Raw genomic sequence first — 72089 nt, 5'->3', positions numbered from 1 at the left:
AGTCTGCACCAGAATTCTCCATCACTTAACGTTAGGAGGAAAGTTATTCTCAAAGACTCCTCCACCTGCTATTACCATTTACTTTATAGAGGGGGAACTTCCCCTGCAAGTTTCAGAAACATTTAACTGGTTGTCATGAAAGAGTTCCTATAACATTTGGCTTTTGTTTCACAAAATTCAACAGGACTTAATGTGACTGCATCAAAAAAGTGGAGGAAAGATACAGGAAATATAGGAACAGTGTCATGTGGAAATTAGGTTGCAGTGGAGCAGTATCAAATATATCATTGCTGCAGGTGTAAATGACATTAAACTAAGTATAGAAAAGCTTTTGCTTGTCTCAGATATTCAGCGTAATATTTTGTGACTATGGGAAATGCAGTTTTAGAGAAAATCACAAGTAGTGTCTGCTAGATTTTGCCCTGGTGTCATATCAATCAAGTACAAATTTTGTTGTAGAAGGTACATGTCCTCAGTTCCAATGACCCCTGATTCAAAATAGACTTGTTAAATAGAGTCCACGCAGGGTGCCTGGGTGGCTCAGTCGGTTAAGCGTCTGACTTCGGCTCAGGTCAGATCTCACAGATCGTGGGTTCGAGCCCCGCATCAGGCTCTATGCTGACAGCTCAGAGCCTGGAGCCTGTTTCAGATTCTGTGTCTCCCTCTCTCTCTGCCCCTCCCCCACTCATGCTCTATCTCTGTCTCAAAATAAATAAACTATTAAAATAAATAAATAAGTAGAGTCTACACCCCTTTGCTTGCTCAGCACTAGATTTGACTGGGTATAAAAATGTTGTGTGGGTCTATAAATGCTGTGTAGATGAGAAGGTGTAATAACTGAGAACCAGAGCTGTGTATTTGTATTTGACTCTACACTACCAGAGTTCCTTAGGTACATAGAAAAGCTGTTTTAAAACAAAATCAGTGCTCTCTATTGGCAGAAAGAAATGCTTTTTGTGTTTGTGTCTCATTAAAACACATTTAACTAATAAAGTTAATAAAGGCAGAGGACATCACATCTGATTCCTTAGAGAAAGAAGTCCTAACTGCTGGACATAAGAGAAAAATTAAAGGAGGTGTAAATCTCAGTAAATAATATAGCTAATACATACCACCAAGACAAAGATATCATTGTTTCCTATAGCTATTAAAGAGGAACACATCATTATAAATTCAGGGCAGAAAATCTTTATTTCATCGTAATTCCTATTATCAAATATATTTTCCTCCTGGTTGCTCACTAATCTTTCCTAGATATTTTTGTTTTCATTACGGCACTGAAAGAATCTGTCCAGATACTTCCATGTTTCTACCTTTTGTTACTCTGTTTGAATTTATCCATAAGATTCCTTAGAAATTGTCATTTTATTTTTTTAAATGTTAATGTATTTATTTTGAGAAAGAGCGAGCACAAGTGGAGTAGGGAGGGAGGGATGTAGAGAGAGACAGAAAGAGGGAGAGAGAAAGAGAGAGAATTTTAAGCTATCAGTGCAGAGCCTGACACAGGGCTGGATTACACCAAGCATGAGATCCTGACCTGACCTGAAATGAAGAGTCAGATGCTTACCAGACTGTGCCCCCTAAGCACCCGAGATATTATTATTTTATTAAAAGGAGATTATGCTATGATATGCCAAATCAATTTAGAAACCAAACTTACTTGCATTTAATATTGGCCTGTTGTCTTTGTTTTGTCATAAAAATTTTCAAAAAAAGTACACTCTAAAATATATACGATAATATTATAAATATACATATTAGCAAAGACCTCACTGAAAATTTTAAATGGGATTTAAAGTATTCATACTGGAAGCAAACACAATGACTTTTGGGAACCACATAAGATCCTTAAATTCATTACATAATTATTTATATCAGATATCAATACATAGCTGTTAGAAAATTCCTGCTTAATGGAAAAGATGCATCTATACTCTTCTTCAAACAACATTGTATGTAAATCAAATTTCTCTGAAAGAATTTTATTTTCCCAATTATGATTATTTATTTTGGAGTATACTATTCAAAAGCCATATTCATCTTTTGGATCTTCTGTGTCAAGTTAACAAATAAGAGAGAAAAAACAAGGAAACTACACTATGAACAACTGTATGCCAACAGATTTAATAATCTAGATGAAATGGATAAATCCTTAGAAAGACACAAAGTAAAGAAACTGAGTCAAGAAGAAATAGCAGATCTAATAGACTTAAAATAAGTTAAAAAAAATCAGTAATCAAAAACTTTTTAACAAAGAAAAGCCCACACCCAGATGGCTTTAATGATGAACTCTGACAAGGAACTTAAAGAAGAATTAACACAAATCCTTTGAAAACGCTTCCAAAACTGAAGAGGAAGGAACACTTGTAAATATATTCTATGAGTTCAGTATATTACCCTTGTTCCAAAGCTAAACAAAGACATCACAAGAAAATTACAGACCAATAGCTCTATGAATGGATACAAAAATCCTCAACAAAATACTACCAAACCAAATAGATGGATAGAGGAGATGTGGTGCATATATACAATAGAATATTACTCAGCCATATAAAAGAATGCAATCATGCAGGGGAACCTAGAGGGTATAAGGCTAAGTGAAGTCAGTCAAAGAAAGGCAAATGCCATGCAGTTTCACTCATGTGTGGAATTTACAGAACAAAACAAATGAACAATGAAAAAAGAGACAAATAAAGAAGAAAAAAAAGAGAACTGACTCTTAAATACAAAGAAAATCAGTGGTTGGTTGCCACAGAGGAGGTGGGTGATATTGATAAAGGGAATTAAGAGTATTATCTTGATGAGCACTGAGAAATGTATAGATTGGTGAATCATTATATTGTACACCTGAAACTAATATAGCACTATGTTAATTATACTTGGGTTAAAAAATGTTAAAAGAAAAACAAAACAGACTGTTGATATGGGCATAAAGATAGATACATGGATCATATAAAGTAACAATTTGAGAGTCCAGATAAAAACCCATAAGATTACAGTCAATTGATTTTGACAAGGACACCAAGACCATTTAGTTTGAAAAGAATAGTCTCTTCAACAAATAGTATTGGGACATTTGGAAATTTATATGCAGAAGAATGGAGTTGAAACTCTGTTTACACTATATTTAAAAATTAACGTAAAATGATCAATGGCCTAAATATGAAAGCCAAAACTATAAAACTTTCAGAGGAGAACATAGCTTTATGTCATCATGATCTTGGATTAGGCAGTGAATTCTTAGATATCATACTAAAAGTGCCAAAAAAAGAAAAGGAAAAGGAAACAACCACCTCCAACAAAAAATAAATTGGACTTCACCAAAATAAAAACCTTTGTGTTTCAAAGGCCACTGTTAAAAAAACTGAAAAGGCTACCCACAGAGCGGGAGATAGTATTTGCAAATCATATACCTGATAACGGTTTTCGTATTCAGAATAGAGGAACTCTTATGTTGCACTATATCATAAAAAGCCGATTACAAATGGGCAGAGGATTGGAATAAGTGTTTATAATGTATGTAAATAACCTATAAGAATATGAAAAGATATTCATCATGATTCGTCATTAGGGAAATCCAATTTAGAACAATAATGAGATAGACTTCATACCTACTATGATGGCCATCACGAAAGAGACAGACAATGACAAGTGTTGGCAAGAATGTGGATGAATTGAAACCTCATGCATGCTACTGGATGAATGTAAAAAGTTGCAGCTGCTCTGGGATAAAGTTTGGCAGTTCTCAAAGTTAAACATATAGTTACCATTTGACGCAGCAACTCCATTCCCAAGTAATGTACCCAAGAGAATTTAAAATATATATTCATATACAAAACTTGTATATCAATGTTCATAGCAACAGCATTCTTAATAGACAAAAAGTGGAAACAATTCAAATTTTTATCAGCGGATGGATGAATAAACAAAGGTAGGGAATATCCATTAAATAGAATATTATTTTATTATTTCATTTATTTTAGTCTTTGAGAGAGAGAGAGAGCACAAGCAAGAGAGAGGCAGAGAGGGAGAGAGAGAGATGGAACACAAGCAGGCTCCACACTCAGCACAGAACCTGATGCAGGGGCTCAATCTCACGACCTTGAGCTCATTAACTGAGCTGAAATCAAGTGCTCGACACTCAACCAACTGAGACATCTAGGCACCCCTACATAAAGGAGTGTTAAACCATAAAAGGAATGAAGTACTGATACATGCTTCAACATGGATGTACCATGAAAACATGCTAAGTGAAAGCAGGAAGACCACTCCCCCCCCCCACACACACAGGTACAAATATTGTACAGTTCCATTCATGTGAAGTGTCCAGAATGGGGAGATAAAAAAGAGAAAAAAAAAATTAGTTGTTTCCAGGGGCTGATGAGTGTGAGTTTTTTGGGGTGTGATAATATGTTCTGGAATTCGATAGTGATGGTAGTATAGTGTTTTGAATGTTATTAAAACCATTGAATTATAAATAAACTTACGTGTATAGAGTATACATTTACTACATATGTATACACATCTATTTACTTATAAAATTTATGTATATGTGTGTGTGTATGTATGTACGTAAAATGCCTGGTCTGTACAAATAATTAAAGAAATATAAGTCTAAATGACAACATATTTCTCCTATTCAGTAACAAAAATAAGAGTGTCTGTTACTATTTAGTATGGATGAGGCTGTGAAGAAACAGGTATTCTGTTACCATATAGTGTTGTTGTGTGTGTAAATTATTACAATCACTTTACAATCACTCTGAAGTAATTTGACTTTATCTCTTAAAAAAAAAAAAAGGCTATACCCCTCTCTACAAAAACACCCATTAGGAAAGTTGTTTGCAGTTGGTCATGATAACGTTATCTACATTAAGAAATCCCTGGGGACAACCTGATTGTGCACTGGACAAGTGATTGTCCCCTAGATAATGATATAGAAGCATTTCCTGAATATATTCTTAAGCAAAGAAGACACTTGCAGAAATAATGTATATTATCATTTACTTGCATTTTAAAAGTCCACAAACATACACAGTTTTTATATGCATAGACTTTCTCTGCACAGACACACACTAACTCAGAAATAGCGGTGAAGCCACTAGGAGGAGAACTTTGGGATCTGGAGGGAGAGGGAGATTACTTTCCATAAAGAAAACTTCATAGGTAAATAATATAAAATACTTGAAGAATTTTCATGTGGTAAATGAAAGCATTGGTTAAAAGAACGGACTTTGACATTAGATCGCCCTATGTTCGTGTCTAGTTTTGTCACTTTCTTCATTTTGGGCAATTATTTAAAGTCTCTATGCTTCAGTTTTCTCATAAAATAAAGACAAAAATGATGGTCACCTACAGAGCTAATGTAAATATTAAATAAGATACGGCATGTAAAGTAACACAAGGCCTGGCCAAAAGAACTCGTCTCATAAATGCTGCATAATATTTTTGTTAGAAGCAGCAGTAGCTCTGAATGATTAAATATACAAAGGTTTTTACTTCTAGTGAGAAATGTTGTCAAGATATCCCTGGAGTGGCAGTTGATCTAGATCAGAGTTTCCTATTCATGGTGCAATGAAAAACTGATGTATTATAATTATTATTAAAAATTAATTAATTTTTAATAATAAATTAAAAAAATAATTTTATTAATTTATGTAAATTAAATTTAATTAACATACAGTGTAGTATTGGTTTCAGGAGTAGAGCCCATTCATCACTTACATACAACACCCAGTGCTCATCCCAACAAGTGCCCTTCTTAATGCACAGCACCCATTTAGCCCATCTCCCCACCAACCTCCTTTCCAGCAACCTTAGCTTGTTCTCTGTATTGAAGAGTCTCTTATGGTTAGTCCCCCTTTATGTTTTTATCTTATTTTCCCTTCCCTTCCCCTATGTTCATCTGTGTTGTTTCTTGAATTCCACATATGAGTTTGTCTTCTCATATGATATTTGTCTTCTCTGACTTACTTCGCTTAGTGTAATACACTCTAGTTCCATCCATGTTGTTCCAAATGGCAAGATTTCATTCCTTCTGGTTGCTGAGTAATATTCCATTATATATGTATGTGTACACACACACACACACACACACACACCATGTCTTCTTTATCCATTCATCAGTCAATGGACATTTGAGCTCTTTCCATAATTTAGCTATTGTTGATAACACTGCTACAAACATTGGGATGCCTGTGCCCCTTCAAAATAGCATTTTTGTATCCTTTGGAAAATTCCTAGTAGTGCAATTGCTAGATCATAGGGTACTTCTAGTTTTAATTCTTAAAGAACACTCTATACTGTTTTCCAGCATGGCTGCACCAGTTTGCATTCCCATCAGCAGTGCAAAAGTGTTCCCCTTTCTTCTCATCCTTGCCAACACCTGTTATTTCATGAATTGATAATTTCAGCCATTTTGACAGGTGTGAGGTGGTATGTCACTGTGATTTTGATTTGTATTTCCCTGATGATGAGTGATGTTGAGCATCTTTTCATGTGTCAGTTGGCCATCTGGGGGTCTTCTTTGGAAAAATGTCTATACATGTCTTCTGCCCATTTCTTCACTGGATTTTTTGTTTTTCAGGTGTTGAGTTTGATGAGTTCTTTATAGATTTTGGGTACTAACCCTTTACCTGATATGTCATTTGCAAATATCTTCTCCCATTCTATCAGTTACCTTTAGTTTTGTTGATTGCTTCCTTCCTGAAGAAGTTTTTTATCTTGATGAGATCTTAATAGTTCATTTTTGCTTTTATTTTCCTTGTCTCCAGAGACGTGTCTTGTAAGAAGTTGCTGTGGCCAAGGTCAGAGAGGTTGCTGCCTGTTTTCTCCTCTTAATTATTTGGTGGTTTCCTATCTCACACTTAGGTCTTTAATCCATTAAAAAAATTTTTTTGCATGTGTGGTGTAAGAAAGTGGTCTAGTTTCATTCTTCTGTGTGTCGCTTTCCAGTTCTCCCGACACCAGTTGTTGAGGAGACTGTCTTTTTTTTCCTTGGATACTCATTCCTGCTTTGTTGGAAATGAAAACAGGACAGCCCAAGCCCGTTGGGACCCAGCAAAGGCAGTCCTAAGAGGGAAGTATATTGCAATTCAGGTCTGTCGCAAGAAGCAAGAAGGGTCCCAAATATACAACCTAACCTGACAGGCAAAGGAGCTGGAAAAGGAGCAGCAAATAAAGCCTAAAGCCAGCCAAAGAAGGGAAATAATGATCGGAGCAGAAATAAACAATATAGAAACAAGCAAACAAACAGTAGACTAGATCAATAAAACTAAATTCTGATTCTTTGAAAGAATAAACAAAATTGATAAACTCCTAGCTAGACTTATCAGAAAGAGAGAGAGAGAGAGAAAGAGAGAGAGAACTCAGATAGATAAAATCATGAATCAAAGAGGAGAGATCACAGCCAACACCACAAAAATACAAACAATTGTTAACAGAATACTATGAAAAGTTATACGCCAACAAACTGGGCCGTCTGGAAGAAATGGACCAATTCCTAGAAATGCATACACTGCCAAAACTGAAACAGGAAGAAATAGAAAACTTGAATAGGCCTACAGCCAGCAAAGAAATTAAATCAGGTATCAGAAATCTCCCAACAAACAAGAGTCCTGGCCCAAATGGTTTCCCAGGGGAATTCCACCTGACATTTAAAGAAGGGTTAGTACCTATTCTTCTCAAGCTATTCCCAAAAATAGAAATGGAAAGAAATCTTCCAAACTGACTTCTATGAAGCCAGCATTACCTTGATTCCCAAATCAGACAAACACTCCACTAAAAAGAGAATTATAGGCCAATAACCCTCATGAACCTGGATGCAAAAATTCTCAAGAAGATACTAGCAAATTGAGTTCAACACTACATTAAAGGGATTATTCACCATGATCAAGTGAGATTTATTCCTGGGCTGTAGGGCTGTTCAGTATGTGCAAATCAATCACTTGATACACCACATTAATATAAAGGAAAGGATAAGTACCCTATGATCCTGTCAATAGACGCAGAGAAAACATTAGACAAAATACAGTATCTTTTCTTGATAAAAACCCTGAAGAAAATAGGGATACAAGGAACATACCTCAACAATATAAAGCCCATAGATGAAAGACTCACAGCTAACATCATACCCAGTGGAGAAAAACTGAGAGCTTTCCCCCTAGGGTCAGGACATGACAGGGATGTACACTCTCACCACTGTTGTTCAGCATAGTACTGGAAGTCCTAGCCTTAGCAATCAGACAACTAAAAGAAATAAAAGGCATACTAATTGGCCAAGAAGTCAAATTTTCACTCTTCTTAGATGACATCATCCTCTACAGGGAAAAGCTGAAAGACTCCACCAAAAAACTGCTAGAACTGATACATGAATTCAGCCAAGTCGCAGGATACAAAATCAATGTAAAGAACTCAGTTGTATTTCTATACACCAATAGTGAAGCAGCAGAAGGAGAAATCAAGGAATTAATTCCATTTACAATTGCACCAAGCACCATAAGATACATAGGAATAAACCTAACTAAAGAGGTAAAAGATCTGTACACTGAAAACTATAGAGAGCTTATGAGGGAAATTGAAGAAAGACAGACAGACAAAAGAAATAGAAAAACATTCCATGCTCATGAATTAGAAGAACAGATATTGTTAAAATGTCAATAGAATAGAGAACTCAGAATTGGACACACAAATGTATGGCCAACTAATCTTTGACAAAGTAGGAAAGAGTATCCAATGGAAAAAAGAGCCTCTTTTTAACAGATGGTGCTGGGAGAACTGGACAGCAACATGCAGAAGAATGAAACTAGATCATTTACTCACACCATACACAAAAACTCAAAATGGATAAAGGACCTGAATGTAAGATAGGAAACCATTAAAATCCTAGAGGAGAAAGTAGGAAACAATCTCCTTGACCTCAACCGCAGCAATTTCTTACTTGACACATCCCCAAAGGCAAGGAATCAAGAGCAAAAATGAACTATTGGGACCTCATCAAGATAAAAACTTCTGCACGGCAAAGGAAACAATCAATAAAACTAATAGGCAACCGACAGAATGGGAAAAGATAGTTGCAAATGACATATCGGATAAAGGGCTAGTATCCAAAATCTATAAGGAATTCACCAAACTCCACATCCAAAAAACAAATAATCCAGTGAAGAAATGGGCAGAAGACATGAGCAGACACTTCTCCAAAGAGGACATCCAGATGGCCAGCAGACACATGAAACAATGCTCAGCGTCCCTCAGGGAAATACAAATCAAAAACACACCGAGATACCACCTCATGCCGTTCAGAGTGGCTAAAATGAACAAATCAGAGGACTCTAGATGCTGGCGAGGATGTGGAGAAACGGGCACCCTCCTACACTGTTGGTGGGAATGTAAACTGGTGCAGCCCCTCTGGAAAACAGTGTGGAGGTTCCTCAAAAAATTAACAATAGAACTCCCCTAGGACCCAGCAATAGCACTGCTAGGAATTTACTCAAGGGATACAGGAGTGCTGATGCATAGGGGCACATGTGCGCCAATGTTCATAGCAGCACTGTCCACAATAGCCAAAACATGGGAAGAACCTAAGTGTCCATCAGCTGATGAATGGATCAAGATGTGATATATTTATACAATGGAATACTACATGGCAATGAGAAACAATGAAATCTGGCCATGTGTAGCAACATGGATAGAAATAGAGGGTGTTATGCTGAGAGAAATAAGTCAGGCAGAGAAGGACAGATACCATATGCTTGCACGTATAAGTGGATTAGGAGAAACTTAACGGGGGACCATGGGGGAGAAGAAGGGGAAAATAGTTGGGGAGAGGCAGAGAGGCAAATCATGAGTGACTCTTGAATGCTGAGAACAAACTGAGGGCTGATGGGGGTAGGGGAGAGGGGAGGGGCCTGATGGGCACGGCGGAGGGCACTTGTGATAAGCACTGGGTGTTATATGGAAACCAACTTAACAATAAACTATTTAAGGAAACAAAGGTAAACCGAGAAAGAGGAAGTTGTGAGATTCAAGAAATAATAAATATAAAAGAACAGGATAGGGAAGTTCCAATATTATAATTTTGTAAGCCTAAAATCTCTTTTAGAGCAGAAGGAAACATATATAATAAATATTCACATATATATGTACAAAATGTCAATAATACCAAAGCAAACTATGGATTCAGTGTAATCCCTAACAAAATAACACCAGCATCTTCACAGAGCTAGAACAAGCAATCCTAAAAAAGACCCTGAACAGCCAAAGTAATGTTGAAAAAGAAAACCAAAGCTGGGGGAATCACAATCCTAGACCTCACACTGTACTACAAAGCTGTAATCATCAAGACGGTATGGTACTGGCACAAAACCAGACAGACAGAGCAAGAGAACAGAATAGAGAACTCAGAAAGGGACCCACAAATCTTCCATAAAGTAATTTGTTTCTTCTAAAACTTTATCAAAGGTTGAGGGTTGTTCATGTTAGAACTGAGTTATTGCTGCGCCTACACAAAAGCTGTCTCACTCTCCCGAACGATGAGGTGAAGTTTTGAGTGGGATAGAAAGGGAGTTACTTTGGGCATAGGGCTCACAACTCTGGGTGTGCCATGGGAGTGTATGGGAGCACATGAGAAAGTCATGTCATCACAAGCTATAATCCTTTGCTAGGGAAAGGAACTAGTTTGAAGTCAGTAAACACAAAGTTCCAGGTGATCTAAGGACCTAGGAATCACTGTAGACTATTTTCAGAATACGTGAGCCTAAGCTGCCTCCATAATCCTAAAGTCTAATAAAAGTCTGGGCATGATCAGGAAAGAAAACATAACTTTACCGTTTATATTAAACAACAGTGTTTCTGCTTTTAAAATACCAGTGCACTTATGGTTATCAAATCTCAAGACAGAGATTCTTAGAACCAGCACTACTAGGTCAAAGGTTATAAACATTTTAATAGTTTTTGATATATACATGTTCAGCAGAAGGTGACTTGCATTGTTATCAGCATCGTATGAGTCATATTGGTTATCTGCGGCATATAATGTTGTCATTTACTAAATACACTAATATACTAGGCATAAAATATATTTTCAGGTGAATGTCTTTTGATTATTACCAAATTTGGACATTTTCCCTTGCATTAGTTTTATATTTACATTTCCTTTTGTCTAAATTGTATATTTATGTTCTCCTGATGACTATTTAATTAAGTTCTTGATATTTTTATTACAAATTTAAATGATTTCTTCTTACTTCCAGATAAGTAACCTTGAGATCTTATACAGTGAATTATGGATAGTGGAAGCTAGTTTGAGTCTCTGCTCTATCTGACTCTATAATGTTGTTTTATTTTGAATTATACCAATATATTTGGTGGTCCATGGGTGGAAAGGAGGGTAGATATTTCTTAATACTATTCACTCCTGAAGGTGATTATAGAAATTTTACCTGAATCTGTAATATACTCAATTCTTAACACTGACTATGATTATCATTGAGAAATTTCTTTTTCAGATGATTTTTTTATTAGTAGGTTAGTAGGGTTTAGAAAGGAGGTCTCTATTTTTGTAGGGTGACATTTTCTGAAAATATGTTAGTTTTGGGGTGTGCTGGTTTTACCGGCTAAATATTTGATGTAGTTACTGATTCCTAAACCTCATTCTTCTGCTAACTTATTAGTGAACCTTTGACAATTCACTTAACCTTTTTGTCTCCTCAACCACAAATGGAGCATTAGTCTGTGCTGTCACTAAACTCCATGCTAGCTGCTTCTTTCTGATTCATTTGGACTGTGCGTTTCTTGCTCCCAAATACACCTTTGGAATTGCCAGATGAATTTAGGATTGTCCATGGTCTACCACAAGCTGGCTTCTCTCTTTATGTAATCCAGCACAAGATAAGTAGTGCAAAGGTTTCAGAAATTTGGAACTCAAAAACCAAAATGTTTTGAAATTATATTCATTCAGTAAAATAAGGACAAAGTTAAAGCAGAACGTATAAGAACATTGTTTTATCTTGCAATCTTTTAAAAAATATTTATTAATTTGAGAGAGAGCACGCATATGCATGCACACATTCACAAGTTGGTGAGGGGCAGCCAGTGGGGCAGAGGATCTGAAGCAGGCTCTGGGTGGGCAGCAGAGAACCCGATGTGGGGCTTGAACCCACAAATCATGAGATCATGACCTGAACCGAAGTTGGAGGCCTAACTGACTGAGCCACCCAGGCACCCCTGTCTTGTAGTCTTTTTGAGTCAATTTCACTGTCCTGTCACTCATAAACAAATATAAATGTGCCTTATGCTGCAGAGAGTTATACTGTAATCTCCATAGTACAAGTGTTGGGAAAAATACATGATGCAAGAGTTGCAAATCTGCATATTTGAGGCTTCTTGCCACTTGTTCTGCTAGTGTAAAAATCGTCTGAAGAAGAATGTGATGAATTCATTAAACTCTGTTACATTTTAAATATTTTATAGATACACAGACTCTGAATAATTAACTCTGCTTACTACTCAATGATTTAAGTGGAGTGACCCTTGACAGCCTGTTTGTAATAACTAACACAGTGCATTTTAACTAATTTTTTTTAATTGGGAAAAGACATCCCCAGAGTTTGAGATTCTTGGAGGTAAAATTGTAATTTTAAAATTAGTTAATGATATTTCTCTCTTAATGAAAATGAAAGTGTTCCGCATTTTAAACATGTGACCATGCTTTTAAAAATGATTATGTAAGTAAGTCAAGGTCAGGCACATATTATAGACTGTTTTCCCCTTTCTTGCTACCACAGCATACACATCTTCTAGTGTATCACAAGCTGTGTAGCCTAAAAGCTAAATAGATCTGAAAGTAGATTTAGTGATTTTTATATAAGATCTGAGTTTGAAAGTTCAAACAAATACTAATTTCATAAACATAAAAGTGAAAGATAGCAAAAATAAAATCTATCATAAAATTTATAAGCACCTTTAGTAGTTATTAAATAGTAGGTTTAGTAAGCAGGGAACTCTTATCTTCCATTTTTAAGTGCCTGTTTATCGTGTACTTGAACTCTTCCCTATTTTATCCTTTTGAATAACACTGTGCTAAAGTGGATCTCTGATTAATATTTAAATGCACACGGGGATAAATAGGTAACCTAATCAGAGAAAATAATTAACAAGCCACCTCATTCTCATATCCCTTAATTCCTACAAGGCAGCATATGTCTTGATTACTAGAATATCATTTCCTTTGACCTCCTTTTTAATTCAAAGTTTAGTCGATTTCATGATTGAACTGGCTCACTAACACTTAAATATAGTTCCTAAATATTTTCTGAATATACTTCTTATGCACTGGCTTTTCCCAATTTCTACTTTTCTCCTCCTTCAAAATATAAAGAGGTAGTCTTGTAAGGACTGCCATTTTTTTAATAGGGTGCACGACCACACAAAAACTTAGGTGGGAACCACTGATATATCCTTTTGGCAAAAGTAGTTTTATTCAGTGATTAAAAATGAGATAGATCCCTATGTATCAATGTGGATATTCATGTTGTGATAGTTGAACATTATAACTTTATTAGGCTGAAAATTTCTGTAACCATATGAAAAGTTTACATGTGTAGAAAATTCTACACGTATGTGTATATGTTATGTATGTAAATGAGTGTTCATGAAACATTTTATTTATTTATATAAAGCTTATCTGTAGAAATGATAATTACTTATTTTTATATACAGCCCATCTGCTTGCCTTCCTACCTATTTTATTAAAATCTTTGTCTCTAATACTTCTATACCTGGGGAGTGAAATTGGGAAGGGGAAGGATCAACTTTTAAATTTTAATTTACATACATTGTAAAATTAGCTTTATTTTTAACATTCAGTCTTATAAGACTTTCATAATTAAAAATGCAAGGAAAATAAGCATTTTTTACAAATATATTTTATAAATCTAATATTTATAATAAAGCTTCAAAATTGGTTCAAAAAGTGTTAACTAATTCCATTAAAATTTAATAATATGTTTTCAAAATAAATGGTGTTTGGAAATAATTGTGAATAAATGTCAAGTTTAAGAAAATTTGATACTTATGTGCTTTAAAAGAAAACATAAAAAGTATTAAATGGAATTACCAGGTATTGGGGTAGGAAATCTAAAAGTGTAAGGAATGAAGAAACTTTAGAATTGATCTATAGGTTTGGGTAAAACTTGTCACAAAGATTCTAAAGTTAATGTTAACATTATAAACAGAATGAAGTGGTGATTTTGAAAAAAGGAAAAATGAATGGAGACTAACCATATTAATATTAAACAATATTTTCATAAGGCTTCAATGATGGCACTAGTGGTAAGAATACACAGAATATTTTAACAAATAGACCAGATGAAGACTCTCTTCGATAGATTAGAAAACTCATTCTCCTGGGGCACCTGGTTGTATCAGTCGCTTAAGTGTCCGACTTCGGCTCAGGTCATGATCTCATAGTTCACGGGTTCTGAACCCGCCTCAGGCTCAGTACTGACAGCTCGGAGCCGGGAGCCTGCTTCGGATTCTGTGTCTTCCTCTCTCTCTGCCCCTCCTCTGCTCATGCTCTGTCTCTCAAAAATAAATAAATGTTAAAAATTTTTTTAGAAATAAATAAAATGCCTGTTGCATATCTATTATGAAGTTACAGTTCACTCTATCTCCTGCTGCTGTATGCCTCCCTTCCCAGTGCTTACTTATTAAAATTGACTTTGAGGGTGTCTGGGTGGCTCAGTTGGTTGAGCTTCCAACTTCAGCTCAGGTCATGATCTCACGGTTTGTGAGTTCGACCCCCACACTTTGCTATCAGCGCAAAACCTGCTTTTGATTCTCTCCCTCTCTCTCTTTCCCTCCCCCACTAGTGTGCATTTCTCACTCTCTCTCTCTCTCTGTCTCTCAAAAATAAATAAACACACACAAAAAAATTAATTTAACTTTGGAGGTAACAAAGTCCTTTTTCAGTGAAAAACAAGAAAAGCTATATTTTTTACACGTCTATGTAAAAGATTCTGCCCAGGAATTACAATTGTTATGCTAATATAATAATTCATTTATTAAACAAACTTTTTAATGTACTGTCTGACTAGGGAGATACTGGGATTATGATGATCTATAAATGGCTGCATCTATAAAGCTTAGAGTATACCACCATATATTTATATAAACTTTTATTTTATAATAATAAATTTAAATAAATAAGCAGTGGTTAAGCAGTCCTTTATAATTTCCAGAAGGCTCAAGCATATGATCATGGTTAATTCTTGTAATTTTCAAAATGCTTAAATATATTATTCCTATTGATTCTCATTTAAAATATTTTGAATTTTGGGTTGCCTGGGCAGCTCAGTTGGGTAAGCATCCAACTTGTGATTTTGGCTCAGATCATGATTTCATGGTTGTGAGATCGACCCCCTTGTCGGGCTCTGCACTGGGTGGGGAGCCTGCTCAAGATTCTCTCTCTCTCCCTCTTTCAGTCTCCCTCCCTCTCCCTCTGCCCCTCCCCTGTGCTCTCTGTCTCTCCCAAAAATTAAAATAAAATAAAATAAAATAAAATAAAATTTTGAATTTTAAATGAGGACACATAAGTTATAGGTGTAGGTCGAAATTTCTAAAATAATAAAATAAAACAAAATAATATAATTTAAATTAAGATAAAATAAAATTTTGAATTTTAAATGAGGACACATAACTCAGGTGTAGGTCAAAGTTTCCTAACCTCAGCATTATTGACATTTGACCTAGTAATTCTTTGTTCTGAGCCATCACTCTGTCACTGTAAGATGTTTGCGGCGTCTCTGTACCTAGTAGGTATCAGTATGCCCCCCCCCCCCCAGTTATCATAACCAAAAATGTCCCCAGACATCTTCAAATTTTCTTTGCACAGGGAAAATAGCAGTACATAAGAAACTAGTAGTATATAAGAAATTAGTGAATTATTGAAGATTTTTTTAATACATTTATTTTTGAGAGAGAGAGTGCACACACACGTGAGCAGGGTAGAGGCAGAGAGAGAGGGGACAGAGGATCTGAAGTGCGGGCCTCAAACCCACAAACTGTAAGATTATGACCCGAGCCAAAGTAGGAGGCTTAACCAACTAAGCCACCCAGGTGCCCCTGAAGATTTTCTTACAGGAAAGAAATTCAATGGATTTTTCAAAACCTCTCTAAAATCCATAATGCTGAATAGACCATAGAACTTGGTAAAAAGGTTACAAGACATTTCATTAACAAAATTAATGGATTTTAACTGACCAGAAAAAAAATAACTATATATTTGCTCATCTGTGTTTTGCATGAAACTGTCAATAGCTGTTACTTTTCTAAGAATATTCCTAATGGGTTGCTGCTTGCTGTTTAATAAAAACATTAATAGAAGATACTTTATATGGGCTACCTTAGACTGCTAGAAATAGTAACACTTCCTTAAGATACAATCTTACAGCAGATTAATTTTTATACTCTTTATTGAAGTATAATACAGATACATACGTATAGCTTGATAAAGTTTTGCAACTATACACTCCCATGAATTCACAGATTAGAATTTGAACATAGTGATATGAGCACCTTTTAGAGACCTATGGCATACACACATTTCACATGGTTTGAGCTCCTATTAATATATGTATTAAATAAATATTTATGCTACATATATGCATAGTATTGTGCTAAGTACAATAAGGAATATGAATAACTAGTTAAGGTTATAACTCTGGAAAGAATTGCTGTGAATTTGGAGACAAGTAAAAGGAAAGTTCAGTCACCATTTCCAAACATTCTTAATTACATACCCAACCTCCTCTTCCTCAGCAAGGAGCAAAGACTCAAGAAATTACAAGGTCAGTCTGTCTGAATAAAATGATTATCTTGCAAAAATATTTTATCATTTAGGGTTGTATCATAAGTAGTCTTGAAGACCTACTGTATGTATTTATGTCCATGTTATATGCTTTTTAAGTTGTTGGAGTCAATACATTTTTTTATGAGAACAATAACCTAAAATATGTATTTTAGGAACAGTAGCCTGTATACAGAATAGAATACACATAATGAAATAGACGAGGAAGAGGAAGAGCAAGTGAAAAGATTGTGAGGCTGTTGCAATAGCTCACACAGGAAGTTATGCTATCTTGAATTAGGAAGATTGTGGGGATGAATAGATAAGGGTAAATGAAAAATGTGTTATTTAGGATAAATTTGACTTGGCCATTGAATCAATAAGATTAAAGTGAGCTGAATTTACTGTAATTGTTAAGTGTTTGTGTGTGTGTGTGTGTGTGTGTGTGTGTTTATTACCAGAAGAATAATTTTACCAAGATAAAAAATAATTTTATCAAGATAGGAAAATCAGAAAGGTAAGCTTTTTGTTTGCTGTGGGTAAAAGAGTTCCACTTTATATATAAAAGTTTATGTGTATATTTATATATATATATGTATATAATTTGCAATGACCTGTTTCATAATAATGCAAGTTTGGGGGATAATGTTTTTTGAGAATTCTAATATTCTTGGTGTAATTCTAACCAATGACAATATCCAGAATCTTCTCCATTAATATTTCAACCTTGGTGGTCAAGCATTATTATGTCCAAACTACCTCTGAAACCTGGAAAGACTTAAGCCATCTGACATTTTATCGCTAAGCCAACTAGTTCTGTAGGCTCACATGGCTCATTTTATTAACCTTACAGTACCGGTATAAGTTTTTGGTCCCCACTTATAATGCTGTGGAAAAATTTTACTCTGTGTGACAGAAAAACATTCTAGGGTAAAAAGAATTAATTAAAAAGTTAAGGGACGGGGCACCTGGGTGGCTCAGTCGGTTAAGCGTCCAACTTCGGCCCAGGTCATGATCTCACGGTTCGTGGGTTCAAGCCCCGCGTCAGGCTCTGTGCTGACAGCTCAGAGCCTGGAGCCTGTCTTCGGATTCTGTGACTCCCTCTCTCTCTGACCCTTCCCTGCTCACTCTGTCTCTCTCTCTCTCTCTCTCAAAAATAAATAAAGCATTAAAAATTAAAAAAAAAAAGTTAAGGGACACCTGACTGGCTCAGTCAGTAAAGCATGTGACTCTTGATCTCAAGGTCATGAGTTCAAGCACCACATTGGGTGTAGCACTTAGAAACAATTGAGGATATAAAATCATATTTTACAATGGAGTAATCATTGCAATAAAAATTTGGAATCATATTTCTAAATAGTGATGGTAATTTTAAATGCATGAGATTCCAAAATAAAATAGCAGCAAGCTAAAAAAAAAGATGAGTATTATGAAGAAGAGAAAAAGAAGGAATCACCTTCTTTTCAGTTTTTGTATTTGGTAAGTAAAGGTTAGATTTCAAGGGAAGCTAATGAAAGTTCAATTTCAAGGCACATCTGTTGTATAGCCTGTTCTGGCACCTGTCAGGGCCTTGGTGGTGTGTTTCTAAAGTTTAATTTCTCTTCAAGAGGCCCCTCAAAACTATTTAAACTGCAGCTCTGTGAAAAATATATGAGATACTGTATAGTTTTACTATATAGTTTTTACTACTTGATATTAATTTTTAATCATTTTAAAATATAATAATAATACCATAAATATTTAACACGCAAGTAAAGCAACTTTTTGCCTGTAGTATTCTGATACAAATATTTATTTATTTATTTATTATTTTTTAAATTTTTTTAACATTTATTCATTTTCAGTAGAGACAGCATGAGAGCCAGAAAGGGGCAGAGAGAGAGGGAGACACAGAATCTGAAGCAGGCTCCAGGCTCTAAGCTGTCAGCACAAGCTGTGGGACTTGAACTCACAGACCGTGAGATCATGACTTGAGCCAAAGTCGAACGCTTAATTGACTGAGCCACCCAGGTATCCCAAAAATATTTATTTAAATAGTACATACCCGTGGCTTAAACTTTTCCAATGGTCCATATTTCTAACCTAAGTTGTTTATTCTTTTTCTTTTCTTTTTTAATTTTTTAGCCATAGCTAAAGAAAGAACAGTAGGAAGAACATGATTTCTGCTATCATGATGAATATTTATCACAGAAAAATTAAATTACCCCAATTAACTGACTGTAACAGTGCTTACCTGAACAAACATTCCATTTACTATCATAACCTAGTGTTACAATGAAATTAATGGCTGATTTTTTTAAATTATAAATTTAGAAATACGTTTGTAACTTTTAGGGACTTAAAATGAAAAGTTATTGTTTGGTTTCTTATACAGAATAAAATGACTTATAGGAGGGCCTGGATGGTTCAGTCAGTTAAGCATCTAACTCTTGATTTTGGCTCAGGTCATGATCCCATGATCATGAGATCAAGCCTGGAGTTGGGCTCCACGCTGGGTGTGGAGCCTGCTTAAGATTCTCTCTCTCTCCCAAAGCCCCTCCCCAGCACGCATATGTACGTGATCTCTCTCTCCATCTCAAAAACAAACAAACAAACAAATAAATAAAAAGACATAAATATTTAGAGGTTGGATCAACAAAAATGGACAAACATCAAAGGGAAAAGGTTTATTTATATACATATCAAAATTTTCTTTACATTTGAAACCCAAATACTAGTAACAGAAACATATTGGGGCACCAGGGTGGCTCAGTCGGTCGGGTGTCTGACTTCGGCTCACATCATGATCTCACAGTGCGTGAGTTTGAGCCCCATGTCGAGTTCTTTGCTGACAGCTCAGAGTCTGGAACCTGCTTCAGATTCTGTGTCTCCCTCTGTCTCTGTTCCTCCCTCACTTGTCTCTGTCTCTCTCTCTGTCTCTCTCTCAAAAATAAATAAACATATTCACAAAACTTTTTAAAAAATTAATTTAAAGACTACAAAGGACTTTGCAAATCTCAAGAAATTTTCTTTATTTCAATATATAATTAATATGGTACACAGCCAATGAATAGCCTTCTTTTTATTGCATATTGAAAACCTCAGTAATAATTGCATGTCCGTATATGTGGTGGATCTTAATTATTTGATTAATAATTAAGCTTCCCTGCTTGCAGATATGCCTACTTGCTAAAATTTATTTCTGACCTCAAAATCAGTACTCAAGGTCCGTTCGCACTCATTTGTGGGTCTGCTGACTGGTGAAAAGTTTGAGTTGCTCCATAAGCTTGTTCCCAGTTGAGATCATACAAGGCAATGGTCTGCCTTCTTGTTTCAACTCTCACACCAAAAAGTATCCTTTTCACAATGTCTTTAATGCCATGCTTTTCTCATTTTTGTGCTCTTTGTTGGTGATTTGTCTATTTAAAATGACCCCCAAATGTACTACGGAAGTACTGTCTAGTACTCCAAATTGCAAAGCTGTGATGTGCCTTGCAAAGAAAATACATTTTAGATGAGCTTCCTTCTGGCATGAGTTACAATGCTGCTGGCTGTGAGTTCAATGTTACTGGATCAACTATACATATATTAAATAAGCGGTCTTTGGATAGAAATTCACATAAGGGAGGTTGCACATTGATTGGTTGATAAAAATGTGATCAGAGGCTCACAGGAATTTAGCCCCGTGTTTCCCCTAGGAGCAAAGGTTCTATTTGCCAGTTCTGTTTTTGCAGCATTGTTCTCTGAATATACCTAAAAATAAACAACAGTGTCAATTAAGACAGTCATTGAGGAGTCAGTGAACAAGAGGTTTTATACCTCCTTCTCTTTACCTGCAAACCAGTAAGTTAGCCACTTCAAGGTCTAAATGTATAAGATACTAATTATATTTTTCATTCCAGCTCTGTGGATCCACTGGAAAGACTATGATTTAATTATCTACCTATGAAGATATATATACTTATTAATTTATAATAATAATAAATTATTACTTGATTGTAAGTTTCATGAGGGCAAGGATTTTCTCTATTTGTTGACGTAAAATTACTCAGTCACAACAAAAGTGTTTGGCATATAAAATGTACTTATATGCTCAACATGATGCTGTCTTATGTCAGAGCTAATTATTTGCATCTTTATTTTATTCGTATATTCAGTAAGTATTTGGGGAGTGTTTGCCATGGGGCAGACACTATTCTAGGCCCTAGAGATACAGTAATGAATAAAGAATATAAGGTCTTTGCCTTCAGGAACTTTTAGACTTTGTTGCACCTGGGTATCACCTGCAAATTGTTTAAAAGACATACCTGGTTCTACACCCAGCCGTTCTAATTAAATTAGAATATGATGCAACTTGGGCCTTGTGGTCCTTAAAAGTTTTCCAGATGATTCTCATTTTCAGCAGAATTTGTGAATTACTGGCCTAATGTATAGGTTAAATATTAAACAATTACAAATTACTTACTTGAGAGTGATAGTAACTTGGGTTAATTAATTTTGAAACTTAACACACTGCCAAAAGCCACAACCTTGCCACTGATGTGTAGTTCAAGTTAATATTTGTTTTCTATTTAATATCATTTTAATTTTGTCCTGTATTTTTAGTGTAAAAGAAACACTTCATCATGGTATTTCCAAAAAACCAATTGCTTTTTTCAAAAATAAATCTATATAAAAGGAAGCAAAGTATTTAACATTTCAAATGAGTCAACCATATGCCTACCTTTATTAAGTGGAGATGCAAACGTTATTTAGTTTTATCTACATCAAATATCACATTAATATGTTGTTTTTCCATGTGGATAAAAAAAAGCTTTAAGGAGGAAGGTTGAGTTCTTGACGCTATGACTGTGTGGATAGTCTGTTACTACATCTTTTAAATGAAGAAACAGTAACTCTTATGTGTGTGTGTGTGTGTGTGTGTGTGTGTGTGTAGGGGTGGATGGATGGATAGATTTGGCTCTCAGATGCGAAAGTTTACGATCACAATATATTTGTTCAAAATGTTCAAGTCTGTGCACTCAGCATAATAAAACTGCTGCTATTTTTATTTCACATTATACCTCTTCCGAACATATTTGAAATAGGTACTGGCCCAAACTGATAACTCCCTTCCCTTCATTTTGCATAATGCAGCAACTTTGGTATCAAAATGCCACCACAATCTTAAATATTCTGACCAACTTTGCTGAGTTTGCAGCGCAAAAATGATAATACCCATTGTAAAAAGGAAATGCAGAAATAGTGACTCTCGAATCCTAATGTTCCTTATATCCTGGCTTTTTGCTTTTCCTTACCAGTATAATCTATATTCCAGTTAATAATTTAGTACTAATCAGCTCCTTATCTTTTGAAAAGGAGAGTCTGTTTTGAATCACAAGGCAACTGACCTTGAAGGTAGGTTTAATATATGCAGATTTCTCCTATCACCTTTAAGTGGTTACTCAGAGTGTTTTCTTGCTTACATTTAGGTCTCAGATGTGCAGTACCCCTTCGTCTATCCTAACAGTAACTGATTTTATTCTAGTAGTTTCCACTCTTCTTTAGTTGGGCACTTTACATTTATTTGTATAACTACTTTTAAATCATAAGCCGATGTTTTAATGAGAAATTAAGAAAAATATGAATAGTTGAGGTAAATTGTGAATATTGTCAAGCGTAACAACATATTTTTAACCTAAATCAGCTATTTCATAAGGTACCATGTATATTTGTGCAATGTACTTAGATGTTACTATCAAATGGCATCTTTCAGTAGTGATGGAAGCTATTTTCATTGATCAGATACAAGATGGACCTAAAATAAGGATTTACAATTGTTTCCCAAGGGCTACAGTCATGAATTAAAAAGCAACAGAAATTAGGAGCTCCTGAGTGGCTCAGTTGGTTAAATGTCCAACTTCTGCTCAGGTCATGATCTCAAAGTTCATGAGTTTAAGCCCTGCAATGGGCTCTGCGCTGACAGCTCAGAGCCTGGAGCCTGCTTCTGATTCTGTCTCCCTTTCTCTATCTGCCCCTCCCCTGCTCGTGCTCTGTCTCTCTCTCACTCTCGAAAATAAATAAAACATTAAAAAAATCAACAGAAATTGAACAATGAGCCATGGATAATTATAATTACTTAAAATTATAAAAATATGTAAACAAGTCTATAGAATTTCAGTTTAAATTTTAAAAGTTTTCAGTAATTTTAGAATAAAAGTATGTTTCAAAAATAATAATACAAATTATTTAATGTTGGGAATGATTTTGATTAAACAAGTCATTTGGTTCTGCTGCTCATTGCATGGCCATCGGCTAGATCTAAGAAGAAAGAAAAAAAGGCAAGGTCAAAAAAAGACAAAAAGGTTTGGTTTATATAAAAATGCTATATAATCTGGACTTTATGAAAGGATTTGTGAAGCTCTTTGAAAATACAATCCCAGCATTGCAGTCAATTCCAAACTTCTTTCTTTGTATGTCGGTGATAGCAGCTTGCTTTGAAGATTAAAATGTCTATTTTTGTTTGTTTTAATTTCTTTTTAATTTTTTAATGTTTTATTTATTTTTGAGAGAGAGATAGAGACAGCATGAACAGGGGAGGGTCAGAGAGAGAAGGAGATACAGAATCCAAACACAGGCTCCAGGCTCTGAGCTGTCAGCACAGAGCCCAACGCCAGGCTCGAACCCACAAACCGTGAGATCATGACCTGAGCCAAAGTCGGATGCTTAAGCAACTGAGCCACCCAGGTGCCCCTTGTTTTAGTTTTTTAATAGTTGATTTTCCTCATTAAAGAGCGAGCAGAGACAAAATTTCTATATCAAAAGAGAAATGATTGTTAGGTCATGACAGTGGCAGCAAGGAAAATAACGATTTTTTTAATGAAGTAATTTTTGAGATGTGAAAGGTGGCTTTGCTCTAGCTTAATAAGTCATTTTCCTAGGCAGATCCTCCACTTAATGGTGTCCTTCCACTGAAAACCACACTTAGCTGATGGGGATGGTTATTCACATTTGTGATCGCATTTGTGTAATCTTCCTACTTGAAAAGGTGGAATATGAAAACAAGAGGAACTACTAATGTGCTTTGAGGATTAATATAGTGTTTTGGGGAATGAAAAGTAACCTCAAAAAAATATGATCTCAGAACAAATTTTATTAACTCTAACTTTAAAATAAAATGTTTTAATATTGATATTAACATCCCAAATTATTTTCACGAAGACTGTTTTATGGAATTTAAACTAGAAAACTGGCTAATAAAAAAATCAAGATCATTTTCATGAAAATTCTTTTATGAAAATAACCTTGATTTTTTTATTAGCCTGTTTTCTAGTTTAAATCATGCTATGAAGTGATGATTAAATCAAATATGAAGTATAGACAATTTAACAGGCTTAATAGTCTTACAGATAAGATAGAAATGTTTCTACTATTATCTTGAGTCAATAGTGAATTGAGTTGTCTTCTTTAAACACCCTGTAGTTTTCATCTCATTATGTTGCTTTAAAGAAATTTAAATAGCATATTTCATATGTCAGTTTAGAAAACCATTGCTCAGAGAGAAACCCTTTTCAAGAACATTAGTTGTGCTTTTTAAAATCGACCTTTTAGCTACAAGTAATATTGTCTTTCTGACTTGGGTATTTGACTTGACTAGGACTAAGACACATCTTTGCCTATAAGCCATGATATCTCACTAAAAAACAGTAACATTTTACTCAGCTTACAGAACATTACTACAAAGTGACCTCTGTTATGAGAGATTTTCAGTAGGTCACAGTTTACCATATATATATATATTTATATTTTTAGACCAAGATTAAGTTAATATGTTTCTATTTTTGAAAATACATGCTACTTACTATACATTACTGCCTTAGGAATTATCATGAATATTTGATGTTTTCCCCAGTTAAACCTTTAAAAGTAAGCTTAAAAGTACCCAAAAGTTTATGCTGAATATAGGGTTTAGTAACTTAGTAAAAAGTATCCCTTTTATGTAGGATAATTGTTTCTATGTCACCTAGGCATAAAATTAATATAGCTGTTTTAATAATGACTTAAGCTTTTAATCTAATGTAGCCTTAATGAATGTTACCCATAAGAAGACTTATGGGTACACACAGGGAGACGCACTCCCTGTGTGGTGTCCATTTGTCTTTTTCCTGATAATAACTGAATTTTAATGTGAAAATATTAAATATTTTATGTATCTAAAGTTTATACAATTAAATTATATAATTTTATTTTGTTCACTTATGCTATGGATGTGTTTCCAAAAATCACATTTACTAAATTATGATTTAGTGATTCAGTAGTGATTTGTACAATCACTATTAAGTGGGAAACACAAAAAATACTAAGGAATGTGATACTTGCTTAGATTATGATGCAGAATTAAAAATCTAAAAGTAACCATAACTAAAATTGTTTCTCTGTGACATTTTCTTCTTTTTTTTCCCTTTTCTTTCTCATCCAAATGATTGTCCTTCCCTATTCCACTTAAAGCAAATAAAGATATTCTGAATTTAGCCTAATTAATTTTAGAAGTAGAGCAGAGGGATTGGCCATAAGGAGGAACAGAAATTAGTTAACAAGTTATGTCACGTTAAAACCAATACTAGAAAAACTCTGTCTCCATTTAGCTAACTCCCTGAGTTAACTCAGGTTTTCAACTTCCTTCGTGGAACACACTAATTAGTTTCTAGGGTAGGCTAACTTTCTTAAGTGGCAGGTAATGTTTTTGTATATTTTAATAGCATTAATTGTTTTATTTTACATTTTTCTGATTACTAATAAGGTTGATCTTCTTCCCATGATGTTGTTTAGATTTTTTCATAAATTTATTTTATTTCACTAAGAACATTAAACATGAGATCTACTCTTTGTAAGCGTACAATTCAATATTATTGACAGTTGCAATGTTGTACAGCAGATTATCTCTAGTTTATTCATCTTGCTTAGTTGAAATTTTACTCTTTTATTAGTAAATCCTCATTTCTCCCTTCTCTGGCCTCTGGCAACCACCATTCATTTCTTTGAATCTATGAGTTTGACTCCAGTTTTCACATATTAGTGTAGTCATGTAGTATCTGCCTTCCTGTGACTGTCTTATTTATCTAGCACAATGTTTGTAAGGTTTATCCATGGTGTAGTATGCATCAATAGTTTATTACTTTTTGAGGCAGAATCGTATTTTATTATATAGCATACTTTCTTTACCCATCCATCCACTAATCGACATTTATATTGTTTCCACCTTGGCTGCTGTGAAGAGTGTTGCAATGTTCCCTGATCATCTCACCAACTATGTATAGTTATCAAAGGTCAACTGTATTTGTTATGTAGCATGATTATGTCATTTGTTCTTATTATTTCATCATGATTTAGTTAAACATTGCATAATTTGATGAACCATGACTATTAAAAGAGATTTTTTTTACCAATAAAATCCCAGGGAAATATTTGGAAGTGGATAAAAGCATGTTGATTAAAATATACAAAATATTTTGAAAAAGTAAATTCTAGAAGGCTTCTGCACTTAGGTTTTTCATATAGCTTTGACTTTTATCCTCCATTAAGACAAAAACTAGACATCAAAGAGAGTGTATGAGATTTATACAAACAAAAATTTAATAAAGAACCACAAGCAGTGGTTTCTTATTCAAACAAAAGCAATTTAGGGGAGCTTGGGTGGCTTAGTCAGTTAAGTGTCCAACCCTTGATTTTGACTCAGGTCATGATCTTATGACCTCATGTTATCTCCACTGACAGTCCAGAGACTGCTTAGTATTCTTTCTCTCTGCTCCTCCCCTGCTCTCTCTCTCTCTCCCTCTTTCAATTTAAATAAACACTTTTAAAAAGTAAAAATGTATTGAAAAGACAGCAATTTACATATTCAAGTCAAATACACTACTAAATATGGAAACGTCATTTTCACAATTCTGTTTTAATTATTTTATTTACTTAACCAGTTCAGTAAATCACCAATTGTAGCATTGACGAAAAGAAGGCTTCTACTGTACTTTGTAGTTTCTTTGAGAATAAAAAAAAAAATCCTAAAAAGTGTCTTCCCTTTACTAGACTGAGGCTCACTGGACTCTCTGGGTGTTTCCACATCTGAATATCATTAGAAAGACAAACGGCCCATTTGAGGAGATATGCCTGCTATTTGAATCTGCTGTATCTTCTGGAAATTCTTAAGTTTTTACTCTATAAAATGAAGAAAATGATTTACAGTAACATGGACGAGAAACAGGTTTCATCTTGAAAGCTAGTTCTGATTAATTGCAAGCGACTACTTGAGGATCTGTGCTGAGATGAGTGTGTAGCTCCTTCCCCCTTTGAGGAAAATGCACTGACCCAGTAGTGATGGCACTCAAGGCACAGGAGGCAGTAAGACAATAAATTAGGATAGTATTGTTTTCCTAAGTTACAGTCACGTTTCTTTTAGTGATTCGAATCCTGTATATGAATAACTATTTCTTTTCTTCTTTTCCTTCTGTTGGTACACTTTCATGGATGACATTCCTCAGCATTGTTTAGTTACTACATAGGTGAGAAAGATGATGGGCTATGCACAATTCACTACTTCGGTTCACACAGTAACTTGTGTTACTTCACCACAAGTAGGAACTACTTCATGCAAATGAAAACCACAGGGTTTGCTTGCTGTCCACTTCTCCAAAAACTGAGTAACTACCAATAGACCTCACTAAAGAGAATCAGTCCTTCAAATGTAGCCCTCAGATACTGTCCTCACAATTAAGAGTGCTACAGAATGTGAAGGCAAGTGGACAATTCCAGTGATTGTTGTTTGATTTCATGAATTTAGTTGCTAACGTGACTCTGCTGTGTTCATGAACAAATTCTTCACATGGTTTTGAGTTTAAGAGGGCAGCCTTCCCAGATGAAAAAGGTAATAATTTTTAAGATGCAGTATTCACAAGGTTTATTGTATAAGAAACTGAATAAGAAATATTACTTTGCAGGAATCTTTAACAAATGTAGGAAGTGAGATTCTGACTTTATAATGCAAATGTGGCTAGAATTCTTTCTTGGAAGATAAAATCAATAAACATATTCTCAGAAGTAAAATATAATCATTGACTACTAGCTTCTAAATGTTCCCCACATTCCAAATGCTCCTTGTCACATGTGCTTGCAAAAGGTAGTGTGCTATATGGATGGTAGATATTCGAAGGTTGATGATGGAAGTGTGTAGATGCACACGTTAGGAATAAGTTTTTTTTCAGTATAAGGCTTAGAATGGAATAGGTGTCAGAAGTCAAAAGAAATGAAACTTTTTCACGTAGCTCTTAGTTACAGAATACCCACAATATACCAGCAACTTTACTGTATCTGTCCTTGGGCAGTTTACAAGCATTCAAAGGATACAGATTCCTAAGTAGATAGTTAAGGAGGATATGTTAAACCATATTAGGGTTATGCATATCATAAATCCCTGTCACTTCAAATTACAACCTAAACAAAGTTAGCTCTATTGTACAGTAAGAAAAATTGAAATTAAGAGCTTATGTGAAGTGTTAACTTACAGTGTCAACATCAAATTTATAACAGTAAAGTCCCATCTTTTAGAATCGTGGTATGTGATTTCAGCCCCTTACCAGGGATAAGTCATGTTATAAATAGTTGAAGACTGAGAGATTCTCTGTTCTATTTTTAACTACTTAATGACATCATTTATTGTCTACTGGAAATCAATTTAGGAAATCATGTTAGTTTACTAAGCACTTCAGAGAAGGTGATTCCATGAAGCATTCCAAGATTATCACAAGGAATTGCTTTCGTATGCCATAAAAGAGAAAGAAATGAGCAGAATATGGCCTGCTGTGGAGTTTACAGTTTTACAGCTCCTCCCACGGCAGAGCATAAGTCACTCAGTTACAGTTAACTTTGGATTATCACTCACAGATTGAAAGCCCAACAGTCATCACGCACCCTGGCCTGCGGTGCCACTTGTATGTGTGTTCCTAAGTCAATGATGAGGGTATCGGAACCGATACTGGACATGGATATGGCAAATTACAGTGAAGTTTTGGACCCAACGTATACAACTCTGGAGTTTGAAACTATGCAGATTCTATATAATTCAAATGGTGAGTTCTCATCTGTTTGTAGATATAAAGAGAAGTAGGTATAAATACGGGAGGGTTAAAATTGAGCTTCCCAGGAGGTAGCTTCGAGTTTTCTTGCTGAAGGATTCCGAGCTTGCTTTTTAAGACAACAAATCTGAGCTTTTGCATTTCATCCCAAAATTTCAATTAAGAATGCTACGGCTATTTTATGTGGAGACTTTTAAAGAGTTGAGCAATGTGTAATAAAGTGACCTCAGATTTTGTCATGGGCCAGTCAGGGTAAAAAGAACAGTTTCAGCATTACTTTATTTACTGTAAATCACAGCAGTAGGTAATATTGGCAGATTGGCTGTGAAGTACATTTTCTATGCAGTATTTAAAATGACATACAGAACGCTGGAGGCTTTCCTGGCTGCCTTCCCCTGTCATTTCAATTCTCAGTGACTGCTGATGAGAAACTGCATTTAAAATGACTATCAGGTTTTAACACCGAATATAATATGAAAGGAAATAAAGGCTTATATTATAACCTTACTACTTGACAAGCTAATGTTTAGCCTCACAGAGCTCTTGGTATTTATCTACTGTAACATTTTAACTTTAAAGAAGGCATGAATTGTTTAGAGTTCGTGTATTTATGTAATACAGTTTACAGATGCCTTTGTATTTAGACTTTAATTCACACAAAAACCTTGTCCAAAATTAGCTATAATTGTTAGAACTACTAGAATCCAGTTATTATGTATAGTTTGAAAGGTGTGTGTGTGTGTGTGTGTGTGTGTGTGTGTGTGTGTGTAGTTCAGGATTGAGAATGTATCTTGTACTCAGGATATGATAATGTTCTGCTATGTTCCTCAATTTTACAACTGCTCTTCTCATTACATTTAAATAAACAATAGCTTATTAGTGGGAAGTTTTTTTTTAAATCTTCAGAAAAGGAATTCTGAAATTTTAGCACAAAGGGAATTAATAGGAACATGTAATCTTAGGTTCAAATCTTAGGAAGTCACTATTTTTATTCCTTAGGTTTAGATTTGTTTAGAGACATTTAATAATGGATTTGTCAGATTAATCATGATTTTTTAAAAGACTGTAGATTACTAAATAGTAAGGACAGGTTTATCCTAAATATTTAACCCAACTGACTTTTCCAAGTGTTGTCTAGTTTGGTTGTTTTGTAATAATGTTGTTAACAATATGTTAAATATAGCATAAACTCGAAGCAAGAGTTGAAGTTTTTTCCTATTTCCATAAGCTTCCTAGAACACAATCAATCCTAACACTTCTGCCATATTCCTAATACCTATTTTATTTATGTTAACAAAAGAAAGATTCCTAGATTTAAACTCTGTAACATCCCATGATTAACCCTTAAATCAATTCTCATTAAGGTTTTTCTTAACTTGATGAAATTATATGTAGTAATGTTTGCCTACTCAAAAGTATCAGTAAGTAGAAGACGTGTGTTTTCATGGAACATAATCAGGATGTGACAACCTTTAATTTTACCTTTTGTTATATTCAGAGTATGATGAGCTGTTACTGTGTCTACATTATACAATTTTATATTGATTCACTTAAGAAATACTTAAATAAAAACATTTATGGGGAAGTTTTTAGGCCTCTTCCTTCAAAACTATGCATTAGATGCGCAATTTACACGAAACACAGTTCTGAGAGCTAGAAGACGGGAGTTTGTACATATGCCAGATCTACACTCTCTAACATCATGAAGAAGTTAGTAGCTAAAAGTTGTTAAACCAAGTAGTAGTATTTAACCAAGTAGTTAGAAGTTATTCTGTAGTTAAAGAGGGGTGATAAAAGAACAGACCCGTACATAATATAGTTTTTAAAAAAATGAAGCAGTTATTTAAAAAATAAACAAGGTTGTAGATTCTACTTGAAGGGCAGATGAGAGGTAACTCCTTTAGATGTGTGTTCAGAGAATATTTCACAGAAAGTGTGAGAGTGGAGCGGCTCACAGACATCCTTGGGAAGAATGCTTCTTTGAGGCAGAAGGAACAGCAAGTGTAAAGACTGACACGGGAACGGATTTCAAGGGGGTAAAAAAGACAACATTGTTGGAGAACAGAGAACAGGATGAAAAGTAGTACCAAGTAATGGGATCAGAGGTGGGAGGGGGCTTTACCATGCAAGGCTTTATAAGATGTATTGGCTTTATCCTGTTTCTGAAGGTTGGGTGCCGAAGGCTAAGAGGATGCGAATTTCTCATTCTAAGAACACTTTGGGGTAATAAACAGTAGGGGAGCAAGGGTGGAAATAGAAAAATTAGATAAGAGGCTATTGCAGTAATCCAGGTGAAGGATTACAGTCAATTGGTTAAGGCTTGCCTTGGTGAAAGGGTGAAAAGTTGTGGGTTTGAAATATGTTCCAAACATGGACTTACTGTTAGATTGGATATGAACAATGAAGGAGAGAATCCAATGAAGACCACCAGATTATTGATCCTAAGTACCAGATGGTACCATTGACTGACCTAAGGAAGACTGAAAGACGAACAATTTCAAGGGGAAAAATAAAAGAGTTCTCTTTTTGATACAGTAAATTGCAATTCTTATTAAGTTTCAAAGTGAAGTTGTTGAATAGGTTTGGGCATTTCAGACTGAGGATACCCATGGAAGGCATCAGAGCTAGAGATAAAATATGGGGATTTTTCATCATACACATATTTAACATCACGGGACTGGAGGAGCTTTCCTTGGGAAAGGGTCTATTTGGGGGAACTGAGATCTATGGTGTGCCAAAGCTTAATCTTCAGAAGTATGAGAGGAGAAACTGGAATGGAGACTGGCAGAAGTGGCCAGTGACTAAAAAGAGAGCACTGGTGTGCTCCAAGAAGCCAAGGAATGGACTGTTTTGAGCCTGTGAATAATTAGTAGGGTAATTTAAATAAAGAACTACTAGTATTAACTTGAAGGCTGCTCTGCTTTTTCTTCAACAGAGAGCTCTGCTCCAGAGACAACAAGTATGAATACCACAGACAATGGTGTCAACTGTCTATGTGCTATATGTGGGGACAGAGCCACAGGAAAGCATTATGGAGCATCAAGCTGTGATGGGTGCAAGGGCTTCTTCAGACGCAGCATACGCAAGAGTCACGTTTATTCCTGCAGGTACTTGAGATGCTCCTTTTAAGGAAGTTATCATTAGAGGCATTTCAAAATGATGTATAAGAAGTGAGGGGATGACCGCGTCGGGCTCTGTGCTGACTGCCAGCTCAGAGCCTGGAGCCTGTTTCAGTCTGTGACTCCCTCTCTCTCTGACCCTCCCCTGCTCATGCTGTCTCTCTCTCTCTCTCCTAGAAATAAATAAAACATAAAAAAAAAAAAAAGAAGTGAGGGGATGAGAGCTTTCATATTTCTGTAACTCTACAAATAAAGTCTGTAAGCTCTCTTAAGAGTAAGGATATGTGGGAGCACCTTAGTGGCTCAGTTGTTAAGCTTCTACTCTTGATTTCACAGTCATGATCTCATGGTTCATGAGTTTGAGCCCTACATTGGACTCTCTGCAGTCAGCACAGAGCCTGCTTCAGATCTTCTGTCTCCCTCTTTCTCTGCCTCTCCCCCGCTCCTAGTCTGTCTCTCTCAAAAATAAAACATTAAGAAAATTTTTTTTTAATTTTAATGCACATGCACACTCCCATGCTCTCTCTCTCTCTCAAAAATAAATAAACCTTAAAAAAAAAAGGAATTCTTGGGGCTCCTGGGTGGCTCAGTCAGTTACGCATTCACCTTCAGCTCAGGTCGTGTCTTACAATTCAGGAGTTCGACCCTGCATCCCGCTCTGTGCTGACAGCTCAGAGCCTGGAGCCTGCTTCTGATTCTGTGTCTCCCTCTCTCTCTGCCCCTCCCCCGCTGCTAGTCTGTCTCTCTCAAAAATAGAACATTAAGAAAAAAGAGTAAGGATATGTGGATGCCTGTGCAGGATGTATTCCTACAGGGTGGTTCTTTTTTATGAAACATTTTAGACACAAAATGTATTTTTAAAAAGTCTACATACTTACCAACCAACCTAGAGCAATATAGTTGAAGCCTGTAGCAAACCCAGCTCCCCTATCACTTTTTCTTCCTCTCTTCTCTCCCGGAGGTAGCTACTGTCTGAAATTTGGTATTTGTCTTTTCTTTGTTCCTTCATTGTTTTACCACATGTTCACATACCAATAGACATATTTAAATCTATATTTAAATGGATTCTCAATCTGTGTATTTTTCTGCATATTGATTTTATTTTCAACATCATCATCGCCTGAGCCTTTTAAAACAAAATTATAAGGTGCAGATGATTTTGGTAGCTTGTTGATGTCCGTGAATGAAATTAAATTTTCATTTTAAATATATTTCTCATGCCACAATTTTGCCATTGAATTTAATGTTTTGTTTAAAATGTATGTAATTGCACTGTGTATGTCACATGTTTCTATTAGGCCTTTTAAAAAATAATATCTAGTCAGCATCATAGTACAAGTTAGGGTTAGATATTCCACCTTGAGTGTTCAGAATGACAGTTCTTTTTTTAATGTTTATTTATTAATTTGAGAGAGAAAGAGAGAGAGCACAAACTGGGGAGGTGTGGAGAGAGAAAAAAAGGAGACAGACTCTGAAGCAGGCTCCAGGCTCTGAGCTGTCAACACAGAGCCTGATGTGGGCCTCAAATTCACAAAGTGTGAGATCATGACCTGAGCTGAAGTTGGCCACAGTTAACCCACTGAGCCATCCAGACACCCCAAGAATGACAGTTCTTGATGCCGGTTAGCTCTGTTAAAGATGGACTGTCAAAAATGGCTGATGGTAAGAGAAAAATATCAATGCTTGCTCTGTTGATGAAAAGCTTGTATAGAATTGCTATGTTGCTTTAGGAAAAATTAGACATTTGGGAAGAAATTAACTCTCTCACAATATGGTGCAACTTGATTTCTGGGGATCTGGAAAAAGTTAATAACTTTCCAAATATCTAACTAGTGTTGTCTAGTAATTTTTCCACGAGAGCTTAAAGTTGGTTTAAAAAATATAAATCACCTACTTTAAAATCTTCTTGATGAACAAAAATATATACGTATTTAGATTACTCTTGCTTTTATATATCTCAAAACTCTAGAGGTGAAAAAGTAGACCAAGTAGATTTCCCTCATTAAAACATTTTATCTGATTACATTAAATGTTGAGTGCTTTTACAAAATTAACAGCTAAACTAAATACAAAATTACACGTATTGTAATCAAAATTACAATATATTTTAAGTCATGTGCTCTGTTAAAGATGAAAGACAGGCATATGAAAATTGGTGTGATCTAAACAACTAAATCCAACAAAGACTTGTAAGAATCAAAGTATATCAGCACCTCCGGCTTCCAAGATTTTCTCTCTTCTTGTATGGGAAAAGTAAGAAAGGAGTGTTCCCATAGCAACTTTTGGAATTTAAAAAATATCCTTACCACATACATAGTTTAACTCCTCACACCTTCCCATCATGCATATTGCTGCCAACTTAGCCTTCTTTACATATTTTGGCATTAAGCAAATGCTATGATTTTCCATTTGGAAAATAGTTATTATTATAATGATGAAAGTGTAGGAGCATAAAGGTGGTTTTTTTTAATGTTTATTTTTGAGAGAGAGATAGGGAGAGAGAGAGAGAGAGAGAGAGAGCACTAGCAAGGGAGAGGCAGAGAGAGAGGGAGACACAGAATCTGAAGCAGTCTCCAGCCTCTGAGCCATCAACACAGAGCTGAATGGGAGGCTCAAACTCACAAACTGTGAGATCATGTCCTGAGCTAAATTCAGATGCTTAACCAACTGAGCCACCCAGGCGCCCTGCATAAAGGGTTTTTAAGCTCAGATTTTGCTGGTCTAAATTTATCCATTTCCTTAGGTGGGCAAATTTCATTTCCATTCTAACTCTTCCTCATGCTGAAGTTGGACTTTCCCTCCCAAAACACTTTATTTTTGTTTTGTTTGTAAATGTTTATTTATTTTGAGAGAGAGAGACAGCGACAGAGTGTGAGTGGGGAAAGGGACAGAAGAGAGAAGGAGACACAGAATCTGAGACAGGCTCCAGGCTCTGAGTTGTCAGCACAGAGCCCGACATAAGGCTTGAGGTCACTAACTACAAGATCATGACCTGAGCCAAAGTCAAGTTTAACTGACTGAGCCACCCAGGTGCCCCCGTTTTGTTTTGTTTTGTTTTGTTTTGTTTTGTTTTAATTAGGCTCCACATCCAGCGTGGAGCCCAATATGGGCTCGAATTTACAATCTTGAGATCAAGACTTGAGATGAAGAGTCAGATGCTTAACCAACTAAGCCATTCATGCACTCTCCTCCCAAAGCACTTTAAATTACTGTTTCAATACTTCTCACATCCTTGTTGTTTTTTATTTTGTTTTTGTTTTTGTTTTTTATTATGGTAGTTTTTAAATTTGTATGTGTACTCTATTAGACCCTAATTTCCCCGAATAGAGGAGACAGGTTAATATTCCTTCTTATAAAATCCTTACACCAGGATCTTATACAGAGAAGGTGCTTAACAATGTTTATTCAATTTTTTCATTAATGTTAATTGGGTGTGCTTTCCTCTTGTATTTATTGGTAATCTGCTTCCCTTTCTGGATGTCTCTTCAGCCATACATTCCCAAGTGTACAATTCTTTTCTTCTCACTCTGAAAATATCTCTCTTCTGACTCAATTCATTGATAGTAGGCTTTATAGTTATTCAACTTAAAGTAGCTACTCATCATTTTTAGGAGATATATCATCTTTTATAGGTTATAAAATATGTTCTTTTATTCCCATCATCACAAATAATCAGTAATATGCCAACACATGTGGGCAATTTTATGATAGAATTTTGTAATTATTTTATTACTTTGTTATTATTATTAGAAAATATTATTATTTTACTATATGATTGATATTTGCCCCAAAGCCTTAAAACTACATTCTTGCAACAACATTTTACTGGAGGTCCTTCCTATTGGATGACTGTAAATTAACTTGGAAATGTTAAATAATATCTCCAAGTTCTACCAAGGGTGAATAGTGTTGAGTCGGTTGAGTGTCCATCTCTTGGTTTCGGCTCAGGTCATGATCTCATGGTTTGTGAGTTCGAGACGGTCTCCACGCTGACAGCACAGAGCCTACTTGGGATTCTGTCTCTCTCCTCTCTATCTGTTCCTCTTCCACTCACTCTCCCTGTCTCTCTCTCCAAATCAATAAATAAACTTACCAAAGAGATAGAGAGAGAGAGTGAGAGAGAAAGATCTGGGAATCAAGCCCGCATCTAATTCCAGAGACTGTACTTTTCTCTTTTTTGTACAGCTCAGGTTTGAGTATGTTCCCAGATTTGTGCCACCATCATTCCAACCAACTTAGAACATTATCGTCACCTTGCAAAGAGACACATACCCTTCAGCAGTCGTTACAACTCATTGAATGTTCAGATAATGCTTAGCAGTGTTTAGCAATAAAGTATTTTTTTAGGTTTATTTTTTTGAGAGGAAGAGAGAGTGCAAGTGGGAGAGGAGCAGAGAGAGAGAGAGAGAGAGAGAGAAAGAGAGAGAATCCCAAGGAGGCTCCACACTGTCAGTGCAGAGCCTGATGTGGGGCTCGATCTCACAAATCATGAGATCATAACCTTAGCCTAAATGAAGAGTCAGTCACCTAACGAACTGAGCCACCCAGGCGCCTCAGCAGTGAAGTATTTTTAATTAAGGTATTACATTGCTTTTTTAGACAATGCTGTGGCACACTTTATAGACTACAGTATCGTGTAAACATAACTTTTATATGCACTGGGAAACCAAGAAATTTCATTTGACTCACTTTATTATGATACTTGCTTTATTGTGGTGGTATGAAGCGGAAACAGCAGTCTCTCAGGTATGCCTGTCTGTGTACAATATGTGACCTTTTGTGTCTGACTTCTTCCTTTTAGTCCAGTGTTTTCAAGGTTCCTCCATGTTGTAACATATATCAGTGCCCCATACCTGCTTATTGCCAAACAATAATACGAATTGTGTCTGTGCACCACTTTTTATTGATCTCTTCATCGGCTGATGGGCATTTAGGCTGTTCCTGCACTTTGGCTATGATGAATAATGGCGGTATGGACCTTTGTGTGCAAGTTCTTGTGTGGACATACGCTTTCATTTTTTTGTGTATATACCTGAGAATGTAATTGCTGAGTCATAGACTAACTCTAATGTTTAACTTTTTTTTTTTTAAACTGCCCAACTTTCTTCCCAAGCAGCTCCATCATTTATATTACAAAAAGCAATGTATTTTTTTTAAAAAAAGAGCAAGGTATGAGGGATCCAATTTTTCCACATCTTCATCAACACTTGTTATTGTCTGTTTTGTCCCCGTGATTATAGCCATTGTAGTGAATGTGAGGTAGTACCCAATTATACAGCGACTACCCTCAATGCTCTTCTCAGCTACCTCTGGATATGTAATTGGGCAGTTAGAGTAGATTTCAATTGCATGTGAGGCACATTTAAAATTAATAGAAAAGTACTGAAAGAGAGCAAAGCATGAAAGTGCAGAGGAATGAAGTTCTGATATATTCTCCATTACACTGAAATTGCAGTAAGCAATTAGAACTCACCCGCCAAGATTTTTGAACTAGATTTGGTTCTTATGACTCATGATAGAAGCAATAATGTATACTGGGGAAAAATGAGCTATCATTCAGTTTTATTTTATTATAAAGACAGCATGAGAGGTGAAGCCAGTGTTTCCACACTTTATTGATCTGTTCATCAGCCGATGGCATTTCCATGTACGTGCTGGTCATTGACTGGAAATGTCACAGGTAATTGTTCTTATACATCCTTCCTGTTGGGCCACATTTGACCATACCTATTCAAGGTTTATTTATCTGTATATTTGTACATTTTTTTAATAAGAAATTGTCTGGAAGCTAATATTTCTTTGTTTGATGTTGTAGGTTCAGTCGGCAATGTGTTGTTGACAAGGACAAAAGGAATCAATGTAGATATTGTCGATTAAGAAAGTGTTTTAGAGCAGGAATGAAAAAAGAAGGTAATAATATATAGTATGAAAATTATTTAAGCAAAAGTGTAAAAAAATATACATTCTCATTTAATCACAGTAACCTTTTCACATGTGTTCTGAATTGCCTCAGTGAAGAATCTATAATTCTTTGAGAGTAAGAATTTACCTAAGAACACTGACACCTTGCTTTGATGACTGTCTGATTCCAGACACTACTATGGCTACTACTGTCTTATACCTGGAAACAAAATTATTCTCTAAATAATATTTCAATACCATGTTCCGAAGATAAGTGTCAAAACCTATTAGTAGGTTGAAGTTACAAATGTATTTTTACACACATATTTATTGTCAAAGGCAACTGAATATCTTCATTCATTTCATCAACACTGAACGTGAGGCTTTGTTCATTTGTTTAAGAAATATTTATTTAGCACTTCTTTTTAAAAATTGTTCTGGATCTTAAGGCTGCAGAGGTGAATATAACAGATAAAGGAGTCCTTCCTCTCAGGGAGCTTACATTCTACTAAGGAACAGAGACATGGACTATATACTCTATTTTAGTGTGCATTAATTTCATTTCAAGCATAGTAATTAATCTGATTATATTACCCTACATTCTAAATATGGTTATTTATTTTTTGTGTTTATTTATTTATTTTGAGAAGAGAGAGACAGCGAGGAGTGGAGGAGTGGCAAAGAGAGAGCGAGGGAGAGAGAATCCCAAGCAGGCTCCATGCTGTCAGCACAGAGCTCAACATGGGGCTGGAACTCACCAACCTTGAGATTGACCTGAGCTGAGATCAAGAGTCCAACGCTTAACTGACTGAGCCACGCAGGCACACCCCCTAAATATGGTTAATTTAGAAACAAATCTGGGGAATTTGTTGGAATGAGCCACTGTAAGATTTTATCCTTATAAGTTTTGTCACAGTCTTATGCCTATCATATACAAAGAAATATTTTTCATAACCATGTAACAAACCATAAAAAATGAAACCAAGTTAACACACTACAGAAATGTAAAATATACCAAACCTGGGGTGCCTGAGTGGCTCAGTTGGTTAAGCGTCCGACTTCAGCTCGGGTCATGATCTCGGGATTTCTGGGTTCGAGCCCCGCATCGGGTTCTGTGCCGACAGCCAGCTTAGAGCCTGGAGCCTGTTTCAGATCCTGTGTCTCCCTCTCTCTCTGCTCCTCCCCCGCTCGTGCTCTGTCTCTCTCTGTCTCAAAAATAAATAAAACAAACAAACAAAATATAAAATATACCAAACCTATCTTGAACATAACTCATTTTTTCTTTGTCACAATATTTTAAAGAGACAAAAAATTCCATTAGTTCAATTTAGATTGCTAGTCTCAAAAAGAAGGCAAAATAAAGTTTACAGAACAAAGGGAAAAACATTTTGTCATTACAAAATGACTTATTTCTAATGGTATATTTAGTAGTTTATGGGATTAATTATATACTTTGTCAGTCAACTTCATCTATTTTACATGAGCCACAGCATTACTCCTACAAGAGTATAAGCAAGTCACCATCCTGCATTTCCTTTAAGAGTGTACACATTGTGAAATAAAATTACTTTCAAAAATAGTTAAATCGTGTCTCCTGCTGTTCATAGAATAATGGATTTTTTTCCTAAGTAGATTAGGAAGTAACTTTTGGGTTTCAAAGTAGATATATTTCTCCTATTTACAGTAATCACATAATAGCAAAGTTAGTAGGATGGGAACATATAGAAACATGGGTTTATGTCAAAAACGATAGCAGTAAGAAGACTACAAATGTTCAAAATTTCTTTTGGTATGTTTCTAAGGATTGATCATGTAAATGAAATTCATAAAAGCATAGTTTACGTTTTAATTTTTTATCTCCACATATGCATTTCCACATGAGTCAGTTTGGGCTGAAAATCAATGACAATTTATGTGGGGGCGAAAAGAGTAAGCTACCAGTAAATATGATTTTAAAATGAAATATTAATGATTCACTCTCACTTAAACACTACTCACTCTTAAAGGCAAAAGTCCAGTGTATCTTCTTCCAAATTAATGAACTGGTGGTGAATAGTATGTTTTGGGTAGATAGTAGATTTTGGCATAGGAACTGATGAATCTCTTTAGTATTAAAGAGAGTAATTGCATACAAGATTTTAATAGTTTAATGTCTTATCTCTCCAGCAGAACAGAATAGAGCATTGATTTAAAAGTAATTTAGGGACTGCAAGTCTTGTTTTTGTTCTTTTTAAGTATCCAAAGATACATTCATCTCCTAAGTTTTAAACTGTAATTTTGATATTTGACTTGTATTATTCTTTACATGACAAGTATGCAAGGCAATACTCCCTTGCTCACTCTTCCTTATGTTTAATATGTAGTTTTCAATAAGACATTTGGCTCTCCCTTAGAAGCTTTTTATGTAATCCTTAAGGAGCCTTCACCTTTCCAAAATGCTGATATTCAAAACTTCATTCCTCTCAGGAGAGACCCCTGGCTACAACTTTTGCTTAATTAATGTCAGTAAACTGCCCCCAAGGACATCATTTCAGAAGAGATTATAATATTGCAAGCTTAAAATCACCTTAACTAAATAAGTTTACTTTCCATTTTGGCTAGTGTTTAAGAAAAAAAAAAGAATACTGAAGTTTCAAAATCTATGACTCATGTCTTCTAACAGTGGAGAGACTCTCTGACTTGGTCAATGTCATGGCGATACTCTTCGTCTACTTATCTTATGGTTTTATTAACTCTGAGAGAATGGAAAGTCATCCTGTTATACAGCGTGGCTGCACTGGCTGACCCAACACTTTGTGACACGCATGCAACCATGAAATTTCAAAAGGCAATATTTTATGAGCTCTATTGGCAGGCCTGGCTCTCTACTTTTTAAAAGCAGTACAGAATGAAAAGGATCTTCAGGCATACCTCCCACTCTGTCTTAACCCCTTCCTAGGTCTTTAAGAAATATCCGTTCTTACTTTTTATTACTATTTTTTTTTTAATCTTTAAACTGTATGTCCTGACATATACTGAAGAGAACTGACCAATGAATATTGCGATTTTTCTCCCCAGCGGTGCAAAACGAACGTGATCGAATAAGCACCAGAAGAAGCACATTTGATGGCAGCAACATCCCCTCCATTAACACACTGGCACAAGCAGAAAGTCGGTCTCGCCAGGTACCCGCCGCACACTAGTACCCTGTCCTCTTTAAAAGAATCAAATGTCTATTTAGGCATAATTATAAAATAATCTACATTCCTTTAAATGTGCTTACTACTTAAACACATTGCAGTTTTACTTTGAAAATATTAGGTGGACTGTTGACTTCCTGTTGACTTTCCCTGGATAACTTCCTGTTTTTAAACAGAAAAAAAATGAAATGCATTTAAATGTAATATCATTAAATCGAAGTTAGTTTACAAGATTGATTTCAAATATTGAACGAGGAGCACAGTGCTCTGGAGGCACTATCTTGTTTGACTGATTAAACCTGTAAAATTGGTTACTATGACTTTTTGGGAGTTTGGTTAAGACCTATCATCGGGGCTTCCCTCCTTGAAAATGGTTTCTGGACTCAAGAACTCATTTTGGCATCTGAAACATGTATTTAAGGGAAGAGCCAGAATTCAGAAGCCAATGGAGAAAGAGTTTATTATTTTAAATTTCTAGAATGAGAATATCAATTCCAAAACTTAAAACATGTCTGTCATTAGTTATAGACATAAAAATAAATCATTTACAAATAAAATGAAGAAACCTTTGGAAGACAGGTTATTCTGGCATTGCTCCATTAGAAGAGTTAATCGTATTTTTCTATTGTAAAGCAAATTATGAAATAGCTAACTATTAATCGGGTTGTGTAATGAGTCTGTGTAACTACTTTCATTTTTGATAGCACGAGAGTGGTATGATGAGGCCAACATCACCATTATCATCAGTATTTGAAGATTACTGGATAGTCCTATAGAGCATTTATGGAATGGCTTAAAGGGAAACTGTGAGGAGATAAACATACACACAGAAAGATACGTACACCACACACATGCATATTCAAAAATTAAGTTTATAAGGACTTTTAGAAAGAGATTTTCCTTAGCAGAAAAACATTTTGAACTCATTTATATTTTACATAGTTTGAAATTATATATAATTTGAAAACTTTTTCATCCCGTGTTAAGCTTTTCAGTGTTGCCGAGTCAAAAGTTGGTTTCTTAATTTTATTTTGATTGGCTTCTACTTAACGTGGCAACATAACTAGTTCTGGCTTCTCGTCTAAATCCTTTCTTCTCAGTTTTGTAAACTGTATCCACTGGAAACATTTTGTTCAGATATTTAAAGAAGTTAAAGGTGGGCTCTCTCAGTGGAAAGGTCATTTTTTAATGAAAAATAAAATCTCAGAGTATATTTCATGTGAATACTGCATATCTTCCTGTATAGTCATTTTGAATTAGGAAACTCCCTGAAAGTTGAGTAACTTATTTTATGGGTTTGCTAGTAAAATAAGGTACCGCTCCCAGAGCATGGTACTGTGCCATGGATGTTTTCCATTTAACTTGTACTGATTGGTAATTTTTTCCTCAATTTTAAAATGTTTCATATATTTCAAGATACTGGGGCAATGAGAGTGTCCATTTCAAAGGTGTTTATTTACTGGAATCATAGAAAAAAGAGAAATCACAGAGAAAGACAGATACCATATGTTTTCACTAATATGTGGATCTTGAGAAACTTAAAGGATGACCAGGGGGAAGGGAAGAGGAAAAAATGTTACAAACAGGGGGAGGGAGACAAACCATAAGAGATACTTAAATACTGAGAACAAACTGAGCGTTGATGGGGGTGGGAGAGAGGGGAAAATGGATGATGGGCACTGAGGAGGGCATTTACTGGGTTGAGCACTGGGTGTTATATGGAAACCAATTTGACAATAAATTATATTAAATTTTTTAAAATAAATTAAAAAAAGAAAAAGAAAAAAGAGAAATGATACTCATTCTATTTTAAATGATAAATTAATGTAATCTTCTTAATGCCAGATCTCAGTCTCAAGCCCTGGGGCAAGCACTGACATAAATGTTAAGAAAATTGCAAGTATCAGTGATGTTTGCGAATCTATGAAGCAGCAGCTCTTAGTCTTGGTGGAATGGGCCAAATATATTCCTGCCTTCTGTGAGTTACCGCTGGATGATCAGGTATAAGTTAAAGATTTTATGAATGCTTTCAGAAATGATTGTTGAACCTTGCCAATTTTACATGTTTTTTAAAATTAGATTTATAATAGATTTACCATAGTTGACAAGGGTTAACTTATCTTGTGAGAGAAAGATCGGCTTTCGTGTCCATTCACCTTGTTCTATTAAGAGGCACAACTGTTTACCTTCTATATTAGGGTTCTTGCAGATTTATTAATTGGGCAAAGTTGAGGAAGACACTGATCTTCCCTCTTGGAGTTTGAAAAGCTTAAGTGAAGAAGAAAAACAGATGGCAAGTAACTGCCATTGAAAGACAAATGTCTGGGGGGCAAATGGTACATTATCGTGTCTTGGTGTGTCTTGGAAGGCGCCATATAAAATTTCACTGAAACACCAGGCCACTCCTAGACCAAAACCTCATAGGCTGCGTTGGTGTCTTGGTAGGAACTTTATACGATTAACATAAAATTTTGCCTTTCACGTTGTCAATTTTATCCTAGCATTTACTGCATAAAAATATGGGTTTGGCAAAAACATCTCTAGAATCCTGCTCTGAAATCTATGGAGAAATAGAATTCAAATACAATCATCTTTTCCTAATACATATATTTTGTATATTTTGTCATATATACATTAAGACATTTTAATGAATAGTTAAGAATTTTAATTTCTTGGTTTGTGAAAATTAGATTATTAGCTTCAGATTCATTTTTAAAGCTTCCATTTAAATAGTTTATAATATTTTGTAGATGCAAATAATTAGAAAATGTTTAATTCCCCACACTGAGTAAACCATTATATGTATTGTGCACAGTATATATTTTTACACCCTCTGACCAGTGCTCTTAGACACTCATACACAAAAACAAACAATCAAAGGGAAAGGTGCGTTTGTGATTGTTTAAAAATCAGAGAAGGGCAAAATATTTACACAACCAGAATGAGAAGTGATCATAGGAAGTCAGAAGTTATATTTCTAGGACAGCATTTCACCTGGCGACCAAAAAAAAAAAAATAAACAAACAAAAAAAAATCCAAGTCCTATGATATCTGAAATCATTTTTAAAATGTTCTGTAACTGCTTTCCTGGTGTGAGTCATGGTTATTGACATATCATAAAGATAGCTTAGCTCGGAAGGTTGTTTCAGAGTGAATAATGCTAAATTGCTAAAACATATGTGTCTCACCCCAAGCCATATAAGTAGGGTTTTGTTATTTATCAGTTTTATACTTTTATTATCACTCCTCTTTAAAAGTTGCTGACTTATGTTTGAAGGCACTGATTTAAAAATTGGAGATTTAAAAATTGGAGAATTAAAATCTAGTAACCTGTCAAAAATGGTTTTTATTTGCTATACGACACTTGAATACTAACAATATAACATTACTAGCCATGGATGGGCAAATATCCAATGTGGTTAAGGCACTAGAGAGGTAGCTTTCAGTTTCATTAAATATTACATTATTTTATTTAATTCCCTCAGGAGCTCTGACATAACTGATATTATCTCCACTTAATAGTTTTTAAAACTGATCCATGATCAGTTAAATTCACTCAGAAAATTCATCAAATGAGTATTTATCAGGACTACATTTCTGTTTTAGGGACTGTGACGATCTGGCAGTAAAAATACGGACTCGTCACGATTCTCGTAAAGTCTGCACTCTATTTGGGAGAGACAGACAATAAAAAAAGATACAGATTATGAGTAAGTTAATTCTAGGTGGGGGTAAGTTCTATAAAATGGAATGGGGTGAGTTGTAGAATGCCTGTGTTGGATTGGCAAGACCTTCTTTAAATTGGGGATTGGAAATGTTTCCTGAGACCTTGAAGGACAAGGGGCCGCCGAGCACACCAACACCTGAGGACAAGGCATTCCAGGGACAGGAGCAGCATGTTCAAAGGCTCTGATGCTAGTCAAGATAATAAGCCTAGAGAAATGAGAGCAAGGGATGTCACAAGATAAAGCCAGATAAGTCGGGGTAGGGGTGTGCAAACCGTTGTGATTTCACCTGGGAGGCCACTGATAAGGGTTTTAAGGTTTCATTGTAAAGACAATTAGAAACCAGTGAAGAGTTTCCAGGAGAGGCATGATACTAAGTGACTATTATTTCACAAATGTTATTTGGGAAGCTCTGTCCAGAAGGATTTAGGATGGAGGAACCAGAAGGGAAGCAAGAATCAACACATTAGCTCTGTGGAGCGCATTGTGGCAGGCAAGATGATGACCATGGGGCGGTAGCTATGGAGAAGCAGTCGTACCTGGATTTGCTGTACAATTAGAAAGGAATCAAAGTGGACTCTTGTTTCTGATGTAAACAAGCATTTTGGATGAGGGGTTCATTTACTAAGATGATGAAGATATTAGAGAAACATTACTTCGATGTTTTATACTTGGAATGCTTCCTAGTCTTCCTAGTAGAGGTGATGGCAAGTAGGCAGTTGAGCACATGCGGAAAGCTCAGTTAGTTGAGAGCTCAGTGCAATTAGTTTCAATCTACAAAGTGTCGGCAATGAGGTCACCCATCCTCTTCTCAGTTTGTCACAAGTCCTCGCTTTGCTTTTATTTATTCAGTTTATTATGCGTAATAACAGAGTGTGTTTTAAATTGGGGATTTTCTTATTTGGTCCTGATGACTACACTTTGAGGTTTTTATCACTACCTCCATTTAACAGATGAAAACTCTTGAGTCCCAAACATACTAGTTAGCATATCTAAAATTCAACAGGTAGTTGGCCAGGCCAATGTGGCCAGGCCAGCATTTGAACTCTTTTTGATTCTATTTCATTCCCAATCTACTTTTTTGTTTGTTAGTTTCCATTGTATTATCTTCTAAGCTTTAGAAATTTTGACAAGTAAAACTCTATTGACATGCTGAAATAGAAAAATGGAAGGCTTAATGATGGCAAGCATCTATGAATATTATAGTTTATTAAAACCAAAGAAAAAGTCCCAGGCTTAAAGAACACTGAATTAATCAGATACATATTATACCATCTTTTAATCATTATATTTTATAATTAATTGTTAAACTTGAAATTTTTCATTAAGGTGGCACTGTTGAGAGCTCACGCAGGGGAACATTTACTGCTTGGAGCTACAAAGAGATCCATGGTGTATAAAGATATTTTGCTTTTGGGTAAGTTTTTTTTTTTTTTTTAATTTAAGAAGAAATTATGCATGCTTCATCTTTGCACCGGATCTATTCTGTATGTAGCAAGCATTCAAGACACTGTCAAATGGTACTCTCATTTCACAAATTGGATTTAATTAATTGTGTCTTCACTCAAGACCCTATCTTTCTTGACTTGATTGCAGGAAAGTTCAGAGGATGTTGAGATGTTGCGGGTGCATTAAAATTTAAAAATAAGAGTTGGAGAGGGGCACCTGGTTGGCTTAGTCAGTAAGCATCGGACTTTGGCTCAGGTCATGATTTCACAGTTGACAGTTCGAGCCCCAGATCAGGCTCTGTGCAGACAGCCCAGAGCCTGGAGCCTGCTTCAGGTTCTGTGTCTCCCTCTCTCTCTCTGCCCCTTCCTCGCTCACACTGTCTCTCTCTCTCTCTCATAAATAAATATTTAAAAATTTAAAAAAAATAAGAGTTGGAGATGGTGGTCAAAAGGTACAAACTTCCAGTTACGAGTTAAATAAATACTATGGACTCAAGGTACAACATGGTGACTAGAGCTAACACTTGCTGTATATAATATATGGGGAAATTGTTGAGAGTAACTTCTAAGTATTTTCATCACAAGGTTTTTTTTTTTTTTTCCCTTCTGTTTTCATTGTATTCCTGAGTAGATGGACATTAATTGAACTTACTGTGGTAATCGTCTCACAATATATGTACATCAAACCATCATACTGTCCATCTTGAACTTATACAGTGGATGTATGTCAATTATTTCTCAATAAAACTGGAAGGAAAAGATTTTAGAATAAAAGAGAAATGTAGCTCAATAAACATAATATTGAAATATGTTTAAATCCTATCAGGACAATGAATTGGTGATTTATGTGACCACTTTATTGGGGCCTCAGTGTTGTTTCCCACTCCTTGAGTGGCTACTTAAATACTTGTTTTATACACTTCCGAGGAACATGTTTATTTCCTATGACCTCATTGCCTGTGATATGATGCAAAATCCCAAGTTAAAAAAATTATTTGCACTGTGTCTGAAAGTCCTGATAGTTAAGTTGTATTGCTGGAAGAGGCAAAGTAGGATGGCAGGTTGAATGGGAGAAGAAGAAGCAAAGGGAAGGCCTTTGTCTTCCTTAAGTAATTGCTTCAATCCCCCCACCTTACTTACCTTTTAAAGTTAGTTTTCCTGTTGAGAGAGTTGAGATCACTCTAATGATTATTACCTCCACTTCTCGCTGGCTGTGTGAAATGAGAACTAGATTGCTCATTCTATCTTTGTGTTAGATATTTTGACCCAAAATAGAAATAAAGTTTAATGTATTTATCATATATAATATGATATAGCTAATATAACAGATACAACTAATATCTATTGAGGACTTACTATGTAAGATGCACTCTCTAAGTGCTTTACATATAAATACACACTATCTCATTTAACCCTCATGATAACCCTAAGGGATAGGTACCATTATTCTGCAGGTGAAGAAATGCAAGCCGAGAAAGTTTACCTAAGCTCACAAAACTAGTAAGGTATAGAGACAGGATTCTAAACCACATAATGTGACTGCAGAGACGATGCACTTGGATTCTATTAAACACTCTCCTGCATTTATAACACTGCTATAATACTGCTGTCATTGTAGATTTGAATACAATATACTTAAAAACCAAAATGTACTTGCTACCTGATTCTAAATTGTTTTGCCCTGAATAATTAGGTAAACTAACCTTTCATAAAAGCAAGAATACATATGGGGTGCCTGGGTGACTCAGTAGGTTAAGCGTCCGACTTCAGCTCAGGTCATGATCTCACAGTTCGTGGGTTCGAGCCCTGCTTCAGACTCTGTGCTGACAGCTAGCTCAGAGCCTGGAGCCTACTTCAGATTCTGTGTCTCCCTCCCTCTCTGACCCTCCTCTGCTCACGCTGTCTCTCTCTCTCTCAGAAATAAATAAAACATTAAAAAAATATTTTTTAAAGACTACATTTTTTTGGTTCTTTTGCACAAGTTGTTACACTGAAGATTGCCTTTGCCTACAGTGAAAGAATTCAGAATACTGACTTTTTATAAAACCAGAAAATAGCAATTTAGCAGTTATCTTAGGAGCTTTAATAAGCTTCTAATTATCTAATATTTTCGAAGCTGTATATTTGTCACTTATAGCCAGAGACTTTATAAATTAGAGCATCCTTAGGGATTAGTCGGGTCTCTACCCAATTTCTGAACTTTCTTGAATTCATCTACTTAGGCTTGTTAAAATTGTGTTTCACAAGTTGTGACACCAACATACATCCAGATCACTAAAGGAGTCCTATTTTTATCCAGTGTAAGCAAGAAAGTTTCTTTAGGTTTTGTGTTACGCTCTTTAATCATTAAGACACTAATAGATAACTGACATAATGGAAGGCTAATCATTATATTTTGCTTCTCTCCTGTCAATTATTAGCTTGTTACTAGTCTGTACTTTTGTGTTATCACTAGTGACTGAGGCTGTTAAAATGCATGTGATCATACTATCAATGTCATTGATCCTTCAGCTGTTAAGTTTTCTAGCATAACTAACTTACCACTACTGAAAGGAAGTACTATTCCTATCCCTTCACGGGAAGAATCATTTAAAGTATTTATTTTGTAAAAACTTAAATCATATCCGACAGTCTTTTGTTGGAGTGTGCTGATCTTTTTTTTTTTTCCCTCTTAGGAAACAACTACGTAATTCACCGCAACAGCAGTGAAATTGAGATCAGCCGCGTGGCCAACCGGGTTCTAGATGAGCTGGTACGACCATTTCAAGAAATTCAGATTGATGACAATGAATATGCTTGTTTGAAGGCAATCGTATTTTTTGATCCAGGTTTGTTTTCAGAATTCCATTAAAAAATAATTATAATGAAAATCAAAGCATTCTTTAATACTGGAATACTTACTCTCACACGCTAGCGAGACGCGATCTCTTAGATTGCCCCTTTTCTTCCTTTCTTAGATGCAAAAGGGCTGAGTGACCCGGTAAAGATTAAGAACATGCGGTTCCAGGTCCAGCTCAGTTTGGAGGACTACATCAATGACCGGCAGTACGACTCCCGGGGCAGGTTCGGCGAGCTGCTCTTGCTGCTGCCCACGCTGCAGAGCATCACCTGGCAAATGATCGAGCAAATACAGTTCGTTAAACTGTTTGGGATGGTTAAAATTGACAACTTACTTCAGGAAATGTTACTGGGTGGTGAGTGCATTTAAGAATTTCTTTGTTTTTGGGGTGCCTGGGTGGCTCAGTCGGTTAAGTCTTTGGCTCAGGTCATGATCTCAATGTTCGTGGGTTTGAGCCTCGCCTCAGGCTCTGTGCTGACAGCCAGCTCAGAGCCTGGAGCCTGCTTCGGATTCTGTGTCTCCCTCTCTCTCTGACCCTCCTCCCCTGATCACGCTGTCTCTCTCTCTCTCTCTGAGAAATAAATAAAACATAAAAAAAAAAGAATTTCTTTGTTTCTCTATTAGCATTGCACTCTGAAAACGGTTGACCTGTTTGTTTTTCTTATTCCAAGTATTTTTTTAAAGTTATTTATTTGAATTCAAGTGAGTTCGCATATGGTGCAATAGTGGTTTCCGGAGTAGAACCTATTTATGTTTGTCTGTGACATAGTGAGCTCATTTTTTTTTTTTTTTTTTTTACATTTAGAAAGTCTGCAAAACCCATTTGGTGGAGACAAAAATACTTGAACGTATTGAAATCCTCATTCTTACTAGTCTCTGCCCCATATAGTTCTTTCCTCAGTTTTTATCCTTTCAAATATGGTAAATGGAAATGGATTTCCTATTTTTAAGACTCTGTGAGGTGTGTTACATTTTTCTATGCCTTGACTCCTTTAAAAGCTCAAGGATATCAATACTGCAACATAACCTAAAATTATTTGCAGTAAATACCTTAAAAATAAACATTTGCTCCCGGAATAATTAATTGACATCACACAATGAGAAGGGAAAAATGAGATTTCATTGCTGCAATAAATGTCAGGAATAAGTTAAGAAATCATTTATTTTGTGTTCGGATCTAAATTAAATTTCCTTGTAAAATCGCTTTATTTTAGTTTAGTTTAGGTTTAGTTTTCTGGTGCTTAATGTGTTCCTAATGACATCTTTCTGAAATAAAAGTTGTTTATGCTATTAGTGTGATCCCAAATACTATAAACTTGAGGTAAGTGATTCTTGGAATTGCCTTAACAACAGGCAGCAAACCTAATGATTCCAGGAAACGGCACACAAGGTCCATTATTAATATACAACATAACATGATACAACATTAATCCAGCCAATGCACAGTGAAAGCTGACATTGTCCTTAATATGGCAGCAGTTCTATTCATTTATATTTGAAATCCCAAAAAGCACTTTGCAAAAATAGCAATATTCAAGCTGTCAATCAAAGCATTCATTGCAAGGTAAACTTGCCGTCGCTGATTAAATATCACTAACTCAGGCGTCTTTTTATCTTCTCTAGGTGCACCCACTGACACCAGTCACCTCCATCATCCAATGCACCCGCATTTGTCTCAAGATCCATTAACTGGACAAACTATACTTTTAGGTCCCATGTCAACACTGGTTCATACTGACCAGATCTGTAAGTATCTTTTCAACCATGACATTTTTTAAACCTAATTAAGAAAAAGTGGAATTGGGGCGCCTGGGTGGCTTAGTCGGTTAAGCGTCCGACTTTCGCTTGGGTCACGATCTCGCGGTTCGTGGGTTCGAGCCCCGCGTCGGGCTCTGTGCTGACTGCCAGCTCAGAGCCTGGAGCCTGTTTCAGTCTGTGTCTCCCTCTCTCTCTGACCCTCCCCTGCTCACGCTGTCTCTCTCTCTCTCTCTGTCTCCTAGAAATAAATAAATAAAATATTAAATGTTAGTTTTCTAGTATTTTTAAAAGTATATTTGCTGACCCTAATCTATTTAAAATCACATCATATTTCACATTTTTATGTTACCTCTTTCAACTTAATATTTCTGAGAATTATTTGTAAAGGAAAAATTTGCTCTCTTAAACCTCTTTGGAATAGTTTGTATTTTATGCAAAACAAAACATTAAACACATGCACAAAAAAATGTAAGTTCATGTGTATTTTCCTGGCCTCTTAGAGCAGGCTCCCAGTGGGCTTAGATTCATCCCAAATATCCAGAAATAATTTTTTAAAGCAAATATAGTTATTCTTCTGTTAATTAAACTGTATCTAAATATGTTGTTCCCAAGCAATTGCTAAACTATATTTAATAATGTAAAGTCAATACATAAAAGAAGATCAGGCAGAAACAACTGTTCTTACTTTTGTATCAATTTTTAAAAGCTATTTTGAAAAAAAGAGTCTAAAGTTCGCAGTGCTTTAGTCTGATTATCAAACTTTTCTACCCATTCTGTTAAATATATGGAATTATAATCAATGTGAATATTGAAATATTTCAAGTTTTAAAAAATTAAAAATCTAGAATAGCTCTTAGATTATTTTATAATATAGTAAAGTTTGCAATGGGGAAAATATTATTCTAGATAAAGAAGTATTTAAACTGTAACTTCTTTTTTTGTTTTCAATTACTTGGGCTTGCTCTGTGATGAGGAAGGGATAGGTGAGCTCAACTGTAATAGAATAATTTTGACACGAAATGCCAGGATTTTTCAGATGCTTTTCATTTCGATAATAGGTTTCAAAGCACTTGCAGAATATCTTAACTTTTTATATCATCTCTTGTTTGAGTTAGTGGAATCCAAACCAAATATACTTTATTTTATGTGCATTTTTCATTGCAAGAATTGTACAGTCGTTTTCTAAGATTTGAAAAAAAAACCTGGCATTCTGTTAATTCTCTTCATTAACTTTTTCTCTGCTGAGTTTGTGAGAAAATCAAATGCTCATAAATGCTATTAAGAAAGACAGGAAGTGACTATTGAGTGACTGTTAAGATGTGTAAGCACATTCGATATGGATGCTATCTGGGAGTGAAGAGAGCAGTGCAACTCAAGTAGCACCTCAGTGTATTAGGTAATCATACCTTATAAGGTATTAGATAATCATAATTTATATATGATCGTTTAGAAACATCTCCAAAGTGAAATAATGCATATCGGCGTCATGCAGGGCTTGCTAGGCAGGGTCAGGGTGATGGTCAGCAACACGTAAAATTCTCTGATTCCTTTTTAGCAACTCCTGAGACCCCACTTCCTTCTCCACCACAAGGCTCTGGACAAGAACAGTACAAAATAGCCGCAAACCAAGCTTCAGTGATTTCTCACCAGCCTCTCTCCAAACAAAAGCAATTGTGAGAATGTTTACTCCTGAAGGGCACTGCATAAATGTGAAAACTTGTTGCTCTTAAAATAACTCAGGATAGCACTTTTGGCAAACTCTTAGCCAAGGCTTCTTCATGGTGCTGTTATAAGATGGTATCCTATTTTCTTGTTTATACACTCATTTTGTTTGTTGTTGCTATTGTTTAAAACTTTCAGATGCAAATAATGTATATCTGAGTTTCAAGATGTCTGTATAGTGTATTTTTCCAACTTCCCTTGCACTGCTCTGGAACCAGATGAATCTTATGTACTACTTTCATTTGTTGTCTTGATATTAATTTAAATCTGTAAATAATTGCTTCATTGTGATGCTGATGCAGAACTGAGTGTTCTTTTTTGACTAAGAACGGTAGATCAGCAACTCCAGATCAATGTGAAATGAGCCCAGTTTTTTTTTTTTATCAATTTTAAACTTGAAGTTAGAAAAACAAAGCAGTTGTTATAAAATAGGAAATATTTCTATGAAGACGAATCACTTGTTTATATCTACTGGCTAAGAAGCATCTTTTTGGCCCACAGTTATGTATGCCTATCTTAAGCTTAGAAAATTATAAATAGTCATTCTTATGATTGACTACTGCTTGTAATCTGCCTATATTTGAAGATGTATTTTAACGTAGAACATGTTTTACCAATCAGGATACAGGATAAATGCTAAAAAAGGAAATCCTTCAAACAGTGGTTCGACCAAGAGAAACACTGATTTCTCTCTCTTACAACAATCTAGTAGTCATCCAGTGACTTGAATTTAGCTTATGCCCACATCTAGTTCCCAGGGAGCCCTGGAGAGGAGTCTTTAGGTGATGAGCCTTGTGCCGACTAAAACGGCACCTCCCTCGGAGACTGATATCGGGAGACAAACTGGGCGTCTGTCACAAGCACATTGTCTCACTTAATCCTCACAGCAACCCTGTAAGGGAAGGGTTCTTACTATGGTTTTTAAATATATGCAATTGATGTGATGACTGAATCCTGTCCATCCTGTTATCTGTAACACATATTTACATTTAATCAATGAGTGTAAATTTGTTGCAGCATGAGTAAGAAACCACTGTTGTAGCCTTAACGTCTTCCTCCTAAAAAAACCACCAAAAACAGAAAAACTAAAACAAACTAAAACAAAACAAAACAGACCTTAAAAAAAAATTAAAGGGAATAAAAGATATACCAGATAGGTTATGATGAAAACACAAATTCAAATCACTGACTCAGCAGATTTTCAAAAGTCCAGTGGACTGAGGAGTATAGTTCACTGGAGCCCTAAGTATTTGATGTCATCTAAAGCCAAAGTTTATTTAAAAACAATTAATGATGAGCCACCTCAGGAAATAGTGATGTCTCTTACTCTCTTTCCCTCTAACTTACACACACACACACACACACACACACACACACACACACACACTTTATTTCCTGAAGCAAAGAGGTATCACTGAGTAATTATGAATGATACAAAATATAGTGTCCCAAACCGTAAGAGACTAAATTACATGAGTTTTACAGAATTTCTCAAAATTTCTAAGATTTCATAACCCCCACTTATCCTACAAATAAAAAGATTCTGTTAATGTTAACTAACTTATTAAGTCAGAGTAGAAAAGTGATTAATTAGAAGGTATCATGGATTTAATAAAATCAAAATCCCTTCTATAGCTGGTACCTGAAAACTGTAAAATGTATCTTTGAGAGTGAGTGAGGGAAGAAAAAAGTTTACTTGACTCTTACTTTTTGGAAATTTACTCTAGCACTCAATTTCATGTTTAAGAATGCTTTTGATCTTTATAAATAACAAATATCTTTTGTAGGTTTCAGTTTAACTTTTTGTTCTGTTCTTTTAGTAGATATTAAAAAAACCTTTAAAACGTAAACCATAAAATTCATTTTTAGTGAACCCTTTAACTTATCTGCATATATTTACTAAACAGCTTTGTTTTAGAAATTATTGCTAACGATTTTATTTTAATAACTATGGTCAGGGAATTTTTTAATATAATATTTTTGTATACTTAACTGCCAAAAATGATGGACAAAGAGGAACTGAAGTTTTCAGCATATTTTCAAAATATTAATAATGAAACTTATTGCTTTTATATAGCACAAACTTTTTCAGGTAATAAATATGAATAATTTATTGTGACATAATGATTCGTTTTATGAATGTAAACTTATTTTTATAAATTTTACTGTTGAAAATCAAAACTTACTAATTTTTAAGTGTAAATTATAGTGAGATTAAAATATTTCTAAACTGTGATGTGTTGTTTCACTGAACTTTCTAAATAAAAATTGAGAAAAAAAACTGAAGCAGGGTCCTTCATTATTGTTTAAAATGATTTTATAATTTTAGGGGCGCCTGGGTGGCTCAGTTGGTTAAGCGTCCGACTTCGGCTCAGGTCATGGTCTCGCGGTTTGTGTATTCGAGCCCCGCATCGGGCTCTGTGCTGACTGCCATCTCAGAGCCTGGAGCCTGTTTCAGATTCTGTAACTCCCCCTCTCTCTGACCCTCCCCTGCTCACACTGTCTCTCTCTCTCAGAAATAAATAAAACATTAAAAATTAAAAAAAATAAAATGATTTTGTAATTTTAGAGATATGGATAATATATTTTATAAGGACATTTCATTAAATTCATATATAGCTCACTAATACTGGTCTTTGGAGACCAAAGCAAAATTAATTAGCACATCTGTAAATAATCATAGAATTGGATGCTGACTGAAAGGAGAATCCTCACATTTGCACTGTATTATGTAGTTATTCGTTAAAGTTTTGTGATAGTGATTAAAATAAATGAGCTGGCCTGGCTTAAATGTTGTATCCATATGCTCTGGCAATACAGTTTTAGCCTAGATGTTTTCATTGCTGTTGTCCTGTGTTCATACTTAAAGCTTTTTTTGGAAAATTTCTTAAAATATAAAGACCAGTAAATTTTATTTTTATAAAAATTCTACTGTTTTACTTTATTTTTACTCTTATCAGTGTAATATACCTACAAAATTTAAAAACAAATTATACTTTAGGTTTATAGAGAAAACCTGAAGTACTCCATTTGACCACCCCCTCTTCCCCACATTCTGCCCCTTCAGGAAAAACACTCAAATATTGTGGCCGTTTTATCTGGTATTTTCTCCATAGTTTATCACATTTTTCAAGATTTTTTTTTCAGTTTTACACCTTATCTAAACTCAACTCCCACCATATTCTCCCAAAATTTTATGTCAATATTTTTTACTCAGTAATTACTACTTAAATGATTGCTTAACATGTTTTAAAATATGAAACATGTAATTTTTATATCTTTGTGTGTTTATACTGTTTTTATAGCATTTATTTCAAGGCTTTAATTTATAGCATTTATTTCTAGGCTTTAATTATAGCTTATTGTCAGTGAGAGTAAACCCCAGGAGAGCTGGTACCAGTTGGGGACACTTTGAATTCCCAAGATGCAACAGAATTCCTAGCAATTAATAGATGATCAATAGTGCTTTCTAAATTAGACAAGATATTAGTCACAACCATGAATTCTTGTTAGTAAAGCTCAAGAAGGAAATGAACTGAAGATAAAAATAATATATTTACCTCTTATTCAATGGATTATTCTTAGATAATAGTAACTTTCTATAAGACAATGAATTTGTCATATTGATTTGTAAAAGTAAAAATAGTAAAAAAATCAAATTATTTTCATCAGTGAAATATTATCACTTAATTTTGTTTGTATTTTGTGATTTTTTCTGATATGTTTTAGTACAGATTTTGCCAAATTATTTTTCATATTTTAAAACATAAACTTTGTTAAAAGGATATTTTGCCGCACAAAATGTATTGTATTTTATAGGACAAAAAACAGCGTCAAAACACAAAAGCTTTTTTAAAATAATACATTGGTAGTTTTTGCTCATTTAATCCAATTGTAATTTACACAAGCCATTTCCCCGCTTATTCTAGGCATTAGGGCTACCGGCGGTTAGTAGATAGTCACAATATTGCCTGTTTATTTTTTTTTAAGCTACAGAATGATGTGGACTTTACACACTGATAATTTAGGAAAAACATGTAAAGCCCATTCACCCTAACATAATGTTGGTAAAGGAGAGAAATGAAATTAGGTTATATTATTGATTATTTTATTTCTAAGTCATAGGTGCACTTGCACTGTATAATAATTCAATTTAAACATAAATGTAAAGATCTAATGAGCAGTTATATGGCAGATAAATAAGATCAGAAACACAAATCAAAACATGTAGTGGTGTGTGTTTAGAAAAACACTGATCTTAATCTAGAGTTGGATTGCTTGGTTTAAAAAAGGAAAATCTGAAATGCCATCACAAGAACACAACATGACAGTATTTCTGCACCATAATTAAGGTATTTATGCTATGGAATTGCAATAAATCTTTTCCAATATACAGAAAATATTTTTACAATGACATATATCATGATAATTCTTGAATAAAAATAAAATTAAGGGGAATTTTAACATAAGCATATATAATATCTCATAAATATTTATTTTTTACATACTGGGTTCAAGGAATGAACTAATTTACTAAGCTGAATTTAGTCAGGAAGACAAAAATGAAGGAAATAGACTTTTTTCTTAAGGGGCTTGAAATTCAGTGAGGAAGATTGATAAGTTATTAATGTTTATAGCAGAGAAAGCAGTCAGTGTTAGGATTCAGTGTCCCATAGAGATGAAGAGTTTAGGCTGAGCCTAGATTCAAATGTGGGCTCTAGTGTGTAATATCTGTAAAATTATTTTCAAGTTCTTCCTGAGTATCAGTTTACTCATCTTTAAACAAAATAAAACAAAACAAATACCAACAAAGGAGTGATAGTACTATCAACATCAGGTAGACAATGAGGATGAGTTGAGAAAGTTTATAAAATATGCTTATCATGGGATAAGGCTTAGTAAACAGTAAAAAAAATATTAGCACTGTTATTAAAGGAATACACAAGTTCTGAGAGCACAGATCTTAAAAAGTAATGATTTCTGATTGTGAATACTATAATGATTAGTTCAAAATCATGATCTAATGCAAGTATTAGATATTTTCTTAAGTATATTTTAGCATCTACATATTCCTTCCAATAGCTTCTTAGAACATGTTTTGGAGAAATTTCTCTTTAAAATATCATCTTGGAAAATAATGAAGTTATTTTCCATACTATTTATGATAAAGCATCTTAATGCTGTAATGTGAATTTCAAGAGCTTAACTGAATAAATCATTTTTTTAAAAAACATTTATTTATTTATTTATTTTGAGAAAGAGAGTGTGTGAGAGTTGGAAAGGGGCAGAGAAAGAGGAAGAGAGAGAGAATCTCAAGCAAGCTCCATTCCACCAGTGCATGACCCAGGGGATCATGACCTGAACTGAAATTACAAGAAGGGCACTTAACTGACTGAGTCACCCAGGAACTCCAGTAAATCTATTTTTTTAACCAGTTAAATAAATTCTCAGGTTAAAAGTGACCCACATAATCTGGTCTTGATTATAATTTGAATAGATACAAGGAATTCTTAAATATATTGCATATTCTTTTTTTTAAATATGGTACTCTAATAAGACAATGCTATTTTCATACCGTGGTCAAAGCATTGCAATAAGGAATTACGTAAAGTAGCCAAGATTTTTTAAAAATATTATTTAATGTTTATTTTTGAGAGAGACAGAGTGTGAGAGAGGTAGGGGCAGAGAGAGAGACACAGAATCTGAAGCAGGCTCCAGGCTGTGAGATGTCAGCACAGAGCCCGATGCGGGGCTTGAACCCATGAACTGTGAGATCATGACCTGAGCTGAAGTCAGAGGCTTAACTGACTGAGCCACCCAGGCACTCCTAAACTAGCCAAGATTTTTATGCTATGGTTACAAAATGACCAATATTTTATAAACACTAGTGGAAAGATAATTATTCAAAAATTACTTATATATATTTTTTACTTTATAAACAAGAATTTAAAAGGGATATACAATATCTACTGCAATACATATTTCTATTATATAAGAAGCGACTGGCTGTAAAGGAAAAGATAGATATGCAAGGAAGTGGTTCACTCTCATCCAGAAATTAATGGTGCACCTGAACCAGGTAGCCATAATGACCCGAAGGACACACCTCAAGGGTGCAGATTTTATGTGACAATCTCCAAGATCCAGACGGTCTGAGTGACATGGTCTGTGTTCCTGGTGCCCTATGTGTCGTAAATAATTACACAGGTGCAATCGCAAGAGAGCTATAAATGAGAATCACCCTAAGTTAAATCCTATAGGTTGAGAATTTTCCATAATTACAGAAATCTCAGAGTGTTGGATTTTGAGATTTTGAGATCTGGCCAAGTATTCACAGCAATTCACTACGGGGCCAAGAAGGTCTGTCTCCTGACTCCCAGGTGAACTCAGAGAGGGTCAGATACAAAGTGCAGCCTCTCCCAGGAAACCATCTGAACAGTTGCAAAATTATTCCTTCAACTTGTGTATTTGGGTAGCTAAAAAGTCATGAAATCTCAGCACCAGTAAGTATAAAAAGAAAGATCATTAGTTACAATTATATTTGTTACAGTTACATTTAATAAATGTAATTACAATTCATGCAAGTGAAGATATTTTGGTTGTTTAGCTTTAGAAATAATTGGGTTTTTTTTCTTTATTTGGCACAGAAAAACATTTTAGCAAATTATAAAATTGGATACTTGATTCAGAGCTTTGGGCCATGCAGTTTTCTTTATTCTCTTCACATGGTTAACACATTGTTAATAGTTAATGTGTCAGCTCTATATCACCTCTTTAATTTTTTAAAATATTTAATTATGTATGTATGTATGTATGTATTTTGAGAGAGAGCTAGAGACAGGGAGTTGGGGAACAGCGGAGAGAAAGAGAAAGAGAGAATTCCAAGCAGGCTCCACACTGCCAGCACACAGCCCACCACAGGACTGGGTTTCACAAACTGCGCAATCATGACCTAAGTCAAAATCAAGAGTCAGACACTTAAATGACTGAGCCACCCAGTCATCCCTGTGTCACCTCTTCAGAGAGATTCTCTTTGACTCTATCCTCTGAGTTATCTTCCCTATCATCAGAATAATGAGTGCTTCCAAAAATGTATCTCAATGAACAATTAGTTTCTTATTTGTCCATTTGCTTTCCCTGCTTTCTCCCTCTCTCCCATTTAGAATGTAAGCTATATGAGACAACAAATCATGTCTAATTTATTCATCATTGTACTCCTAGTAGAGTTACAGAGAATGGAGCTTACATGGACACCTATTTGTTGCATTAACTAATTGAAAGACAAACATTTAGTTCAGAGGAATTATACACAGCCAGTCCTCTTTATCCCTAGAACAACCGCAAGAAAGTTCTATGAAGAGCTGTAAATAAAATGATAGAGATAAAAATGGAATCCTTAAAAATGCTAAGCTGACTTATAATAAAGCAGAAATGAGAAAAAGAGGGGAAAAGAACAGAGGGAAATTAAAAAAAAAAACAAATACATGACAATAAACTTAAACACAAACCCATCAATAATACCTTAACTGTAAATTAACTAAACATTTAAAGTCAGAGATACTCAGACTGGATACAGAGAAGATTTAGTTAAATGTTGTTTACATTTTAAATATAAGGCCACAGATGTACTGAAAATAAAGAACAGAACTATCCTTTTCTTAAATGTTTATTTATTTTGAGAGAAAGAGAGAGAGCAGGGGAGGGGCAAAGAGGGAAACAGAGAGAGAGAGAGAGAGAGAGAGAGAAAGAAAGAGAAAGAGAAAGAGAGAATCTTAAGCAGATTCCGTGCTGTTAGTGCTGAGGCCAATGTGGGGCTCTGTCTCACAAACTGAGATCATGACCTAGCTGAAATCAGGAGTGGGATGCTCAAACAACTGAGTCACCCAAATGCTCCAAAGATAGAACTATTCTTAAAAAACTGAATAACAAAAATAATTGACTATGTTAATATAATGGACATTTTATAATATTAAAGACTCAATTCATCAAGAACACAATGATCATACATCTGCATTATGTAATATTGGAGTTAAAAACTATATGAAATAAATTGATAACCAAAGGGAAATAGACAAATTCACAGCCAAAACTAGAGAGGTTTTAGACTCATCTTGTAGTAATTGATAGAGACAAAATGAGAAATAGACAAAAATCAGTAAGGATATAGAAGATGTAAACCAAATTATTATCCAATTTTATTTAATTGAGATGTATTACACCTAATAACAAGATTAGGCATTCTTCCAAACCAGATGGACCATTTGCACAGATAAAAAATATGTTGTACCATAAATATGTCTTGATAATTTTCAAATTTCTGAAATCATATAGAATATGATTTCTGACTCCAACAAAATTAAATTAGAAGCCAATAAAATTAGCATATCTAGGAAGTCACAAATATTTAAAGTTAAGCAGCATGCTTCTACAGCACTTGGGTCAAAGAAGAAGTCACAAGGAAAATAAAAAAAAAAACATTTGTACTGAAATTTGATAACGCTTAACATATCCAAACTTGTACAATGAAGCTTAACATATCCAAACTTGTGCAATGTAGCTAAAACAGTGCTTAGAAGAAAAAATATAGTTTCCAGTACTTGTTTTATAAAACAAGTGTTAAAAAACATCAAAGATGTACACTTGCTCCATAAGAAGCTAGAAAAATAAGATAAACCAAAAATTATTAGAAAACATAACCAATTTTGGAAGAAGAAAAATCAATGAAATAAGAGGAGAGAAAAAAAAGAGAGAGAGAACACCAATTATCAACATAAGGAAAGAAAAATAGTTATCAATATAAATTCTTCATACATTAAAGTGTTACCAAAAAGTCATTAACATTTTATGGGAATTTTCAAACATTTATAAGAAATGAATAACTTTCTTTTAAAAATTTCTGTAATAGATATAAGAAGAACTATAAAATTTAAGTAACTATATATTTATCAAAATGATTGAATTCTTAATGTAAAACCTTCTCCCAAGCCCAGGCAGCTTCAGTGGCAAATTCTATGAAGCATTTAAAGTAGAAATATGACTGACTTTGTACAAACCTTTAAGAAAATGAATGATAATTAAATGCTTCCCAGCTTCCTTATGAAGGCAGAATAATCTTGAGACTGAACCTTGAAAAGGACAGTCTAAGTAAAAAAAAAAAAAAAGCTGACAGACATATAGTTTTCATGAACAAAAATCCTTAACTAAATGCTATCAAATAAAATCTGGCAATGTATCTAAGAAATAAAATATCATGATGAGGAGCAGTTCATCCTAGGAAGGAATGGTTGCTAGAACATTCAATAGTGTAATTCAGCACATTGCCAGAATAAAGGAGGGAATTCGTCTGATAATCTCAAGAGATACAGAGAAAACCTGGTGAAATGAATTTCAAAACTTTCAGAAAAATAAAGCAATGTGGAACTTCCTCAAATCTGAAAACCATGTTTTCATCTTGAGGAGCTAGTAAATATATTCACTCTCGCCACTTGCATTCAAAATTGTACTGGAAGTTAAATCCAATGCATTAAAGTAAGAAAAAGAAATAAATGACATAAAGACTACCAAGAAAGAAGACAGCAGTTATTCTTTACAGATGTCTTGATTGCATGCACAGAAAGCACTGAAATTACTAGAAGTAATAAATACATTTCATCAGATACCAGTATAAAAATAAACAAAAATTCATTTCTGTATGATATCAGGTAACAGTTGGGAAATAAGCATTGCATTTATAAGAATACCAAATTTAATTAAGAAAAAAATTGGGGTGCCTGGGTGACTCAGTCTGTTAAGCATCCTACTTTGGCTCAGGTCATTATCCTGTGGTTTGTGGGTTCGAGCCCGGTGTCTGGCTCTGTGCTGACGGCTAGCTCAGAACCTGGAGCCTGTTTTAGATTCTATGTCTCCCTCTTGCTCTGACCCTCCCCTGCTCATGCTGTCTCTCTCTGTCTCAGAAATAAATAAAACATTTAAAACTTTTTTAAAAAATAAAGTAAAAATTAAAAATTAAAAATAAATAAAATTTAAAGAAATAAAAAATTAAAAGGAAAGAAAAAAAGAGAAAAATTAAAAATATGCAAGAGTCATATAATGAGTACTAAACGTATTTGCGAGAAAAAGTAGAAAGGAAAGATACACCAAGTTGAAGATTGGAAGCCCCATGAGTGTTAACAAGACATTAATTCTTCCTATACTGCTATATATCAATGCAGTACTAATCAAAAGAGAAGAATGAAGAGGCAAAGGAAAAGAATGAAAAAGAGGGGAGAGACAATTATTTTTTAGTATATACTTGTGTTAAATGAACAAATGCCTTATGGCTCAACAATTTAATTTCTAGGTAGATACCTTAACAGGATTTGTGCAGATGTTCTTAAAATAAGCCCTTCAGGAATGGTTATAGCAGGGCTATAACTTCGAACTAGAGATTGGCCAGTTGTGATGTGTATATGGAACAGACTAGAATACTCTACAACAATAAGATCCATGCAACAACACAGTTAAGCACAAAAACGTAATGTCGAGTAAATGCTATTAGAAGTCAAAAGAGTGGTTATAGTGGTTGAAAAGGGGCATGCAGAAGGGTTTGGGCTCTTGGTGATATTTTATTTTTAATCTGGGTGCTATATACATGGATGTTTCTTTTATTGGAACTAGTCTATGTGTTTACAATTTGTGCACTTTTTTAAAAAAATATGTGGGTTACTCAGCAATTAAAAAGTTTATAATTCAAAAAACAGACGTAGGGATTTCTGCTTCTTGTCCTGAGGAAGTATTGAGAATGGATTTGCTCTCTTAACTGTAAAAAAAGTAAATAAATAAAAATAGAGAAAAATGGACAAAGTAAATGCAACTGCTGTTTGTAGATACTGAACAGATGAAAGTGCAGACCTGTGATCCTTTAGAAAGAAAAAAAAATCATGTAATTCCTACAATTATCTTCTCTCTTTGCCTGGAGAAATCAGCCAAACCCTGTAGACCATAATGTTAACGGGAGGACTCCGAAGCCGACCGAAGTGGCCTCACTGGAATGAGGAGGCCGGAAGGCACGCATCGGAGTTCAGGGTAGCTCAGATGGCTGAAATTAGCTCGTCTTATCTTTTTTCCCATACATCTGAGAAAAAAACCCTTGACTTGATTTTTAGATGACCTCATTCACAATACATGTTCAATGCTGAACACTCAGATTATTCTAGCTAGTCCAATATATAAAAATTACATTTAATAATCATCAATAATTTTGTCAAGTGATAAAATAATTCAATATAAAAACCCATGATCTAGCTTGGACTAGAAAAGGAATGTGCTTTTAAGGTATCTGAAACTGACATTGAATTTATTAAGGCTTTTTCTCTTTAGGTCCAGGAAGCACATAAAGCAGACAAACAATCTCTCTCTGCCCCCTGCCATTACTATAGCCCCCCACATACAATGGGCCTTAGAAAGCAGTGACTTTTCTCTTAGTCTGAAGGGATCATTGTCACCTGTAACACATGAGTTAGTTGAGCCTCTGAGAGGCCCCATATTGACCTCAGTCATTTTGTTCAGCAATTCTTCAAAAGCAGGCCAGGAGCTCACTGGTGAACATGCTTGCCATACTGATGTTTGTGCTGTGGAGAATTTTAGGAAGGGAATTGTATTTCCCGGAGCAAGTTCCCAAGCACTAAACTCTCAAATAATAAAAGAGGTTAGAGACTAACTTAAGGAACAGATTCAGTTTTTCAATGTGCCATTAATAGGGGCAAAGCAAAGAGACCAATTGCATTGACAAGGAAACAAAAATGGATAATGGATTTAATGGGTTGAGTTCCAATGGAAGAAATAACATTGTCCATGAGATTGTCATATTTTTATAAAAATGTGGCTACCATTAATAGTTCATACATGGATCCCAAAAATGAACCTTTATGGTAATATATAAATCATTAAAAAGTTCTCAGCAAAATTAAGTAAATATTTCAGTTTCCTTCTCTTTATTGTCTTCATTATTCATATTCTCAGTAATTTCTTAAGAACACAGTATCATTGATAGCAATACAGACTGCATACCAACCTGTGGTTTTCAACTTTTTAAAGCAGAAATATCAATAAGAGGAAACAGAGCTAATTTGTATGCTAGAATAATAATTTGTTGGGTTTTTTTTTTTTTGGTAATTGTGTATGATGAAAATTACTAGATTCAGTGTATGATCAGATGACTAATAAAGGGCCATTTCAGTTCACAATTTGTTGGTTGTCCCTGCCTGTTATATAAGATATTGACAAAAGATCAACCAACCAGAAATTTTTAAAACCCATGAAAGTGATGGGCCCGTACTATATGACCACAACCCTAAATTTTGTACGTAATTTAGGTGATGAAAGGAAATTTAGAAATAGCAGATAAAAATCTTTGATTTATACTGTCGAGTAACAATTATCTAGAGGTAATTATAACAATGTGTTAAAATGTAGACTTAAAGTTTTATTTCCAACAATATGCAGAGAAAATATCTTAAGTATGACAATTGATCCTAGCACAAAAAAAGACTTGAGGACTCAAATGGACATAATATAATAACAAGTAAATATTTAAGTGAATTCAGTTCTGTCAATGTATAAATGTTAATTGTGATTATTTTATGAGAGACAGAGATAGAGAAGACTTGGCAAAAAAAGAGAAGCATGAAATTAATGTTAAAATGCACAAGAAAAGACAGTGGAAAATTACAAATGAAAAAATTATTTTCAATTTTACTTCATACAATATTTGTTCTGATAGTTGAGGAGATATGCATTCACACTATGGAATGTTGTCAGCTGAGTTCAATAACTTTGCCACAGTGTTATTTTTCCTTCAAAAGCAGTTAGATACATTAATGACCACATCAATGGAAACAACTAAGAGTGACAACAATTCAAACCTAAGAAATAGAGAAAAACATCTCAGGTGTTAGCTCAAGTCTTGAGTGATGTTACTCTGTCTAATTTGAATTTTCCATTGTAAGGATTTCTTTTTTTTTTTTAAGTTTTATTTTTTCATTATTTATTTATTTTATTATTATTTTTTAAATGTTTTATTTATTTCTGAGAGAGAGAGAGACAGAGACAGTGTGAGTAGGGTAGGGTCAGAGAGAGAGGGAAACAAAATCTGAAACAGGCTCCAGGCTCTGAGCTATCAGCACAGAGCCTGAAGTGGGGCTCGAACCCACTAACCATGAGATCATGACCTGAGCCAAAGTCAGACGCTTTACCGACTGAGCCACCCAGGCGCCCCCATTGTAAGGATTTCTTTCTGTTTATGATCATTAGGACTTTAATTAGACATCCCTTGAAGAGCTACCATGGGAAGCACTAACCAAAGAAATGTTATGTAAATAGTTAGAACTTTAAAATATTCTTTGGGAAACAAGAGCATTATTCATAAAAGTGACTCTCAGATCCCAACATACCATGTTCTTCAGAGTTAGATATATTTTTAATGGAGATTTGAGTTCGCTTAGATGTATTAGCTTAACAGGCGACTGTATCCCTATATATATCTCATAGATGTTTCCAAACTTTACCAAAAATAAAATTAAAGCAAACAAAATTTTTCTTTTAGTAGCTGCATTTCTATAGAGGAGTACATGTATGAAGATTATTAACTTACTGAGAACTTAACTAAAACTTGTGGGTGGAAGCAGAAAACCAAGAAGAAGAAATGCTAAGCTAATTCGGAAGTTAGAATAATTGTTATTTTGTTGGTATGGTGTATATGGCGAAAATGTTTAGATTCCATGTGTCATCAGTTGGCTAATCAAAAGATATTTCAGTAGATAATAATTTTAATTTTAGTTTAATGTAATCCTACTTGTTTATTTTTTTATTTCGTTGCCTGTGTTTTGATGTCATTTCTAAAAAATCATTGCCAAGACCAAAGTCAAGAAGCTTCTTCCCTGTGTTTTCTTCTAGGGTTTTTATGGTTTCAGGTGTTTCAGTTAAGTCTTTAACTTATTTTAAGTTAATTTTTGTGAGTGGTGTAAGATAGGGATCGAGTTTCCTTTTGCATGTGGATATCCAGTTTTTCTAACACTACTTATTGATGAGATTACCCTTTCCCTATTGTGTTCTTAGCTACCTTGTCAAAAATTTTTGCACTGTAAATATCTAAACTCTGACTCTGTTCTATTAATCTGTATGTTTTCATGCCAGTACCATTTTGCTTTGATTATTACAGCTTTGTAATATTGTTTGTGTCCTGCAAGTTTACTGAAATAGTTTATTAGTCCCAACAATTTTTTGGTGGAGTCATTTTGTGTTTTCTATACACAAGATAATGTCATATGCAAACACAGACAATTTTACTTCTTGCTTTCCAACTGGGATGCCTTTCCTTCCTTCTTACCTCTCTCCCTCCTTTCCTTCCTTCCTTCTTTCCTTCCCTGCCTTCCATTCTTTCTTTCTCTCTCTCTCTCTTTCACTCTCTCTCTTTCTTTCTTTCTTTCTTTCTTTCTTTCTTTCTTTCTTTCTTTCTTTCTTTCTTTCTTTCTTTTTCTTTCTCTCTCTCTCTCTCCTTCCTTCCTTCCTTCCTTCTCTCACTCTCTCTTTCTTTCTCTCTCTCTCTCTCTTTTGGAAGTCTAAATAGACTTCAAGTACTATGTTGAACAGAAGTGACAAGAGTAAGCATCCTTGTCTTATTTCTGATCTTAGCATGGCATGAGCTATGGGCTTGTTATAAATAGCCTTTATTATATTGAAAACATACATTATTATAGTCCTTTTATACCTAATGTATTGAGAATTTTTAACATGAAAAAATGTTGAATATCGTCAAATGCATTTTCTGCATCTATTGATGTGATCATGTGATTTTTATTCTTCATCCTATTGATGTGTTGTCTCCCATTCATTGATGTCTATATGTTGAACTGTCCTTGGATCCTGGGGATAAACCCTACTTGCTAAGTAGGTGCATGATCATTTTACTATGCTCTTGAGTTCTGTTTGCTAGTATTTTGTTGAAATATTTTTGCATCTGTACTCATTAGAGATATTTGCTTGTACTTTCTTTCTTGTGGTTCCTTATCTGGCTTTTGTATAAGGGTAGTGCTGACCTCATAAAATGAATTTTTCTGATCTCTATGCTATTTGTTTCTGTTCTGATCATGGTTATTTCCATTTGGGCTTAATTTTCCTTTTCTTTTTTACGTTACATATGAGAAATTTATCATGTTCTAATGTTAGACTATTCTAAAGTTATATATTACATCATGCTAAGATCTAGAACAAGACAAGGAAGGGCACATGGGTGGTTCAGTGGATTGAACATTCGACTCTTGATTTCAGCTCAGGTCATGATCTCAGAGTCGTAGGATAGAGCCCTCCTACATTGGGCTCGGCCCTGATGGTCTCTCCTTCTCTCTGCCCCTCCCCCGCTTGTGTGTGCTTGCTCTCTCTCTCTCTCAAAATAGGTAAACTTGAGAAAAAGGAAAAAAAAATTAAAATCAAGATTCTTTCACCCTCCCTCCGCCCCCTTCTCCACTCTCTCTCTCTCTCTCTCTCTAAAAATTAAAAGAAGAAAATAATCAAATAAGTGAAATTAAATTAAACATTTAAGAGAACTAGACAAGGATGCCCATACAGGGGATGGAGACTAAATGATTAAGTGATTTGAGGGCTTAAAAATGTGAAAAGCTTTTGTTCCCACTCAATATACGAAGAACCATTCCAGCCAGCTGCCGCACCCTCAGCTACCCTGACCCAACCCACATAGAAGAAACTGTTCATAATTCCACAAACTCCCATGACAAACGCTGCTTTGCACAAACTCTTTTAGGCTGACAGCTTTTTGTTTGTTACCGCTCACGTTCACAATCCTGCCTGGTAGCCATCGTCCTGCTTCTTCTAGACTCGGCTCTTGCCTTGCTTGTCAATCATCCCTCAAGCTCAGTTCCTTTGTGTTGGGAATTCACCGTTAATTGTCTTGTAGCCCCGGCTACTGCCTGAACAGAACACCTGTCGGTGCAAAAGAATCCAGCTACATCCCAGCTATGTTCCTCTAAGGACATAACACTTGCCTGCACCATATTGGAGGCTCCTCTGAGCCTCCTGCCTACCTCACATCATCGAGTGACTCTGCAGAGAATTTTCCAAATTTTGCCTTTGCTTTTCACTTTTCAACCCAGATCAGCTCCTGCTTGGGTTGGCTTAATATTTTGCACGGCTTCAAAATGTATTTTGTCTTTTCAAGTGAAATAAATCGGAACTGCTGCAGGCACCTGTGCAGCGGAGCAGATTTCCGGCTCTGCCATAACCTAGACAGGAAAGCAGAGCAAAGCAATGTCTTGCTAAAATTAATAACAAAAGAATGATAGAGAAAATTGCATCCTTCTTCACACAGTCGTTTGCAAAAGCGAAGCTTCTCTCCAAAGAATAGGAGTTTACATAATTAAAAGTTACAGACTCTGCCAAAAAAGCTACCATGAAAAGTAAAGTTTACTTTTTAAAACAGTGCATGTGCTGCTGACCTAAAGAAAGAGAGGGAGGGGCCTCTGGGAGGCTCAGTCGGACTTCTGCCCAGGTCATTTCTCACAGCTTGTGAGTTCGAGCCCCAAGTGGGTTCTGTGCCGACAGCTCAGAGCCTGGAACCTGCTTCAGATTCTGTGCCTCCCTTTCTCTCTGACCCTCCCCCACTAGTATTGTGCTCTGCTCTCTCTTTCCTTCTCAGAAATAAACATTTAAAAAATTTTAGAAATAAATAGAAGGAGACAGAGAAAGTGAGAAAGAGAGGTACTATAAAGGAGAAAGCATATTTTACAGGGCGTATTATCGGAGTTTGAGTTGCTTGGTATTTTGGATATTTATGTAGCAAACAAAACTAAATTATTTAATAGTGTCATGTCATCTTTTAATAATCTGATAGCAAGATGATGACAAATGAGGGAAACATGAGAAAAACTGATTTTCTTATAAGTTTAAAACGTGCATGACACCACGATACTGCTGTGTTTTATTGCTATCTTTTAAGACAAAGACAAATTAAAAACAATTAGTTTTACTTCCCAATTTCTGGAATTAGGATATATACACTATAGGTCATATTTCTATATGTATCTAGCAGACAGGAAATGGTGAACTATAGAGTCCGCAAATTGCAAATTAGCCTGCCGGCTGGCCACAGAATGAAATATCAAACAAATACTCTTCCCCTGCTCTGTCTTGTCTCTTCCATCCCTTTCCAGACAGAATGGCCAAAACTGGTCCAAGTGGTGCTGGAGGATTTTATACAAGGGCTGCTGCTGTAACTATTCTAGCCAAATCATCACAACAGAGCAAAAGCTTTTATTTTTTTTTAATACAAATAATAAAACACATGTTACCAAATGGTATAAAAGAAAATCATCTCCTTCAGTTGGCATTTAAAATTACTGTATGTTCCATAATGTTTATTTGGACAGACCCGTTTTAATCAGAGTAGTCAGATTATCATTGAATCTCAAGCAAGCTGCACACTATGTCATTCATGCACTTGAATAAATATGACAGGACGTATTAATATGATATCAACACAGCACTTCACATAATTGGTTTTTCCTATTACTGCCTTTTACTATCAGGGAACATAGTGTGAAGTGGTGGGCTTTTGGAGACACATCTAAATACTTGAGGAGAAGAGTAAATTATGGGTATTGAACTCATGGTCTTTAAAAAGAAACCAACTTTGAAGTCAAGAGTTAACAACAACAATAACAACACAAATGCTATGAGAAATGAGTTACATGTAGAACAAAGATGAAACCCACTATGATTAATTTTACTCTCTTTATTTTCTCTGTATATTTTTGTAGATATGCCTTTGTAGACATATGCAAATATATGAAAATAGTAATGCTGTGAAGCTGCTGTTTGAGGCAAAGGCAAAGAATTTATGTCCACCAAAATCCAACTCCCCATTCATAAAGTACCAAATATTTGCCTTTTTGGTTTTATCTTTCCCACCTCATTTATCACCAAATTTAATTAAAGGAAAAAAATATACTGGAGCATTAATCTGTTTCTCTGTAAAGTTTCCATCTCAGAGAGAACCAAGTTTCAGATTGTAGACCTGTCTTAAACTGCCTTTATTATTTTTTTAATGTTTATTTATTTATTTTGAGAGAGAGAGAGAGAGAAGGAGAGAGAGCGTGCAAGCAGGGGAATGACAGAAAGAGAGGGAGAGAGAGAGAATCCCAAGCAGGTTCCACACTGTCAGCACAGAGCTCTACACAGGGCTCCACCCACAAGCCATGAGATCATGACCTGAGCTGAAATCAGGAGTCTGACACCATTCAGGCCCCCCTTAAATTGCCTTTCTATCTTTTGCAAGAAGTTTCACAATAAAAGCAAAGTCTTGGAAAAGTCGTGATGGGTGAATTGTTATTAGAACTCATTTCGGTTATCGTCATTGTCGTATTTATTGGTGCGGGTGAACGAAGTTGGAATGAATAAATGACTATACATTGGTAGCAGGAGTTCATGGCAAACAATTCAGAACTAGAGATCAGACAGCTTCTGCTGTGATGCTACGGATAGGACTATGGGTAAGTTCCTTCCCTTCTTTGGTGCAATTTCCTCATAGGTGTAAAATGAGAAGATTATGCTATGTATTTTCAAAAATGAACGTCTAAAAATCTACCTGATTACTTGTTTTCTTTAAAAAAAAACCTGACTCAGTTTTAAGCAAATATTTAGCTACATACACGGAAGCTTGGCTTGCTTGCTTCTATTTGTAGCTAGACTATTCATAATCTATAAATTACTTGAATAATTAGTGCCATTAATAATTGGTATTTCCATAATGCTTCTATTTTGTAAAGAATGTAAGAAAACTATAAATAATGCTGCAAAAATGAAATATGTCAAGAATGTGTAAAGCAAAGTTGCTACTGTCACTTATTTGTTTGTTTGTTTGTTTGTTTGTTTGTGTTTATTTTTGAGAGAGAGAAACAGCATGAGCAGGGAAAGGACAGAGTGGGAGAAAGACACAGAATCAGAAGTAGGCTCCAAACCGTCAGCACAGAGTCTGAGGCGCAGCTCAAACTCTGAGTATGAGATCATGACCTCAGCTGAAGTCTGACGGCTAACTAATGGAGCCACCCAGGAGCCCCATTCATTTATTTCTGGAGGGGAGAAAATGTATTCCCAAAGGTTCCTCTGTTTAGAAAAGACTATATTTTATTCACATACAGTGTAAACCCATTTTGCAATATACATACTAATTTGAAACAAAATATTTAAATTTGGCATAAAATTAAACCGCAGCCCTCTTTTATCCGTCTTCATTGTACCAAGAACTCTCTAGAAATTGATCACTCTGATCCAAGTTGACAATCATGTTCAAATATGACATATAGTTCCTATGAGAGGTAAAAATTAGTGAATTGACATAATTCTAGTTCTGCCGTGTTTACACTGCCATTCTACAAATGAGCTTTTCTTTCTAATAGAACAGCTTGACAATTCTCAGACACCCA

The 72089-nt window shown here is 35.0% G+C and overlaps 1 protein-coding gene and 1 non-coding gene across 2 annotated transcripts; one reads left to right on the top strand and one right to left on the bottom strand.

The window, feature by feature from the left end:
* Positions 1–28784: 28784 nt before the first annotated feature.
* HNF4G (hepatocyte nuclear factor 4 gamma) lies at positions 28785–52572 on the top strand. The gene is made up of 10 exons (XM_039256558.1): positions 28785–28920; positions 31862–32033; positions 37861–37955; positions 41004–41110; positions 42971–43126; positions 46180–46267; positions 48974–49126; positions 49256–49492; positions 50761–50883; positions 52451–52572. The coding sequence occupies exons 1-10, from the start codon at positions 28785–28787 to the stop codon at positions 52570–52572; spliced, it is 1389 nt and encodes a 462-aa protein (XP_039112489.1).
* A 13210-nt stretch (positions 52573–65782) lies between these two features.
* On the bottom strand, positions 65783–65867 carry TRNAQ-UUG. Its single transcript has one exon. It is a non-coding gene; the product is annotated as a tRNA-Gln (tRNA).
* Positions 65868–72089: the final 6222 nt, after the last annotated feature.

This window comes from Hyaena hyaena, unplaced genomic scaffold, assembly GCF_003009895.1.
Source record: "Hyaena hyaena isolate Hyena2069 unplaced genomic scaffold, ASM300989v1 scaffold_574, whole genome shotgun sequence".
Taxonomy (NCBI): Eukaryota; Metazoa; Chordata; class Mammalia; order Carnivora; family Hyaenidae; genus Hyaena; species Hyaena hyaena.
This window is presented reverse-complemented; position numbering and strand designations above follow the sequence as displayed.

Excerpts from the sequence above, each read along its gene's own strand:
- HNF4G (XM_039256558.1), top strand. The coding sequence starts at position 28,785 with ATGTGTGTTCCTAAGTCAATGATGAGGGTATCGGAACCGATACTGGAC. Across the intron at positions 28,921-31,861 it reads GATTCTATATAATTCAAATG|AGAGCTCTGCTCCAGAGACA; the intron begins GTGAGTTCTCAT and ends TTTCTTCAACAG. Across the intron at positions 46,268-48,973 it reads TAAAGATATTTTGCTTTTGG|GAAACAACTACGTAATTCAC; the intron begins GTAAGTTTTTTT and ends TTTCCCTCTTAG.